Consider the following 71194-nt stretch of genomic DNA (forward strand, 5'->3'; position numbering starts at 1 on the left):
AGGGCTTTAAAGAATGATTCTCATTAAAAAAAAATCAAAGCCAAGCCCTGGCTCCTCAAGAGCCACCTCCCGAGTCAAGCCTCAGTAGCAGCGGGTGGCACAGCTTCTGAGTTTCTGCATCTGTGGCTTTTCCCACATGCCATGGCCGCACCCTGCTGATGCCATGAGACCTGCAGCCGTCCTTCTCGGCTGCAACTTGGGGACTCTCCACCCAGCCGGGTCCTCAGCCTTCCCTCCCACTGCCCCTGGGGTCTGCAGACACTGAAGGCTGCTTGTGTTCTCCCGGGGGCCTGGGCCCTGCAGGCGGTACTCCTCACAGGCTGGGGGAAGGGGGCTTGCTTACGTACTGAGCTGCGGGTGGGCTTTCGGCCCAAGGTGCATGGGCTACTAGACCATTTCTTGTCAGGGCTGGGGTTTTGGGGTAAGGGCGAATCGGGACCCTTTTCTTCTAGAAGACGAGGAGTGAGATGATCCCTTCAGCCCCAGGGAACCTCTCTTCTGGGCCTGCAGGAGCCCAGGGAAGGGGTGGCGGCTGATGGAAGCTCTTCCTGGAGGGGCACCCGAGGGGCCAGGGCTGGAGGGCTGGCCCCTCTGGAGAGTGAGGGGGCCAGGGAGCAGAGGTGCCAGCCTGACCCTGTGGGGGCAGGGAGGGGAAGGGGGGCGCTAGAGCATTAGGAAGGGAGCTGGGAGGACACAGGGTCACCTGAAGTCGCCGAGAGACCATGCAGGAGCAGGGATACCACAGAGAAGTGGAGCTGTGGGGAGCAGAGTTTGGTTTCGGTCCAGCCTGGAATATCAGGTCTTCTTAGGCTGCAAATAACAGAAAGGCCCACTAACAAACAGTGGCTCAGACAGTCAGAGCTACGGTGTTTCCAGTGGTCACGTACGGATGCGCGAGCTGGACCATAAGGAAGGCTGAGCACCAAAGAATTGATGCTTCTGAACTGTGGTGTTGGAGAAGACTCTTGAGAGTCCGTTGAACAGCAAGGAGATCAAACCAGTCCATCTTTCATTCATTGGAAGGACTGATGTTGAAGCTAAAACTCCAATACTTTGGCCACCTGGTGCAAAGAGAGGACTCATTTGAAAAGACCCTGATGCTGGGAAAGATTGAAGGTGGGAGGAGAAGGTGACGACAGAGGATGAGATGGTTGCATGGCATCACAGACTCAATGGACGTGAGTCTGAGTAGGCTCTGGGAGTTGGTGATGGACAGGGAGGCCTGGCGTGCTGCAGTCCATGAGGCTGCAGAGTCGGATATGACTGAGCGACTGAACAGTAGAGAGTGATGGTGAAGTCTCCTCCAGACACCCTTGAACGGACCAGGAGTGGCTCAGGGCTTCCCTGATGTCAGGATGTGGTAGGTGGGCCTCTCTCCTCCAGGCCTCGTGGGGAGGGAGGGAAATCCTGTCAATTTCTGTTAGGAGGGAGCTCTCCCAGAACCCAGCCTCTCCTCCCCCTAGCTGTCCTCCTGCCATGAAGGAGGCTGAGTGAGCCTGAGCCGAAGGGGGTCCATGGTCAGGACTGACTGGTTCCTGGCGCACCCCAGGGTGGGCCCAGTGGAGGCCTCCTGGCGGGTGGGCAGTAGAGGAGCCCCAGGTGGACCTTGGGATTTGGGAACCAACTGCCGGGTGGCTGTGCCCCACGTGGGCAGAGGCAGGTGTGGAGCAGGATGAGAGTGAGGTGGGCGGGGAGGGGTCCCAGTATCCAGGCCCCAGCGTGTCAAGCTTCCGTGTGGCTTTGAGAAACTTGCCCTAATGCTCTGACCTCTGGTGGTGGTGGTTTAGGTGCTCAGTTGTCTGACTCTTTGTGACCCCACGGACTGTAGCCTGCTAGGCCCCTCTGTCCGTGGGATTTCCCAGGCAAGACTACTGGAGTGGGCTGCCATTTCCTCCTCTAGGGCATCTTCCCGACTCAGGGATCAAACTCGTGTCTGTTGAGTCTCCTGCCCTGGCAGGCGGATTCTTGACCACCCACACTCTCTAGTTCTTCTCAATGGGAAATCTACAAAATGAAGAAAGTGACATTGTTTTGCAGATGGGTGTGGGCTTGTCGTCAGGTGCTGGTCAGGGGGCTGAGCTGTGGTTGCTTCTGACTGCGTGTGTCAACCTGCCTTCACGGGTGCTGCAGAGGAGAGGGGCGGCGGAGCCCGCGCTCAGGACCCAGAGGGCTTTGCTCTGTTCTGTGAGGTGAAATGGTGAGAGACTATTTTTTGGGTACCATCTCCAGATGGTGACTGCAGCCATGAAATTAAAAGACGCTTGCTCCTTGGAAGAAAAGCTATGACCAACCTAGACAGCAAATTAAAAAACAGAGTCATTAATTTGCCAACAAAGGTCAGTTTAGTCAGAGCTATGGTTTTTCCAGTGGTCGTGTATGGATGTGAGAGTTGGACCATAAGGAAAGGTGAGCGCTGAAGAAGTGATGCTTTTGAACTGTGGTGTTGGAGAAGACTCCTGAGAGTCCCTTGGACTGCAAGGAGACCCAACCAGTCCATCCTAAAGGAAATCAGTCCTGAATATTCATTGGAAGGATTGATGCTGAAGCTGAAACTCCAATACTTTGGCCACCCGATGTGAAGAGCTGACTCATTTGAAAAGACCCTGATGCTGGGAAAGATTGAGGGCAGAAGGGGACGACAGAGGACGAGATGGCTGGATGGCATCACTGACTCCATGGACATGAGTCTGAGTAGGCTCTGGGAGTTGGTGATGGAAAGGGAGGCCTGGCGTGCTGCAGTCCATGGCGTCACAGAGTCAGATATGACTGAGCGACTTCATTTTCACTTTCAAGAGGGCAGGGTGAGGATGCAGAGGTTCCAGCCCTGCCCTAGGGCACCTCGCTCCTGCTCCGTGCCCGTGGCTGCTGGCAGGAACTCCTGTCACTGTCACCTCCAGGGGCCAGGCTGGAGGCCGCCCTGGAGCAGGCCCTGGCTGAGCCCAGACGGAAGTGCCCCACGGGGCCCTGCATGGCGCGTCAGTGCGTTGCCCTGGAAATGATGCTTCTTTCTGTTCATGGGCCCGAGCTGCTTACATGGCCCACTGGCCACAAGAATCCAGAAGTGTGACCCTGTCGGGTGCCCAGAAAGTGCTGGTGTGACAGACACGCAGAAACTCTGTGGCTTAAGGACAGATGTATGACCCCACGGTTCTGTGGACTGGAAGCCCAGATTGGCTCATGTTGGTTTCTCCACTCTGGGTCTCCTGAGGTCCCAGTGCAGGTGCTGGCTGGCCAGGCTCTGGGGAGGATCCGCTTCCAGATACAGTCGACTCTTCAACAACAGGCTTGGACTGCAAGGGTCCTCTTGCAGATTTTGCAAATGAGATTTCTCAATAGTAAACCCACAGTACTACGTTTGATGTTGGCTGAATGCTCAGATGCAGAACCGAGCCCATGGAGGACAGGCTGTAATTTTTTCTTTCATTTTCAACGGCACAGATGGTCAGCGCCCCAACCTGTGTTTAAGGACCAGCTGTTCCTTGCAGCTTAGGACCAAGCTCTCGTTTCCTTCCTCAGGACCTAGAGGCCTTCAGGGCCTGCACGCGGCCCCTGCATCTCAGGGCCAGCAGGTGGGCGTCCAGTCCTTCGCACCTACCCACCCCCCGCTTCTGCTGTGGTTGCATGGGGCCCACCCACGTCAGCTTTCTAAGGTCTGCCAGCTAGTACTTGACTCCACTTGCAAAGTCTCTTCACAGCAACACCTGGATTAGTGTCTGACTGACTGCACCAGCAGGCTGAACCCTGGTATACATTCCTGCCTACCACAGGGAGGGGGTGGGTGCGTGAGACTCTAGGTGGGAGCACGGAAGCTGGAAGTCCACAAGGTCAACTTCAGTTGTTTTTGAAACAGGAGTTGAGATTATAATGCAAGTATTGATAAAGCTCTTACTGCTTATCTTCAAAACATCTGCTATATGAACTTGAGTTTATTTCAGGCTGGTGCAAATTATGTAGCCCCTCTTGAATCTGTCCGTGACCAGCACTACTCATGAAGATTAGACGTACTAACAGAGCAGTTCTCAACCATTTTGATTTCAAGATCCCTGAATACTCGTCAAGACCTGCGAAATGCCCTACCCCCTGCTGCTTGTTTATGCCAGTTACACTAACCGGCATTCAATGTGTTAATGTAATTTTCTATTTTCCAAAATGAAAAAAGGGAGCAGCAGCATTATTTTCCACTTTTGCAAACCTCAATGCCTCTCTTTACAGAGGACAGACAATAAGTTCTCCTATCTGCTTCGAGCATGTGCTCAGTCCCTCAGTCGTGTCCAACTCTTTGTGACCCCATGGACTGTAGCCCCCCAGGCTCCTCTGTCCATGGGATTCTCCGGGCAAGTATACTAGAGTGGATGGCCATTTCCTTCTCCAAGGGATCTTCCCGACCCAGGGATCAAAACCATGTCTTCGGCATTGACAGGCAGTTACTTTACCACTGAGTCACCTGGGAAGCTCTATTTCTGTGTGATTGCTTGTAACTACAGATCAAGCCATTTAACAAACATCAAACAGGGACTTCCTTGGTGGTCCAGTGGTTAGAACTCTGCTTTCACTGCCAGGGGCTGAGGTTCTATCCCTGGCCAGGGAACTAAGATCCCAGAAGTGGAGTGGCATGGCCAGAAAACAATAAAGCAGCTGAGTGGCATCGCCAGAAAACAATAAAGAACTTGCCTCCAACCCCTGAAACGCTGAATAAAGCTGGAAGTGCAGGAACTGGGAACCAACAGGACAGTGTTGGGTACTGTGTGGGGATGTGGCCTCAGGGTCAAGGGCTTTATTGGCATGAGATACTGCTGCTGCTGCTAAGCTGCTTCAGTTGTGTCCGTCTCTGTGCGACCCCATAGATGGCAGCCCACCAGGCTCCTCTGTCCCTGGGACTCTCCAGGTAAGAATATTGGAGTGGGTTGCCATTTCCTTCTCCTATGCATGCATGCATGCTAAGTCACTTCAGTCGTGTCCGGCTCTGTGCGACCCCATAGACAGCAGCCAACCAGGCTCCTCCATCCCTGGGATTCTCCAGACAAGAATACTGGAGCAGGGTGCCATTTCCTTTTCCAATACATGAAAGTGAAAGGTGAAAGTGAAGTTGCTCAGTCGTGTCTGACTGTTCGCAACCCCATGGACTGTAGCCTACCAGGCTCCTCTGTCCACGGAATTCTCCAGGCAAGAATACTGGAATGGGTTGCAATCTCCTTCTCCAGGCATGAGATGGGGGTCAACCAAAGCACAAGGGATGTAAACAAGCCATTTGGAATTGAAAGATAAAAGGCAACGTGGTACCTAGAAGAGATGCTTTTCCTGGAAAGAATCAAAAGCATGTGAGCAACACATCTACGAGTTTGTTCATCAACTATGCAGTTTCTTTCAACCAAAACCCTTCAGGAACGTCTGTGGTTCCCTGTTGGAGTGGTTTAGTCTTCACTCAACCACAAACCGCTTCACGTAAGAGACTCTGGTTCAAAGCAAGCTGTTGGATGTTCTTCACAGGCTGAAATCCGCCCTTGTAAATCAACTCATCCAGACAACTAGGTCAAGACAGTTATCTGAGTTGGTCTGTGTCTGCACTGAAACCAAACTTGAAATCGATGCATTCTGACACTGCACCCAACAGGTAGTAAATTATAAACGAGCCACTTCAGAGGCCATTTTACGATGAGATACATACTAGGTTGTACGTTCATCAGGAAGAATGATGTTAGTGTTCCTTGCTAAGTTTCCTAATGAAACCACCAATGTATTAACATGGAGCAAACACAACGACCCAACAGTTAAGACTGGCCAGCGTCCAGGTTCTCAGGAGAAACTAACGGCTCCAAACTCTCTCCCCTGGTGGCACAAAAGTGCACTTCATCATCACATCCTCAAAGCAGCATGCTTTTAGAAAAGCAAACACAAGCCAGGAGGGGGCAGAACAGCACGGGGAAGGGGCACCCCAGAGAAGTCGGCCAGGCTGTCTGACCCCACTCCACTGAATGCTGGCTGGAAGACGCTGGCCAATGAGGCCATTTGTAAGATGTGAACAGTAAGGAGGCTTTCTCCAACACACGGTGGTAACAGGTGAAGCACTCGGAACACAGCCTGGCCTCTGCCAAGGGCTATGCCACTGTGAGCCAGTACTGTTTAGTTGCCAAGTCACGGCGATTTGCTTCTTGACTCCATGGACCATGGCCCACCAGGTTTCTCTGTCCATGGGGATTCTCCAGGCAAGAAGACTGAGAGTGGGTTGCCATTTCCTCCTCCAGGGGATCTCCCAGACCCAGGGATCAAACCCACAGTAAGCAGAACTAACTCAATACCAACCTACACACATGGTAATTGCAAGGTGTTTCCTTCCACTCAACCCTTTTTTTCTGTTTCACTCTAACCTTCACTTGGTTTGTTCCCTGGAGAAAAGCCCAACTGGCTTCTGAATGGCCTTCTAAGCACCTGAGGGGGGGCCAGTCTGTGCCCACCCGGGCCTTCTCTGCACGACACTGGCCAGGGCTCTGGGTGGAGCCAGGCCAGGATAATGCCAGGGGGCTGTGTGAAGATCACACCATTAATGCTGGTCTACTCAGCACTGTGGGAACACCCCAGTCAGTATAACCGAACAGCACAGAAGACAGTCCACAGTCGTATGGTGGATACTCATCTCTGAAGGGTCTCCACAATCAAAGATTCACCCATTTAGACAGATGCAGCACTTAAATAAATTTAATAGGACCAAGCCCATATTCCTCAATGTTAAAGTAAATCTTGAGACAAACCAAACGTTTAAAACTGTTAAAAACAGGTCGTACATTAAAAACAAAAAAAATTAAACTCAAACCCCTTCAATTAAGGCATTTGATGAATGTTATAGTGAATGTTTAACTTAAAGAGCAGAATATAAAGGCTGTTTAGAGTTCCCTTTAATATAACAAATACAAAACCTTGTGAGATCACCTCTACACTTCCATGTCTCTAACAAGTGAAACTATGGTTACAAATAGCTACTGTTGTCATAGCATCTACGACAGTGTCTGATACCGGACGTTAACAATAAATAGCTGTAGATGCAGCACAAGACCCCCATTTATTTAGTCACAGGAGTGGATCTTACTCCTTATTTTACTCTAAATTCTCTTTACTCTTCAGATTCTCCAGGCTTACGGATGTCGTCAATCTTCAAAATCATTCTGACCATTTGTGTTGCAAGAGAGATCTGTTGCTTTTTGCCGATCAAAGTTTCTATGACATGTTGATGTTTCATATCTGAAAAACACAAATTCATTATTCTAAAACAGCACACTCTGATCATTAATGGAAAGTGAACGTCGCTCAGTCATGTCTGACTCTTTGGGACCCCATAGACTATAACCCGCCAGGCTCCTCTGTCCCTGGTGATTCTCCAGGCAAGAAAACTGGAGTGGGCAGCCATACCCTCCTCCAGGGAATCTTTCCAACCCAGGGATTGAACCCAGGTCTTCTGAATTGCAGGCTGATTCTTTACTGTTTGAGCCACCAGGGAAGCCCGTTATCATTAATACCTTGTTCCTATTTATCAATCAAAGTAAAACTTAAAAGACACAGAACTTTGAAAGCCACTAGTCTCGGTTATGTTTTCAGAAGAATACAATTTCATTACTTCCCAGGACATTCTGGAATGTGGGCCTGGTTACTGGAACAGTGTGGAGGACAGGGAGTCCTCTTCAATAACAGGGTGAATTTCTCAGTGACTTGCTAAAGAGGCAATCATTCAGTGACTTCTCACCCCACAAAGTTCCCTAAGCTATTGGTTAGTAAGCCCGAAGTCAGATCAGACGGTGCCTGACATGTAAAGCTGCTTCAGCAAAAACACAGACATTCAGGTTAAAGAAATGTAAACTGTCTGACAAGAAGTTGCTATTACTAAATCCTCGGGTTGTTAACCTAAAATCCAGAATACACCTGTAGTTCTGAGTAAAAAAAATAAGCCATCAGATTCTGTGGTCAGGATTGAGACAGAACCCCAGAGATGGCCCAACTAGTAAGGAATCTGGGGATTCACCAGGACCACCATCCCACATGCTAGGGCTGTGCTACCGTTTCAGCAATGAATGATGAAGTGCTATGAAGCCACAGTACACACTGCATTTATAAAACACCCTCTGATTTACGGGACGCACCCACAGAATCGGTGGTAAACTGAAAGTCAATTTCACAGCTGTTCACTGACAGACATTTATATAAAAGAAATGAGATGGGAATGATTTTCTACAATGGAAATCACCTTTGGAATAAATACTGCACTGCATTTTTTTGTTGCAGCTTGCTAAAACCAGCATCCTAACAATTCCCCAGGTAATTATATCAAACACTAAAACTCAGGACCTGGGTACCTGAAGCGTGTTCAAGAATTTAAAAAGCCAGGACCAGTTCATGGTACACGCTATGCAGCAATAATTCCCCAGCTTAGGTCAGACTGCACCCAGTGCCTCACCATTGGTCCCCTTGTGCAGACAGTCGATCCCAAGGGCAGGGTTCACCTCCTTCACTTGTCTGGCCCGGACCTCGGTCATGGTCTGGATGGGGTTCATGCCGCTGTTCTCGGCGAGCGCCATGGGGATGACCTCCAGTGCGTCGGCGAAGGCGCGCATGGCGTACTGCTCCAGGGTCGGGCACTGCGAGGGCACAGGGTTACGTCAGCGTACTTGACAGAACCCCCAGCAGCTATTTGCGGACATCACAGAATGACACCCTTGGACAAACTAACTCAGGACGAGTCCTCAGAACAGGCCGTCATACGAGTGCAGCTACAGGGCGAGGGTGCAGAAGGTACACGCCAGAAGTCAAGAGAGCCAGTTTTCCTGCTGCACCTTTAGTTACAACGTCTAAGCAATTCTCAATTCCAGTTAATACTAAGTGTGCAGAGATCTGCGTCAAGGCTGCAGTCTGAAAAAGGCTGACAGACGCTGGCCTGTGGTAACCCACATCCACATCCTCAGGCATAAGGATCAGCTCAGATCAAAGGCCCTGAGTCCAGCCCCCGCCGCACACCATGCGGTCGGTCACACACCGCGGTCACAGGCCCTCACCTTGTCGGCCTCCTGGCTGACTGCCAGGGCGCAGGAGATCTCCGCAGCGCCCCCGCCGTACACCACGCGGTTGTCCCGGATCAGGTTGCGGATGACGCACAGAGCGTCATGAAGGGAACGCTTGGCCTCCTCGATGATCTGGGAAAGCAAAGCTGCCCAAGTTAACGGTCCTATCTTCAATTTCTACTTTTCCTCCCTATAACGTACTTAGGGAAAAAACTCCCAAAATACCGGAGTGAGCCTAGGACTCACTCCAGGACATATGACCAAGTGGTAAAGGGGGTCAAACAAAAAAGACAAAGCAACAGCCTTACAATGAATGAGTCTTACTCATCGTGATGCACTAGAAACCCATCCTGGAGAGTGGAGAGTGCACCCACGCTCCCTCAGGTCTGCGTTTCTACCTGAGACTGAGGAAAGGCAAGTGTGCCCTGTAGGCCCAACAGTGGCACATGGTCTTCAGGGTTTTACACTGTGACACAAACTTATTTTATCTTTTTTTGGGGGGGGGCGGGGGGGCGGGTAGGGGAGAGGCCCGCACTGCGTGGCTTGAGGGATCTTAGTTCCCCGACCAGGGATCGAGTCCAAGCCCCAGCAGTGCAAGAGCAGAGTCCTAACACTGGACTGCTAGGGAATTCCGGAGGTGTCCCTGCTTCTCCAAGAAAGATGGCCCCGTCCTTCTTCAAGTGTCCCAGCTAAATACATTATGTGAAAAGCCCAATCACATTCCAGAATCAGAAACAATGCAGGACAAATAAGCGAGTCCTTACCATCTTATTTCCTCCTCTGATGAAAATGGTGACGGCTCTGGAGTTCTTACACTGCTCGATGACCAGCATCTTGTCTTTGGTGGTCCCAAATGAGATCTCTTTCACAAGACCCGCAAAGCCCAGCTTCTCAGCTGTGAGCTCTGAGAACCGAGGGACGATGCGGCCGCCTGTGGCGATGGCGATCAACTGACGGGAGGAATGGAAAGACCAGCGTGGTGAGCAGGGAACTCTCAACACCAGACCACAGATGAGCCGAACGTGACCCACGACCGCCATGCTCCCTAGAACCACCGCCCAAATCCAGCCCAAGAATCAAGGTCCAGCCCAACACCTTGTTCAAGGAACAAGGTTCTGAAGGGTGGGCGACCTGCCACTATGACCCTGCACACACTCTCAGCTCTCCCCCTTTCCCTCCCGCCCCCATGAGGACCAACTACGCCTTGTCTGTGGGGCCACAGACCATGTCTGGGCAACTCTGAATGTTTATGAGGCTGACACAGAAGTGCACAACCAGTCTGCCCCCTCAGAGGGCAAAGCAGACAGCAGTGAGAAAGGAAAGCACCTGAAAATGCCACGGAATGCCAGAAACACATGCACAAACAGCAGGAAGATTCTAGCATTTCCCCCCTTGCAGCTCAGCCTCTGGTCTGTGGAGCCTCAGCACAGTGTGGGAACCACAGCAGGGCGAGGTCACAGGGGCTTTGAGCAGAGATGCTCTGTGAGCTCAAGCCCTGCATGCAATCTCCTCGCAGGGGGCCTCCTACCTCAATTTCGGGTCCTCCGACCCAGCGAACCGCCGGCAGGTCATTCTGGAGAAGTAAATGATTCGCTTCATCGTCAAAGCCCCATTGGCAAATAGCTAGGTTAGCACCAGTTTCTTTAATCTGGGAAAGAAATGCCACAATCACGTTAACAGAAGTTATTTTTTATGCTCTTCTGTTGGAAAAATGGTTGAAACCAAGGCGAGAAACACAGCTGGGTATGTAGGTGGGAGCATTAAAGTACAGAGAAGAGAAAGAAATACACAAGTGGCTATGTTCTGTCAGCTCTAGTTTAAGTCTCACTAGGAGCAGTCTTAAGGCACACCTGCCGGATCATCTCTTCAAACTTCTCCTTTTCGTACTTCTGAAGGGCTTTAAAATCTTCCACAGAGGTCACATCCAGCTTATGCTTCGTCTTTGGTTTTGGTGGCTCAAATGGACACGTGAGGATTGCAATCTTAGCATCTTCCACTTGCTGCAGGAAGAGACAGAGACGTATGAACTACCTGGAGGGCTCAAGAGGGAGAAGCCTGATGCCACGGAGGCACGGCTCACCTTGGGCATCTGCGGGTGACTGAAGTCCTTGTCCACGATCACGCCCTTGATCAGCTTGGTGTCCTCCAGCCGCCCGCCCACCTTGCCTTCTACCTTGATGAGCTCGAAGTCAACGTCCCTGCGCTGCATGTCGGCCACGGTGAGGACGGCATTCACGGCGATCTCGGCCATTTGACGGTGACAGCTGTTAACCCTGAGGGGACACACAACACTGACCTTTCCTGTCCACGCGACAGTGACTGCAGCCAGAAAGAACACGTGCTGCAAAACTCAGACAGCACGGCACAGCATGACCCACAGGTATGTTACATAACTAACACATTCAGCGTCCCCAGGGAACAATGTGACCACTACCTGTACTTTCAACAGTCTGGGGAGTGACGCTTAACCCGGGTCCAGGGACTCCGAAGGGAATCATAAACTGGGATGGGAAAAAAATTGTTAATAACTGTACTGTACTATTTTCTTCCATTATGAATGTACACGAAGAGACCACTAACGTATGTCAAGAACCAAAAATTTACCAAGACCACTACTTCGTAATAGCACTAACACTTTCAAGTCAAAACAGAACAGGAGAGAGAGGAAACTACCAAGGAGAAGCCAATCTTATCTACGGGACGTGCACCACTCAATATCTGAAGCAACTGTTCAATTTCCCATCTGATTCTGAAAAAACCACAAAGCAACTGTAGCCCTCCAAATACAGTGCCTGGAATCCTAAGTTACCTGGAAAAGATAGCCGAGAAACTACAAACATTGTGTGTCCTAAGTAACTGACAATGTTTCAAAGTATGTTGAGTGTATCTGGCCCTTGTTGGTCCATTTGAACGTTTTCTATAGAAAAGATCTACGCATACCGGAGTTTTCTAAAGACTTGCAAATAAAGCTGAGTCAACTTAGAAAGCAATAACACAGAATGTGTGCCTTTCAAGAAAGGGTAAAGCCTTCCTTCCAGGAGAACCAGAGTGCTGTACTTACAATAAAGGCCACCCCGGGCAGTCACCCCTCCGAGGCGTGGTCTCGGCTCAGACCTGCGACAAGGGGGCAGCTGGCACCACAGAGGACAGAAGGAAGCAGGCAACTCGGCTGCACTTGCCCCACCCTCTAAGATGAGCCCATGTCATCCTTTAGGGCACAAATTTAAATACTTCCCAAATTGATGTGGATTAAGACAAACTGTGCAATAAGTTACCTTACATTAGGTTTTTATACTACATTTTAACAAGAGCCCCTAAGTCTCCACTGCTTTTCAAGGTGAGCTTGTCTCGTGGCTGAGGCGGCTGAGTCTCCAGGGGGCAAGAGCTATTTTGTGTCTCCAAGACTCTAGCTCTAGGCCTGGCAAGTAATGAGCACTATGTAAATGTTAGCAACAGCCCGTGTAAGACAATTTCAAGACTGCCCCTTCATACTAAACTAAAATTCTGGATCATTCAATTCCCTGTTGAATAAGGAGCAGAACCTCTCCATTAAAATGCTTCCTAGCAAAGAAATGGTAGAAAGTGTTAGAAAAAATGAGTATTGCCCACTAGTAGGATCCTTTACCACCCTAGCCTATTTTGAGAAATAAAGAACTAAATAGCTTACAAAAACTATCAAGGGGACTTAACCAAACCTGGAAATCCAGCCTCTAACAAAAACACAAAATGCCCATATTTATATCTGCAGTAAAGAGAAAGTAAACCCAAGTAACAAAACCAGAAGGCAGTCATTAAATCAGTATGAAGCCACCGTGGATAATTCTGAGCTGTCTTTAAGACCCAGCACACGACCACAGCCTCCTGCACGAACGCGCCCTGCAGCCCCGCACTGTACACGCACACTTTGGAGCCCAGTGTGGTCTTCGCCGTCTGGATCAGGGGCTCAGTGTTCTTCATGTCGACAAGGACACTGTCGCTGATCTTGTCCAGGTGTTCAATAGCGATGCGGGCGGCCTGCTCATAGCCGTCGGCGATCCTGATGGGGTGGATGCCGCGGTCCAGCAGCTGCTCAGCCTCTTCCAACAGGGCGCCAGCCAGGACTGCGGATAAGACAGCACACCTGGCTCAGAAAACCGCTAGAACTCAAAACACATGAGATGCTGCCCTGGAAATACCAAGGTTCCAGATTTAAGCTAAAAGTGTCTCAGAGGTAGAGGCCATCCTTAAAAATGGAGCCTCGTGTTTTGGTTCTAACAGGTACACAGATGGATGCTCAACTCTCAGTGACGTACAGAACGCAAAGAATGTAATACACAAACATTTTTATAAGGGAAAAAAACTTCCCGTTTCCTAGGCCAAGGGTTTCTATTCAGTGAAATTTATGCTGGCATTATACAGTATTAAATAAAATTTGTTTACTATCCCTCCCATAACCTGTTGCCTTCCCCTCTCATTTTAGCATCACAAAAATTAAGTTTGAATGCTGCTACACTCCAAGTACATCCAGAACAGTGTTTGGTTCCCAATGAATGTATAAGATATTTGCTGAATTTATTAATTCAAATTTCAAATGCAGAAAAAATAACACTGAAGATATTCATCTCATCAATTCTCCTAAACTTAAAAAATTTTCAAACACTGAAAACAAATTTCAAGAGTAATATAACGAATAGTTTACTTATTAAATCAGACATGTCACTCCTGAATATTTCAACATTCAGTTCCTAAGGACAGGCAGTCTCCTGCATTGCTGTAACAAAACTGTCACACTCAGGAAATCTTTTTTTTTTTTTAAGGAAATCTTGACGTTGGTAAGATACTAATACATGACCCACAAATGACTCCACGTATCCCAAACATCCTTCAGAGCTGGGAGAAGGAAATCTGGCACCCAGCCAGGTTTCACGCATTCGAGCTGCTATCGCTTCTCTTGAGCTCCCTGAATCCAGAGGAGCTGCCTAACTCGACTCCCCACCCCCTTCCTCTTCTTTTATACTGACACTTTTGAAGCGCCTGGGCCATTTGTCTTGTATCGTGTCCTTCCACATGGATTTGTCAGACTGTCTCCCCATGATGTGATTCAGAATAAACACTCAGCAAGCGTGTTAGGCTTGTAACATTCTTTGCAACCCCACAGACTGTAGCCCATCAGGCTCCTCTGCCCACAGAATTCTCCAGGCACGAATACTGGATTGGGTAGCCATTCCCTTTCTCAGGGGATCTTCCCGCTCCAAGGATCAAATCTGGGTCTTCTCAACTGCAGGTGGATTCTTTAATGTCTGAGCCACCAAGAAAGCCCTTAATATTAAATAACTCCTGTCAAATGAGAAAGGACATTTTCCCTTTTCTTACCAACCACTCCTGTGGTTCCGTCTCCGATCTCATCATCCTGTGATTTGGACAGTTCAACCATCAGCTTGGCGATCTGGTGGTCAACGTCCATCATGCTTAAGATGGTGGCGCCATCATTGGTCACAGTCACGTCACCATCTTTATCCACCATCATCTTATCAAGCCCTAAGAGACAACCATGTTTAAAATGACTGAGGGTGAAAAAAACCAAAAACCTTACCCTAAACCTATAAAACAGTTACCTTGACTTCTTGACCCAGTACCTATCTAGGAGCTTATTACAAATAATCCAACATACATGAAGGAATATCTCCATGAAGACCTTTTTAGATTGGCTAACCTAAAGCAAAACATTGGAACAATTTAATGATGGCTAAAACCAGAGAAATTGCAAAAAAAAAAAAAAAAAAATTATGGAGCATCACTAAATGTAACATCACAAAATATAATGTTGCAAAAGACAATAGCTATGATTTGGAAAATGCTAATGAAATTATGTTAAGTGGAAAAAACGCCTGACCTAAATTTGGATGTAGCATGATGACTTTAACTGTGCTGAAGGTCTGGGATACATCCCAAACATATGACCATATTAGGGGGAGGATGAGCCCCCCTGTCTCCTAACTTTCTGTAAACAGGTTGAACTGACTATCCTATACAACTTTCCTGAAAAACACAGAATGTTAAGTTTCTTACCGTTTGGTCCAAGTGATGTTTTCATTGTATTTGCTACAGCCTTCGCTGCCATTATATGAGACTAAATGAAAAAGAAAAAGCCAATATTCAAGTTAGACATAATTTTAAGTTAAGAACATATAACTGATGGCTGTAAAACTCATGACACAGCTTCTATTCTCAAGAAAAGGCAGCAGACAGGTCCACATCTACCTGTGAAAACTGCACAACTCCTAGTGTTAGAAGACAATTCTTGTGTAAAACAACAGAGCCAAGTGCTCTGTGCTCGCTCTGTAACCCTCAACACCTCTAACGAGGCAGGTTCTCCCGGCCCATTTTACAGGCAAGAGCAGGGACAGTCTGACCCGAGGGGCCGTGCAGGACCATACGAAGCTGACTCCACGCGAGGAGTGCAGCTGCCAACACACAACACCCCGAACTGTCACACCATGGTTTACTGTACACAACTCCTCTCCCCAAAGGTCCAGTCAGTACACAACCCACAACCAAGAACTGCTCACCAAGGCAGTCAATGCTGAAAATAACAGAAGCCCAAATGCATCCTTCTCCCTTCCCATACATAATTACACTCATATTGCCTCCAAATACCTCATTTCCTGTCTTCCTATTCCTGCCGTCACCAACCTAACTGATCCACCACACCACACAGATTTCCAGGGTCTCTCATTCACTGATCCTTCAGATTCATCCAGCTAAGTCATCCATTTTTCCGAACGTGTTGTTTTCCTCAGTCCCCAGCCCTTAAACGAAGTCACCAGTACTCTGACTCTCAAGTCTGTAAGTTTCAGGTGTTCTTCAAAGTCTGAGACCTCGCTCTGTGCCAGTGAGGGCGGCCAAGGCCTGCTCCCCAACATGCCCTCTGACCCCTGAAGCCTTGATGAAGACCTCCGCTCATTAAATCCTGACCAGTTTACAAAGCAGTTCAAATGCAATGTTCTGTGCAGCTTTCCCTTGTCACCCCATCTCACAGGTTAACAAGACACAAAGTTCACTAGGTTTGTAAAAATACTGGTTATTCTTAAAATACATCTTTGACTGATAGGTCTGCACGATGAAATATGTAAAGAATAATGACCACAAACAGGTGGTTCTTAACCAGGGGCGAATGTGCGCCCAGGAGACATCTGGCAATGCCTGGAGACATCCCTGGTTGTCACAGTCAGGGAGGGACCGGAGAGGGTGGAGGCCAGGTGCTGCTATGCATCCAGTACAGGACAGACCTCACAACAAAGCAGGATCAGCCCCAAGGCCGCGGAGCAGGCTTTAGACCACTGGCTGCAGAGTCAGACGAGGCGGGTCTGAACCCTGGTCCTGTTCTTTACTAGCTCTGGGGCCACGTTTCTCTCTAAGACCTGTCTCAAGAGACCGAGGATTTCAAAGATGTGGCAGAGGCAAAATCACCTGTGGCTTCTGTTATACTGGTATTTTGGGTGCATGTGTTGGGTGTTACTTTCTCTGCTGGTTGCTTCCCATGAAAAACAGAACTGAACATGTAACACAAGTGGCCTGAGTGCCCACCACTGGTCAAAGGCTGGGCGACCACTTCTTAAGTTACCCCATTTAATTCTTGTCCTCCGCTTGACAGGGATGTATTGCCCCCACTGGGAAAGGAGGTGTAACTTGCCCTAAGTCCAACAGCCCGGGACAGACCTGTAAAACCTCAAGACACTAAGGGACAGCTCAGACCTGATGACACGGTCATACACACCAACTTCATGGACTCCACCCCAATGCCACCTCCTCAGGCACAGTTCTACTTCAATTGTTACTCTGTCCAAACGCCCTGCAACGGCTCCCTCCCATCCCTGAGCATAACATGGTCACGTCAAGGCGCTCAAGAACTTCCACCTGTGTGAACCCCTGCAACTCAGACTATGCTGCTAAAACCAGACTGCTGTCTCCTCCTCCAAGGTGCCACGCGTTCTCCGGCTTTTGCTGTTCCTCTCCCTAGCAGCTAGCTCTCTCCCGTTCAAAACAGCGCTCCGTCCCGGACCAACAGCCAATCCTCTACCTAAAGTATTAAGGATCCCCTCTGACTTTTGACCAGCACGCACGCTCTCCCATAGCTGGTGATTCAGGTCACACACTGCCTTGTACTACGATTATTGGTGACCACTTTTCACTTTTGCAGCTGTATTTTCTTCCTTAAAAGTGTACGTTTTTAACTTTTACGAGACCACACCCAGAACACGCCATGTATAAAGGAACTCAAAAATGAAATTACGCTGTCAATGGCTAAACCTTTAGGATGCCACGACGAAAATGACCCTCATTTCCTTTGAGGCCGTTGCAGGGACACCGACTGAAAGTTAAGAGCCAGCGTCCTAACCGGGCAGGTTACCTGAGAACACCCCCCTGCATCCTACAGACGAAAACACTGATCGGTTGGAGAAACCAGTGGGGACGCGCCTTCACCGCCTGAGAATTCAAGCCGCCCCACCCAACTCTGAAGAGCGCCCGCGGGCCACCCTAATCCCCAAATGAGACTAAAGGCTTATACGTCGATTTTCCCGGGCGCGGGGCGAGGGACTGGAGACCAGAGGGGGCTCCCTCAAGCTCCCCCCGGAGCACATGGCAAAACGCCTCAGACATTGCGCAGGCGCAGAACCACGGGCTTCGCCCGCCTCCCCTCATCCCACCGCCAGTGCGTCCCGGGCCCGTTACCTTGAGGGCTTCAAGTCCCATAAGACGAGACTTGCGGTCCTGATCCTTGATGATGAGGAAAGGACGGCCATATTCATCGAAGGCGAGGGTCCCCACGGACGCCATGATGCGGCAGCAAGAGTTACACTCTCTCAACCGGCGGAGACCACGCCGGAACCCAGAGCCCGCCTTCCTCTCGCGGGAGGGCGCAAGAGCTCGCGCAGGCGCAGTGCAGGCCGCCCGAGACCTATTTCTCACTTGAGACTAGTTTAACGCCAGACAGTACCTTCTGGAAGCAACGACCTTCGGAAACTTCTATTATCCAGGAAGCTCTGGGGGGGGTGGAAGTTTGAAGACACAACGGGAACTTTAGAATCCAAAAGCCAGGAATATATGTAAATTAGACATTCATTAAAGCTCGAAGATTGACTGTTTCTTGATAGTGTTTCCCAACGAGGAGCTCATTTACTTAGAACATTATTTTCTCCCTCGTTCCCCTCCCGGCTCTGGGAAGGTGGTAGAGCCCACTTCCGGCTTTCTAACTGCCGGAAATCTCGCGATGGATGGAGGAGGAGGTGAGGCCCGCCGCGCGCGGGAGCGGGCGTTTTGGGGCGCGGGCCCGACGTGGGGTTCGCCGTCAGTCCCCGAAGCATCCTGTCCGAGTTGGGCGCGGCGGGGCGGGGGTCCGCGGGGCTCGCGGCCTGGCTTTCGGTGCTCAGTGTTCGCACCTGCGGTGCGTGCTTGTGCTTGGCCCTGGTTTCTGCTCGCCCGGAGCTGTTCTCAAGCGCCTTGCGGCGAATAACTCATTCAGTTCGGCACGATATTCCAACACGCGGGCCCTGGAGTCCCGCTGTCCCGGTTGGGGAATCACAGCTCCGCTTCTTTTTCTAGCTGCGTCTTTGGGGAAGTGACCTGTCTGCAGCAATGGCAATAATAACACTAGCATCTCTCTTTACGGGTTGAGGGAGAACTGTGCCTGACCCTTGGCAAGTTATATGTAAGAGATCACTTGTTTTGCGCAAATACTTAGGTAACTAGCCCAGAGTTAACGCAGCTCCTAAGAAGAAAATGGACCTGGCCTTGCACTGAATTTCCACCCCCTGAAGCCCGGAGTTGTGCTGCTTCTGAAAGTTTTTTCCTGGCAACCCTAGCGAAGTCCCAGGTCCTCTAAGTCCCTCCAGCTGCTTTTTCTTCAGAGCGCTGATTACGACCTAATCGTTTGTAGGCTTAAATTGATTTGTTGTGGGTTTCCAGCCTCAGCTGGTAACGAATTCGCCTGCAATGCGGGAGGCCTGGGTTCGATCCCTGAGTTGGGAGGATCTCCTGGAGAAGGCAAAGGCCACTCACTCCAGTATTCTGGCCTGGAGAATGCCATGGACTGTATAGATCATTGGGTCGCAAAGAGTCGGACACGACGGAGCGACTTTCTCTTTCCAGCCTCCCTCCATTCTGGCTGCCATAGAACAGGGGCTTTCCCTGTTGTATTATTCCTAGCCTTTTATTGTTTTGCTCAGAAGTTGAATGCGTGAGGCTATAACATTTAACCGTGGCCCGACAGTTAGGAACGGGTTTTGTCACCGGAGCCAGTGGTGATCATTTAACCTTTTCTTAGCTTGGCCCACTTGAGTGATGCTCCAAGGACGTTTAAACTTTTGGAGTCAGGTCTTAGTTCACTTTAGCTTGGCCAGTTCAGTGTTTCCTCGTTCACAGTGATGAATCTTGCAATCCATTTGGCTCCTTAGATTGTCGTGTAGTGCAGGGAATGTCTAGTGAGGTCTGCTGTGCAATTTATTTTCCGTCAAAACATGGGGAAATTTTTTTTTCCTAATATCAGTACATTCTGTATTTCAAAAAGATACAAGAGATGTTAGACCAGTACAGGAGAGACTTCTCCAGTGGACAAAATAATGCACGTTAAAGGGACATAAAATATATGCTGTAATTTTTCAGCCTGTATGTATATGAAAGTACACAGTGGATAGCCCTAAAATAGTGACCTGCAAATACAAACCCCGCTTTAAACACAAATGGCAGGTCATAATCCCGGAAAGGCCTCTCCTTTCTTCCTGGCCATTTGACTTTGACTTGAATAAGAACCTTGTACCTTTTTGTGCCTCTTGCTCTAGGTGACCCAAACCTGTCCCTTAAAATTGAGGTCTTCAACTATTATCAGATGTCAGTATTTAAGCAAGGCTGGAGACAATGGAAGTCCACTTTTTTGGGTCTTCATCTCAAGGACTGGATCCCTCCAACCCCTCAACAGAAATAGCCAGTGGTCCCCCACAGCGCCCATCTAAAGAGCGCATGTGACAGAAATCTTGTGTAATTTATTTATATGACAGTGAGTAGACTGAATCTACTCGGAGAAGGCAATGGCAACTCACTCCAGTACTCTTGCTGGGAAGGTCCCATGGATGGAAGAGCCTGGTAGGCTGCAGTCCACGGGATCGCTAGGAGTCGGACACGACTTCACTTTCACTTTCATGCATTGGAGAAGGAAATGGCAGCCCACTCCAGTATTCTTGCCCGGAGAATCCCAGGGACGGGAGAGCCAGGTGGGCTGCCGTCTGTGGGGTTGCACAGAGTCGGACATGACTGAAGCGACTTAGCAGCAGCAGCAGCAGCAGACTGAATCTAACACGTTGCATCAAAAAGATTTAGAGATTTGTAGAAGCTGTCTTTTTTTTTTTTAATACGTAAGAAGTGGATTAATTAGAAACACTCCATAGACAAGAATGTTGGCTGTCTTAGGCAAGAGTGGCCTCGAAATAATGGCGTGGTTAGTTTTTTGGCTTTTTCTCTTTAGTTTTAATTCTTTTAAATTATGAAAGTATGATAACATGTTTACAGGAGACTTGAAAAACACAGAACAAGGTTACATGTAGTTCCACTATGTAGAAGCAATCTTGATTTTACTTTTTAATCTTTAGTGACTGGTTTTCACTGGTAAAGATCAGTATATTTTTTGTTGAACTGATATAGCAATATTTAGGATATATAGTTTGGATTTACATAGTAACTTCTTCAAAAGTTCATATAAATTTTTGTGATGTTGAAAGGCTTTTGTAGCTGTAGAGACTTGAGGCAGAAAAGTGCATGACACCATCAAGCGACACACTGCTGCTGGTGTTGCCTTTTTAAAAAACAAATAGTGTATTGCCTTTGCTCAGAAAGTTTCATCCCAGTGTGTCTGAATAAAGGACAAGTTTAGCCTGGTGGTCAGGGACTCACACCCCTTACTCCCCAAATACTCTTCGGCTTGCCTTACCTTGATTTCCAAGGCAGCCTTCTTTTGAGAATGTCCCTTTCTCAATAGAAGCATCCCCTGCTTTTTTAAACTTTACACCACTTTGCTTTTATGAAAAACCTACATTAGTACCTGTTTTTCCCAAACTGAAGTCCAAAGAGGATTTTCACTTTCATGCTAAAAGGGGACAAGGGAGGTGGCCTTCTGAGTTTTGCAGCGAGCTGTCCCCGGGGGCAGCATGCACCCCGAGGGGCTCTTTCCTGGGAACCACACTCAGCATCCAGCCGCCACAGCGCTGATCCCTGTCCGTTAGCACCTGTGCTCTATCTAGATGTGTTCTGTGCATCCTTTAGCAAGGCGTGCCCTAAGGTAATTGCTTCTTCACTTTAATTCCGTTCGGCTTATGAAAGGTTTCACAGAGACACTGCTTTTGGACAGCATGGGAGACCTGTACCCTTAGGTCCCGCTGAAATCCCGTTTCTACTCACACCTTCCCGGTTCCATCATTGGGATCAGCCTTTCTTCCACCTCCTCTCATGTTCCCACCGCATTTGGTACATGTTAGAGCATCTCGTACGCTTTGTAACTGTCTCAGTATAACCCACCATTCACACAGGCTAAAGGGGTGCCCTGGAGACCAGGAGCGCTTTATTACATCTTTTTGCTGGTTAAGTTGAAGAGCACATGTCTACACAGGTGAAACAGTTGTTTGGGTCCTCTGACTTGAGTTTATCTAATCAGCTGCCTATTGGCTTATGCTCCCTAGAGAAACGGATCCGTTACCATTGGAGCTACCAGGGAAGCCCAACTAGAGAAACGATCCATCAGCAGATAGTTGTGAAACAAAATGTGGGCTGTCCATACAGTGGAATATTATTTGACAGTAAGGAGAAATAAAGCACTGGTGCGATAAAGTGCCACACCGGGGATGAATCACTCACTAGGTGAAGAGTCAGCCACAAAAACCACGAACTGCGTGATTTCATGAAAGTCTTCTTTCTTTAGTTTATTTTTAATTGGAGGATAATTGCTTTATAGTATTGTATTGGCATCTGCCATACAACAATGTGAATCAGACATACGTATGTCCCCTCCCTCTTGAACTTCACAGCCCACCTCATCCCATCCCACCCTTGTAGGTTGTCTCGAGTACCGCACTGAGCTCCCAGTGTTACACTGCAGGAGAGTCTGCTTTCTTTAGAGACAGGAAGTAGATTTGTGTTTGCTTAGGGCTGGAGGGGAGAAGGCAATGGCACCCCACTCCAGTACTTTTGCCTGGAAAATCCCATGGGCGGAGGAGCCTGGTGGGCTGCAGTCCATGGGGTTGCTAAGAGTCGGATGCGACTGAGCGACTTCACTTTCACTTTTCACTTTCATGCATTGGAGAAGGAAATGGCAATCCACTCCAGTGTTCTTGCCTGGAGAATCCCAGGGACGAGGGAGCCTGGTGGGCTACCGTCTGTGGGGTTGCACAGAGTCAGACACGACTGAAGTGACTTAGCAGTAGCAGTAGCAGCAGGGTTAGAGGGGGCGGGGAGGATGAGGGTAATGGCTGAAGCATAAGGGTTCATCCTATGGAAGTAATGAAAACGTTCTAAATTTAACTGGTGATGGATTTAAGGAATTGGCTCTTGTGACTCTGGAGGCCCATACCCACTGAGTGCTCAGTCACTCAGTCATCTCCAGCTCTTTGCGACTCTGTAGACTGTAGCCCACCAGGCTCCTCTGTCCATGGGATTCTCCAGGCAAGAGTACTGGAGGGGGTTGCCATTTCCTTCAGGGGATCTTCCCAATCCAGGAATCGAACCCCAGTCTCCTGCATTGCAGGCATATTCTTTACCAACTGGGCTATGAGGGAAGCCCCAACAACTCATCTCGTGCTACACAACTCTGAGTTCTGAGACTCCAGAGCTGTGTGACTGAGATCTTTCTGATCGCTGTGCTCTACAGTTGAAACACCTGCAGAAGGACTTCTTTTATACAAGGCAAGGCAGACGTGCCTGCCTTTAAAAAAGAAAAAAATCAAATGCTCTTCCATTAGCATGTTAAGTTCCTCCGTGCATTGCTGAAGTATGAATGAGAATGTACTTAAAACTTGCTTTCTGTCAAACACCATCACTTTTCTAAACTTCACTTTAATTTTACCTCCATCACTGGCACCGCGAGTAGACTTCTGTTACTGTTTCTGAGTTGGTCTTCTGCCATGACACCAGTTGTAAAACTCACTTTAGGAGACCTCAGCCTTCAATAACAAAGCCACGCTGAGCGGGAGATGCTGAGGTGGGTCAGCCGTGGGCTTCTGGTGTGTTCTGTATCCACGTTAGGGCCTCACCTCAGTTGCAGTAAATTACCACAACTCATGGGCTTCTCTGGGTGGCTCGGGTAAAGAACCTGCCTGCCAGTTCAGGAGACGCGGGTTCGATCCCTGGGTCAGGAAGATCCCCTGAGGAGGAAATGGCACCTACTCCAGTATTCTTGCCTGGAAAATTCCATGGATCGAGGAGCCTGGTGGACTGCAGTCCATGGGGTCGCAAAGAGTTAGACACGGCTGAGTGAGCATGCACACCTCGGGGGATGTGGTTGAGTGAAGGACTTCAAGATGGGAGGCTTATCCTGGCCTGTCTGGGTGGCCCAGTGTACTCCCCAGGAAAGGATTCCTTTTTAAGAAGGAAAGGGGAGCAGGGGTGTCAGAGGAAGTGTCTTGTGGTGCCGGTGGCTGGACTGGAGTGGGGCCACTGGCCGAGGAGTGCGGGCCGTACCCCAGGGCTTCCAGAAGGGACAGGCACGCCCACCCTGTTTCAAAATCTGACCTCCAGAACTGTACCTTTAATAAGCGTGTATCGTTTTTAGCCCGCCTAGTTTATGGTAATTTCTTATCGCAGCAGTGGGAGACTAAACACAGTGACCTTTTGAACAGAAACTGTGAACACTAATGTCTTCAAATGATGAGACTTGTGTGCCCCTTCCTCTTACTCCATTTGTCTACAGATTCCCGTGGTCTTGGCATTAGCGCCTCAGCTAGATGGAGAGCTGGTTCGGGGCACGGTGGTCTTGTTCCGGTGGGGTTCCAGTGCTGCGCGCTGTTGTGCATGCTCTTCCTGTATCCCCTTGTCTCATCCTCACAATGATCCCGTGACCCCCACTTTACAGATGAAGAGACTGAGGTTCCGAGAGGTGAAGGGTCACAGCTGTTAGTAAGGGGTGGAGCCAGGATCCGACCTCGGCAGGCTCTGCAGCAGTGCCCTTACTCTCTGTGCTGTGCCCATCATTAATCCATTTCAGAATTAATTTCAAATAAATTTCAATGTAAAAAATGTGAGATCCTATTACGAATACATTCTAAAGCATAAAACTCAGGAGGATGTTTAAGGTACCATTTATTCCCTCGGTAATCAGTGATTAGAGTTTGTTTTATTCTCTACTGTGATAGCACTGAAATGAGTATTTTTTTGTCCTTTATGGATCTGCTTTAAAAATCTCCTTATTACCATGACTATTTAAGATTTTTAGTAAAATTTTGTCTCCTCTGTTAACTTCAGAATTGAATTTGTACCACTGGATATTTGATGCCTGACCAATTTTGATGTAGAATGCTTTCTTCCTATTTGAAATAGGATAATGATTAGACATTTTTATGCTTTCTATGAAGTTTTGTTCTGAACCACAAAAATACAGAGTGCATGGTTAATATTTGTATTAATGGATTGTTGTTTAGTTGCTAAGTCATGTCCGAGTCTTTGTGATACCATGAACTGCAGAACAGCGGGCTCCCCTGCTGTCTTTATCTCCAGGAGTTTATTCAAGCTCATGTCCATTGAGTTGGTGATGCCATGGGTACTGATTCATACCGATACTGATTCATAAGTAGATTTGAACACATTATTTTCCGGGGATGACTCCTAGGGGGAAAAAATCAGTATGTTGGAAAGAAAAGATTTCAGTCTTCCATTAGTATTGAATATTTTTCTGTTAAACACACTAGTTGATAGACTCTAGAACTCATTGTGGAATTCTACATTTGTAATTCCAATTGTTTTGAGCAAAATTAGCCTTTAAAAGGCACTAGTTTATTTGTTAATAAGAACTGTGGGGGAAAAAACCCTACCTTGGATTTCTGATTTGATGTTTCATATATCTTTTTCTGCTCTCAACCCAGGGACACACCTAGCAACACTTGAAGAAGGACGGCCGCCAGAATGCGTTCCACCTGCAAGTCTTGAAGCCAGCAGTTTGAAGAAAAGCAGCTGGGGGGTCTTATTTACTGGCATTGTTGGGGGGACGCTGGTGGCTCTGTATGCTGTGGCCACACCATTTATAACACCAGCCCTCCGAAGAATTTGTTTGCCTTTTGTACCTGCAACTACGAAACAGATTGAAAATGTTGTGAAAATGTTGCAATGCAGGAGCGGACCCCTGGTGGACATTGGTAGTGGTGACGGACGTATTGTGAGTTACTCGAAGACGTTTTAAGGTTTACGTTTTCTTAGGTTTTATGTTTTAAAATTTTTGTTTCACATTTCTTATGAGGCTTATGCAAAGCCTTGTTAAATTGATAGCCTAATAAAGTAGTCATTTAATTTTGTGTTTGTTTGGCTGAACTACTAAGTCCTTCAGCAGGACTTTGGAATTTATTTTTCTCAGATTGTTCTTAAAGGGGAAAGTGCTCTGGATATCTGGTAAAAAGGAACAATTGATTGATGATTATGAAATTGTTCATTAAAAAACTTAGGCCAACAGAAACATGTTAAGTCATGTAGTTTGACTATTTTACATTTTTTTTCCAAGGATGACTTCTAGGGAAAAAAAAAAATCAGTATTTTGGGAAAAAATATTTCAGTCTTCCATTAGTATTGAATAATTTTCTGTAAAACCCTTTAGTTGGTATTGAATTAATTCTGCTTCTTGTGGGTTCAATCCCTGTGTTGAGAAGATCCCTTGGAGGAGGAAAGGGGTGACCCACTCCAGTATTCTTGCCTGGAAAATCCCTCAGACAGAGGAGCCTGATAGGCTATTGTCCATGGGTTCGCAAAAAGCTGGACATGATGTAGGGACTCAACAACAGTAACAACTTAAGTAGGGAGTTTCATGTCTTTTTCTGATCTTGAACATAGCCTCTCCCTGCAGGTGATCGCAGCTGCAAAGGAAGGGTTCACAGCTGTGGGTTATGAGTTGAACCCCTGGCTCGTCTGGTACTCCAGGTACCGCGCTTGGAGGGAAGGGGTGCAGGCATCGGCCAGATTTTACATCTCAGACTTGTGGAAGGTACGTACGGCAGAGGGCATGCTAAAGTACTCCACTGCCAAACTTTCTGATTTTTGATTAGTATGACTGAAAACTGAATTAAAATAGAGAGTTAAAGTGTATATTTCAGCATTATGAAATGTGAACAGCTTTTAAATTGACAGATTTTACAAATCTGCCCTACGTTAGAGTAGAAACTTAAGGTTTATAACTTTACAGGTCATGTGAGTACTTCTAAGGCTTAATTTACTCAATTTTAAATGTTCTCATTTCTCTTTATTATGCAGTGATAAGATTTTTTTAATCTCATTTGTAAGTGTTGTACGTTGTCATATAGGCATTAACTTGTTAATGTCATTCTTGGTAAGTAGTTTTGTGTGTGTGAGTGTGTATTTGTATGTACATATAAATATGTGTGAGTGTGTTTGAGACTGTGAGTTTGTCTAAGTGTGTTTGTGTGTGTGTGTATATGTGAGTGTGTGCACGCTAATGTGAGAGTGTGTGTGGGTACATGTGTGTATGTGTATATATACCTAGGGAGAGACAGAAGTAGTGCAGGAGAAAGGAAAGGCCCCACCAGCCATGCTGTGATGCTCCTTTGTGTCTTCAGAAAGTATAAGATATTTCCAAGTTTACTTGTTTTCTAAAAAATGCCTGGTAATTTTGCTTTAGGAATGCTCCATAAAATGCTTTTTCTTAAATAAGAATTTTCCTTTGTAATAGTGTCATCAGTAGCTTATAAAAATTCACTTGAGTTTTGTTTGCCTTGGTTTTTATTCCATATATACATAAATGATCTCTCTATAGAGTAAATAAAACTTTTATTGGGTAATAAGAATTTTGACTGGCGAAGCACTTTTCCCCCCAGTTTTCCAACTAAAGACCATTTTATTGCCATTTTTACTTAGTGTTTTAGAGAAGAGGAGGGGGACCAGAATTCTAAGGATGACTCCATAGGAGAAACAGGTGGTTCTGAAAAACCTGGAGTTCTTGCTAAGCTTGTTTGGTGTAGAGCAGAGTAGAAAGTGGGTCGGGGTGCAGATGGCCCAGTCTACCAGGGTGACCACCAGTGGTCACTGGTGAGTCCCTGCTTTTCTGACCATCGGTCTGGGTGGCCCTGTGTGGAGTGGCTGTGAGGATGAGCTGGGATAGCTTCTGTGGAAACTTCTGGAAAACTGTAACAGATGAGCTAACATGGGTGAAGGTATTAACACGGGAAATCTTAAAAAGGGCCACTGTTTGTGAAAACCCACTATTTTTTTGAACTTCTGTTTTGTATTGGGGTATATATTGGGGTATATATGCTGGAAAAAACTGAAGGCCAGAAGAGAAGAGGGCAACACAGGATGAGATGGTTGGTTGGCATCACCAACTCAATGGACATGAGTTTGAGCAAACTCTAGGAGGTAGTGAAGGACGGGGACGCCTGGCATGCTGCAGTCCATGGGGTCACGAAGAGGCAGACAGCTTAGCAACTGAATAACAACAGTGGCCGATTAACAATGTTGTGATAGTTTCAGGTGGACACCAAAGGGACTCAGTCATACGCATACATGTATCCACTTCCCTCCAAACTCCCCTCCCATCCAGGCTGCCACATAACATTGAGCACAATTCCTTGTGCAATACAGTAGGTCCTTGTTGGATATCCACTTTAAATAGAGCAGTAGGTACATGTCCATCTCAAACTCCCTAACGGTCCCTCCCCAGTGGCAACCAGAAATTCGTTTTCTAAGTCTGTGAGTCTCTTTCTGGAAAACGGATCATTTTTTGAAATGGGAAATTGCTACTCATTTCGAAATAAAGCTGATGTTTGACTTTCCAGAATTAATCTGTGAATTGTTTCTCCCTTCTCTTCAGGTCACCTTTTCGCAGTACTCAAATGTTGTTATCTTTGGTGTGCCCCAGATGGTGAGTACACCCTTCCTGCCACCCAAGTGTCTTTTCTAGGTTAGGAGGGGGTTTCTGGCCTGCTCCCCTGTGTGCAGAATGACAGATCATTGGTTTAACAAAGTACTTTAGGGCCTTAATAGTTTAATCATGAAAGATTCAGTCTTGTAGTTTAAAAGTTCTGCTTTAGATGAAGGTCTCAGGGATCTGCCTAAGCCCTAACAATTTGAGTCTGAAAACTGCTTTATGAGCTCCTGGTGTCTAATGTGAGTGGGTTTTCACAGTTGCTCACGTATTATATCCAGCTGAAATCACTTGGGAAAGTTAACGGCAGGGGGCTTCCCTGATGGCTCAGTGGTAAAGAATGTGTGTGCAACGCAGGAAACATGGGTTCAATCCCTGGGTCGGGAAGATCTTCTAGCGAAGAGAATGACTACCCACTCCATTATTCTTGCTCGGGGAATTCCATGGACAGAGGAGTGTGGCAACTTATTGTCCATGTAGTCACAGAGTTGGACACAACTGATGCGACTTAGCATGCACACACAAGCGTTGACTAGTTTCCATTGACCTCGGTTGGCTGATTTGTATTGAATTCTGACTCTGTACTTTGGAAAGTGAAAACGCTGCAGCATCGGACTGCAAATGGTCCTAAAAGTAGCCTTTGGAAAGATGACCAGAATGGGAGGCTTTCATTGTAACTGTTGGTTTACTGACTGTAGAAAGAAATCCTCCTTCACTTTTCAAGCTCTATAATTGTAGGCATAGTAATCCTGGCAGATTTTGTTGTTTGCCGAAATGCCACTAAGTAAGTGATACGGTTTTTATTAAAAAAAAAAAAAGGACTTTGTTGTTATGCTTTCTTATTCATATCTCAATTTTTCCTTACGGTGTCTCATGCTGGAGACATTTTTTTCTGTTAGAATTTTCAGTGAACTGCTTTTTTCTCTCCTTTTTTAAAGAAGTATTTGGAAGTGCTTCTGTTAGATGCTCTTGAAAGCGATAGGGTTCTGTACGCTCATGATTCTCAGCGAGCCTAACATGAAGATGAAACCTGGGTGTCTATACTTTTGTTATAAAAATGAAAAGAGGTAGAAAGGCATGATCTCTGATCATTTAAAAAAAATCTAAAAACGTATTTAGTATCAGAATTGCTATGGAATTTGATGGGTTTTTTTTCCTACTTATTGTGAAGTTTGAACATTCTTTTGGGATAATTGGCATTTTGAGGCAAAGAACCTTAATTTAAAATCCATGCTTTACACAGACAGAAAGCTGGCATGTTTGCACCGTCTTGAGAGGCCCCGAGGTGCTGTCCCAGCAGGGGGCAGCACTGGCCTTCTCCCGGCTCCAGCTCCTTGGCTACTCACCGCATTTGAAGTGTGGTCAGTTTTGGGAACTGTTCACCCAAGGGAAGAGTGTTATTTTGATAAATACTTTTGCGATTATGGGCCATTCTTCTGTACACAGAGGAACCTTAAATAAGGCACTTGGCAGCATTTCACCATTCCCAGGAAGAAGGAAGCAGCTGAAATGCACAAAGTGCCCACGTCTCCTGGCACGAGAGGGATTCAGCCAACTTGGAGTCCTCCACGCAGGGGGACGATCAGGGTGCTGAGGCCCGGATGGCCTCGGTGGGTCTGGGAGGCTCGGTTTCCCTAGTGGAGGTCCCTGTTTTCTGCCCTCCCCAGGCCTTGCCTGCGTGGAGACAGTGAGAGGAGGGAGGGGGCTGCCAGGGGTGTCAGGGGCCAGGTCGGCCCTTGGGGTCCTTAGAGCCCTGGAAAATTCTTTTAGGCTGTCTGGGCCCATTATGCCATCTCCTGTTAGAACGTATTTCCCTTCTCCGCGCACTGGCCGGTGTCCCGGTAGGGGCCTGATGGCTGGACAGAGCCAGCATGGCAGGAAGGGTTTCCTGTGGTCGCTGGGGCACACGTGGGCCGTGAGAAGCCGGAGGCGGCGTTGGGAGCGTCAGAGGGTGTTATGTGGCCTCCCTCTCCTTCTGCTGCTGGACTGGTGGTCCCTCAGCTCTGCTTCCGGTGCCGGACTGGCGGTCCCTCACAGCCTTGCGTTTCCAGTGCCAGACTGGCGGTTCTTCACAGTTCTGCACAGCAGCGCTCGGCTTACAGTGGCCTGAGCCTGCATCATGCATTTGTGTCCAGAGTAGCTGGAGTGAGAGTGCCATTGGACCTGGCAGACCAGTGCCTGGATGGGAGGTCGCTTCTCAGGCTTTTGGCTAAGATCAAGTGTGGTATCTGTCCTTATCAGTTTAATGTCTGGGGCTTCCCTCATAGCTCAGTTGGTAAAGAATCCGCCTGCAATGCAGGAGACCCTAGTTCTATTCCTGGGTCAAGAAGATCCACTGGAGAAGGGATAGGCTACCTGCTCCAGTATTCTTGGGCTTCCCTTGTGGCTCAGTTGGTAAAAACTCCACCTGCAGTGTGGGAGACCTGGGTTCGATTCTTGGATTGGGAAGATCCCCTGGAGAAGGGAATAGCTAATCATTCCAGTATTCTGGCCTGGAGAATTCTACAGTCCATTGGGTCACAAAGAGTCAGACAGGACTGAACAGCTTTCACTTTCACGTTCACCATGAACTCACCTGCGAGGAGGGTGGGACAGATAGGTCGCGTCCTCGTTGAAAACCCTCCGGTGACTTCGTCATGCTTTAAAGCAGCGATGAGAAGGCCCAACCTTCCGTCTGGCCTTGGCACCTGGCTGCCCCTGGCTCTCTGCACACTGGCCCTGCCCTCCTCATGGCTGTTGGACCACACTGTGTGGGGCCGTGTCCTCCCCGAGACTCCAGTCCCCCCAACTCTGGGCCTGGTTAGTGAACGTCTGCTGACCACTCACAGGTCAGATGTCTCTTCCTCCGAGAAGCCATCCTTGATTGCCCTGTGCGATGAGCCCCAATACCACGATTTCCAAAGCTTGTTCCCTTCCCTGTGGACACGTGACTGCACTTCTCCTCATGTGATGGCTTTGGTGGCGTTGGCCGTGTGCACTGCACTGTGAGCTCAGGGACAGGGCAGACCTGTTGAGCTCTGCCAGACTCCCAGCTCCTGGCTCAGAGTGATCACCTAGGAAATGTTTGTTAAACGAATGGATGAATATGGTATAAACATGCGCGTTAAGTACACTCTTCCTGTGGGCTATTAAGTTTCATAACTTCAAAGGATGACTCATTTAATTTTAGTTACGAATTCTGTTATGAATCCATGAGTGGAAATACTGCGTAGTGTTCTGATAAAGAAATAGCATTCATGACCGTGAATCCTGCATTCAGTCATTCATTAAACAAGTGTTTACTCAGGGTCCACTAAGCATCAGATCCTGTTCAAGTACTTCAGTGAATAAAGAGAAAAAAGGAAACATCCCCGCCCCAAGGTATTTACATGCTAGTTGGGAGAGCAGGTATTCAGTGAAACGGGAGTATAGACTGTGGTACAGTAAGGGGGGTCAGTGGTGTGGGCTCACCAAAGCGTGAGAGGAAGACTGTCTTCAAAGACGGGACATTGGAAGTGAGGGGGAGCCGTGCGGCCATGTCTGGAAGAGTGCTGCAGGTCGAGGAACAGCCTCTGCGAAAGGAAAGGTGCTGAGGGGTGTGTGCCTGTGGGTCCAGAGGCAGTGAGGGGGTGGTCGTGGTGGGAGGGGGTGAGCAGGGGTGGCGGGGGAGAGATATGGGGGCCAGGCAGGAAGGACAGGGCCTGCCGTGGGGAGCAGAGGGTGGGGGAGATGCTGGGAGACGGGTCTGAGCTCTTGCGGACATCCAGGCCATCAGTGGGGGAAGCCAGTGCCAGGGTGGAGAAGCCGGTGACAGGTGGTCAGACTCTGGATGCTCGATGAGGACAGAAACAACAGGGTGAGCTGACAGATCCAGTGGGGGGCACCCTGAGGTGTCTGACCTGAGCTGCTGGAGTCTGCAGGCAGACTGGGTAGGGGTAGGGTGGGGGGATCAGGAATTCCTCATGACACACGCAGTCTGGGACACGTGTGGGGTGACGTGTAGGCAGCGGCTGATACCCGGAGGTCTGGGCTCAAGGTAGGGGACTTGTGGGGCATCAGCGCCCAGGAGCTGAAGCCGTGGGGGGCTGAGATCACCCGGGGAGGGGCCAAAGCCTTGCTGGACCTGAGCCCTGGCCTCAAGCACATGAGGGGCCCCTGGCAAAGGACGCAGAGGAGTTGGGGTGAAGGAAAGGGGGGTGGAGTCACCCAGTGGCTCAGAGCTGCGGACGGGCCTGGCTGTTGTGTCTTGTGCCTTTAGCTGGTTTCAGCTTATGTTTCAAGTTTTGAAGAGGTGATTAGAATAGGATGAGTTCATGTCACTGTGAAATGTATAATTGTATGAATTCCTTTGAGTTTCATTAGACGGAGATGACACATCACGGCTTCTCTTGGTGTAAGATATCAAGACCCAGGCTTGTTGCATATTTATGTGTAATTTAGTCCGTTAATTTCTTATGATTGAAATAGAGCCTTTCATTCATAGGTTTATCTTGACTTAGCATATGACAGTCATTTGGAAATAAAAGATCTGTAAAAGAGAAAAGAATAGTAATCTGAATAAATTCACAGTTGTCCTTTTTATGAACAAAATTAGCATAAGAAACCCCTCACATTTTGGAAAAACACATATTGTCTTATTCTTTGCTTATTTAATTTTCCCCTCAAGGAACAAAATTTTTGCTTTCTTTTTTTGTTTAAAGAGCAATCTTTGGCAAGCTGTTAAAAGAATAAAAATATTCCATCCTTTAGTGGAATTTATTCATTGTTATCTCGGTTTTGATTATAGTAAAGAATCAGAATTTTGGCTCACTCCAGCCACAGGTCATATAGAGTTTTTTTCCAGACCACTTTTTAAAGACACAGGTGAGGAATCAAACTGTTGTAGAAAATTCGTTCATCTTAATTTAACAGATTACTTTAATTAATTTTTGTCCGTGCCGGGTCTTCATTGCTGTGCTTGGGCTTTCTGTAGTTGCGGCGAGCGGGGGCTCCTCCCTAGTTGCGGTGCAGAAGCTTCTCATTGCAGTGGCTTTTAGGTGCGCGGGCTTCAGTCGTTAAAGTTCACGGGCTCAGTAGTTGTGGTGCGTGCGCTTAGTTGCTCCGTGGCATGTGGAATCTTCTGGACTAGGGATCAAAACCCATGTCCCCTGCATGGGCAGGCAGAGTCCTATCTGGCACATACAGTCTGGGACACGTGTGGGTTGACACATGTAGGCATGTCAGGTGGGCAGCAGCACATGCCCGGAGGTCTGGCTCAAGGTAGGGGGCTCGTTGGGGCATCCGCGCCCAGGAGCTGAAGCCAAGGGGGGTACTGAGATCACCCGGGAAGGGGCCAAAGCCTTGCTGGACCTGAGCCACCAGGGAAGTCCTGCTTAATTACTGTTAAAGAGCGTAGCTTTTGCACAGGTCTTGGTTTCAAAACATTGCTTCTCACTCAGAGGAACCAGGAACATTTGAGAAGTGGCTGATCCCGGGGCTGGGAAGGGAAGGTGTGAAAGCCTGGAACATTTAGTTGAGTCTGAATGTGAGGAAGCGCTCAGAAGGTTCGGTCGGGGCACGTGCACAGGAGAGAAGCCAGCTTGAGGGGCTCCAGGTGACCAAGCCGGACCAGTTGAGTGTTAGAAGAAATGAGGACGACAGCGGATCGGAACCCGTTGATGAATCCGTGATGAATCCATCATGCTCACAGTGATGGAGACAGCGGGGGGAAAGCTCTTCCTTGAGATTCTGACTGTTGATCTGAAAGGAAGGGTGGACTTGGCAAGTGGCCGCTTTCAACCTGTGTAGTGAAATGGACTCAGGCAGAGTCATCGAGAATGCAGCACTCACCGGGGGACAGTTAGACGAGTAACAAGACATTCACATCTTCCCAGGGGTCTGCCCACAGTATCATGTTCATTTTGAAGGAGGAATAGTAACCACACTATGGAGACACTGAGATGCCTCCTCAGCCGAGTGGTATGTCACCCTCAAAGCAGAAGGACCGCACGGGCTCAGGACTGTCGAGTGTGCGAAGTTCACAACCCCTCTGCTGGGTTGTTGCCATGGACGCACACGCCGCTCATCACAAGCAGACGCCAGAGGGACTCACCTGTATCCTTTTGTTTTCTTTTTTTGAGTTAAATTTTTATTTGGGGGCAAAATGAGGACTGTAGCCTGGGAGACAGCCCCTCAGATAGCTCTGAGAAACTGCTCCAAAGAGGCAGAGGGATAGTATTTATGTGATTTTGGTGAAAGAGGAATACTTACAGTCAAGCACATACGTTTTTTTCGCAGAAGGTTTCTGCTGGTCACAAGAGACAGTCATCACCATGAAGGATTTTAGTGCTTTTTTAGATATGAGGAGGTGCAAGAATTGGGCTCATGAAATCAGCTCCTGAAGATGCCTGTCTCTCTGAAGGCATGTCCTGTCAGTTTTTCCCGAGCACAGAGTGCCTCCTTTCTGCTGTCCAACCTGAACTCCCTTCAGGGGATGTTGGCTGTCAGCAGCTGCAGCAGCATGTGATTTAACCCTTGTAGAGGTAGATGGCAAATGCCAGTTTGCAGTCAACAGGGCCTACTCATGGTCGTAAATTCGACCGTCCTTTGGGAGGCTTTTTGTGACCGTTTCATCTGACAGTGCTAGGAAGGCTCATTCCAAGGGCCAGCAAAGATTTTGCAGGCGGCTCACTCAGTGTGCACTGAACTAGGTCCATCAGCAGCAACCAGGGGGCTCTGGACCAGCTGTCTTACTCAATCTGTCATGGTTCGGGCAAAACTCCCTCTTGTATCTTCCCATATTTAGAGTTACACCATTACAATCATTGACCATATACAGGAGTATGTATTTGATCAACTGCTTCAAGTCGACTGGCCTGTGTTCTTAAAGGAGGTTATTGTCATGAGAGACAAAGAAAGGTGAGAGATTGTTCCAGATTCAAGGAAGCCAAGGAACCATTACAGCTCTGTGCACTGTGCGACCCTGGACCAGGGGAAGGTGTGAAGGACGTTCCTTAGGCATTTGATCGGGTGCTGTTGGGATGATTGTTGTTGGGATACAAAGTTTCCTGAATTTGATAACTGTGTTGAGGCTCTTTCTCAGAAAACACTGAAGTACCAGGGAGTAAAGGGGCATGTTGTAGGCAGCCTGTTCTCAGATGGTTTAGAAAAAGTGTTCTGAGAGAGGAGGGGTGTAGAGCAAGTCACATAAAGCAACTGTGACAAACTGTTGAAAACTGGTGAGCCCAGGTAAAGGAATGCAGTGGTTTTTTTGCTCTATTCTTGTATCCTTCCTGTAAATTTGAAATTATTTGAAAATAATAAAAGAATAGAGAAAAATATATTTAAGAGGTGAAGCTGGTAATATATTTTTAGGACCTGAAGATAAAATTTTAAGCAGCTGTTAATTTGCTAATATAATCACAGTGTCAGTACTTTTAGTAAACAGTAAAACTCTTACTTCACAAATAGATTACTTATAAAGTTATGTATAAGTGATACATAAGAGAATTTTACTTTTCGTAAATTATATTGACTAAAGAAATTAATTATTGGTGTATTATGGATATCTTTTTTAAAGAATTGTGAAATGTTTGATCATATTTCAATTTGGTAGAATGTGTATTTTTTTTCATGGTCTAATTCCATGTTTCTCTAGTTAGGAAAGTGGAAATCTGTGATACACATTTGCTAAAAATGACAGATTTTATATTTGATGATAGAAAATAGTCTTAAAACGGTGGTTCATGTGACTTCTGTATTTTGGTGGATTGTCGCCCAGGAGTGCTCTGTTTTACAATCAATAATTTGGCACAGATATTTTCAGGGACACAGAAGGACACTGAGGAGCCCCTTCCTGTGACCCCCTGCTCCCTGAAATGATGGCTTTCATTCTCCGCAGATGGCGCAGCTGGAGGAGAAGCTTGAGCTCGAGCTTCAGGGCGACGCGCGGGTCATTGCTTGCCGGTTCCCCTTCCCGCACTGGACCCCGGCGCAGGTCACAGGGGAGGGGATAGACACCGTGTGGGCCTATGACGCGCGCTCTTTCAGGGCAGGAGGTGGGAGGCCCTGAAGACCCGTGCACTTCCCGTTGGTCGTTCCCGTACAGCCTCTACCCAGAGTTTTCTGAGGTGTTGGAGTCTTTAATCTTCTAGGGACTTAAGGCTGTGTCTTCAGCAAAGATTATGTTTTTCACCGCTGTGGAATGAGAAGTGACAATTACTTTCCCTGACTTTTGGAGAAAATAAGCAGAAGTTGAGGGCAGCAGGTAGATGAAAAGCCCTTTTTGCGGTGTACGCCAGCAACTGTGCTCACCACTCTTCATGCGCTTGGCCGTGAGAAGATTCAAGTAGGCTGTGCTCACGTTGATGGCTGGGAAAGACGTTAGCAGCTCTGCACGTTGTGAAGGATATGATTTGACGCCACAGATGACAAGAAATAATTTTTAAAGAGGGAATGTATTGTAAATGCTTGCTGTTTCCTATAACTTTATTCATACTTTAGATTTATCACTCTTTTTTTTTTCTTTCTTTCTGTACTTCAGGACAAGATTAATTTTCTAAAGGTTTGGAGAAGTGTTATATTTTATAACACTTTTCTTGGAATAACTTGTTCCAAGGCTATTGGATTACTATATTTTGTCAATCTAAGATCTGTATGTGTGTGTAAATCTGTGTACATACATACACATTTTAACATCTCTGAATTGTGACATACCTTCCAGTTGATGGTGTTTTGTAACTTAATTGGCAGTGTGGCGCTTCATGGCACAGTTGTATGTCAGCCACTGTTGGCAGTCTCAGATTTGATGAACTGTGGTGGAATAGTTGGTATGATTTGATAGTGAAATAAACCATCCTGAGCTTTGGTAAGGCAGACCTGGGTTCAGAGCCCTGCTTCAGCAGCAGCAGGGCCTTGTCCAAGTGGCTGGGCCTTGGTTTCCTGAGCATCGCTGTCGTTTGGATAGTTAAATGCTGAACAGGGGGCTGGAGACCGATCTGTAGAACTCTCAGCATGGAGTCTGAGGCCTGTAAGTGGTGTTTATTATTTCAGACACTAAAGAAAAGCTTATTCACAGAAGCTACAGATTATTTCTGCTAGTCACCTCTTTATTTTATTAAAGCAGCCATTTATTTAATATTTCTCATTTGTGAGAAGAGACTTAACTAATTTAGATAAAGACACATCAAGGAAAACCTTTGAATGTTAGTAGATAAACTTTACATATCTGAAAAATGAATATTGACTTGGCTCGCACAATCCCAATGTATCACAGAAAGGAATTAAACTCCCAGTAATATTAAACCTGAAACCTGAACACCAAACCATCTTAAGAGAGGTTTGATAAAATGAGATGGTTTGCATTTTTAACTAAACTGATAAAAATATGATCAGTTTGATAATCTTCACTTTCACGAGCAGCAAGTTGGGACTCATTCATTCAACAAATGCTTATTGACTGTCTACTGTGCAATAAACTTCTGATTCAATGGTGGGTGACGTGCAAGTCCACAGATCTTACGGGGTTTATGTTCAAGAAGAGAGACGAACAGGTGAGTGAATGTTACCATGTGTGAATTCTCTGGAAGACGTAAGCGGTGTGATGGTGTAACGAGAAGCGAGTGTGTCTGGGGTGAGAGGGTGGGATATTGTGGACATTCATCAGAGCGTATGGCAGAGTATGCAGAACCTACGGCAGGAGTCTCCTTAAGTCTCGACAGACGAGCAGACAGACCAGAAGCACGTGCCTTGGTTGTGTGGTGTTTCTTGTCCCCCACTGGGGCTGTAGAGGGCTGTTTGTTGTTCAGTTGCTGAGTCCTGTCTGACTCTGGCAGTCCTATGAACTGTAGCCCTCCAGGCTCCTCTGTCCTTGGGATTTCCCAGGCAGGAATACTGGAGTGGATTGCCATTTCCCCCTCCAGGGGATCTTCCTGACCCAGGGATCAAACGTCTCCTGAATTGGCAAGCAGATTCTTCACCACTGAGCCACCAGGGAAGCCCTCAGGCTACCTTGTTAATGATAAACCCATGTTGTTCTTAAGCTGCTTTCACGTGGGTGCTGTGATATTTGCAACCTCAGCAGTCTGATGGAGACAGGAGGAGTGAGGGGGGAAGCCTGCTGGCAAGGTTGGAAGGTGTGTCTGGAGTGTTCCAGAGGGATGGCAAGCCCCCAGGAACTCCCACCTGCTCTCAGAGTGGCATTTAGGAATCATACCAAGTCACGGGGTCTATGACCTTGGGCCCGGCCTTCACAGCCGACATCCCGCGAGAGCATCTTGTTCTTGGGGACGTGGGAAGCAGAATCTCCACTGTATCCTTGCTCCTGGGGAGTTCTGTTGGGGGAGAGATGATTTCTCAGACTTGGAAAGGACTTGGGGAAAGGAAGGGAAGAACTCACCTTGGACTGCCCTTCAGATAGAGGAGCTATTATGGGCTGCATGTTTGTTTCCTGTGTTGAAATCCTAACCTCCCCAGTGTGTTGGCATCAGGAAGGGGGGCCTTGGCTTTAGGTTATGAGGGTGGATTTGTGCCCTGATGAGAGAGACCCCAGAGTGCTCCCTCGCCCTGTCCACCACAGAAGGTCACAGCGGGAAGAGGGCCCCCACCAGACCCCACAACAGCCAGCACCTTGATCCTGGACTCCCCAGCCTCCGGGACAGTGAGAAGTAGACACTTGGTGTTTCAGCCCCTTTCTGTGGTATTGGTCAGAGCGGCCTGATCTGACTGAGACCAGCCAGCGCAGAGAAGAGCCGTGCCAGCCCTTCCCAGACCTGTCTGTGCTCCAGCCAACATTTTCTTAGCCCCAGCGAGGAAGGGAAGTGAGAGGGAGCCTGGCTTAAAGAGGACTGTCCTGGGAACCCACCACGAAGGGCAGGAAACCAGCCCACTGCCCTGATGAGCGCGGCCGAGTAAGCTCCCGGTTGGAAACGGTGGGTGGACGCTCTTAGTGAAGGCGGCCTCCGTGGGAGGGATCTTCTCTCTGGATCTCCCCTCCTGACACTCACGGGGGGGATGCTTTGAACACAGTTTGTCCCTGGACTAACATGGGTGATAGAACTGGAAATAGAAAAAGGAAGAGAAGAAACTGCTCTGAGAAACAGTGAATTCTGGATGGTAAAGGGTCTTGAGAACACACTGAAAGAGGCACAGTCATAGAGGTGGTGATGTGGGCTTCCCTGGTGGCTCAGTGATAAAGAATCTGCCTGCCAATGCAGGACACACGCGTTCGATCCATGGTCTGGGAAGATCCCACATGCCAAGGGGCAGCTGAGTCTGTGTGTCACTGCTGTGGAGTCCACGTGCCAAGACCGTGCCTGGGGCCTGTGAGCCACAGGAGAAACCACCTCTATGAGAAAGCTGCACACTGCAACTGGGGGGCAGCCCCTGCTGGCCATAACTTAGAGAAAGCCCACACACAGCAACGAAGACCCAGTGCAGCCAAAAAATAAGTGGATTTATATTAAAAAATATGAGGCTGTGGTATTTACCTTGGATGAGAGATGGTTCGGAGGAAAGAGCCTTCAAAGTTTGCAGGGTTGCCAAGCAGCAGCAGAAAGGAAAGTGACAACATGGCCGTGCGGTTTCCATGTACTGGGAGCGTCCTGGTCTCGTCTTCAGGGAGGTGGCACTGTATTTATTTTTCCTTTTTAGCCAAGGGTGGGTGGGTGTGTGTGTGTGTGTGGGTGTGTGTGTGGGTGTGTGTGTGTGTGTTTGTGTTTATGTGTGTGTATGTATGCATGTGTGTGTGTGTGATCATTAACTTGCTCAGTTACAAACTTCTCCAGTGTGTGTGTATGTATGTATATGTGTGTGTGAGATCATTAATTTGCTCAGTTACAAACTGCCCCTGTGTGTGTGTATGTATGTGTGCGTATATGTATGTGTGTATGTGTGTATGTATGTATATGTATGAGTGTTCATTAACTTGCTCAGTTACAACCCACTCCAGTGTGTGTGTGTGTGTGTGTGAGATCATTAACATGCTCAGCTACAAACTGCTCTGGTGTGTGTGTATGTATATGTGTGTGATCATTAACTTGCTCAGTTACAACCCACCCCCCCCACCCCAGTGTGTGTATGTATATGTGTGTGTGTGATCATTAACTTGCTCAGTTACAGCCCGCCTTGGGAGCTCAGGGTCTTACTGCAGTTGGCTGCTTCTCTGCAGTTCGACCTGTTCCGTGGCTCCGTGGTATGAACTGGGGTCATCGGGTGGGAGCCGGACAGATGTGAAGTTCACGCTTAGGATGAAGTCCTTGCAGGACCTGCTGAGTCGCTGGTCACTGGAGAGGCTGGAGCCGAGGCAGGCCGGCCACTGGGTGGAGATGTTGCAGAAGAGATCCGTCCTCCAGCAGACTGAGTGCTGAGACGACCTGGGCTGATGACGAGCTCTGCAGTCCTGGCAGGGCCGCCTGCGTCCTGTCTGCCAACCTCTGGGGGTCTGGGAGGCATCAAGACAGGCTTCAGCTGTGAAGGTGAGTCGCACAACTCCACAGAACTCAGCACCCCAGACACAACTACCTTGGGATGTGCTGACAAGGTAGTTGAATTGTTGGGGCACAGGCGAGGCAGGCGAGTAGAGAAACGTACCAGGGTCTCCAGCTGGGAAATGTGCAGGAGCAGAGAAGGAGGTTGGAATCTACAGCCCATCAAGGGCTCAGCTGGAGAGGACGTGGTCGGGTTCACTGGGCACTGATTAACCCGGGGGACTGTTTCTGAAGCCTCTGATGGAAACAGGTCACTAATGACACCTCACTCCCTTCTGACATCGCCTGACCTTGGGACCTTGTCCCAGGAGCAGCCTTCTGAACCCTCCTCGACCCTTCCCCAGCTTGTCTGACCAGGCTTGGCACCTGAGACGGGAGCTGAGCTGTGGAGTTTTGTGTTGAGAATTTTAATTGAGGAACAGGAGGATCGGGGACAGCCAAGTGGGAGCTCAGGTCAGGAGGTTGAGGTCAGAGGACCTTGGAAAGGTGTGAGAGACAAGAGACAGGCTTCTCTCTGGTCAGGGCCTCAGTGCAGGGGACTGGCCATGGGCCTGGGGGGGTGGGAGCTCCTACCAGATGCCGGCCCTCGACCACCGACCTCTGGGTGGCTGGGGGAGCTGTCACTGTTGCTGGGATGTCCCAGCTCCCTCTTCATTGGATTCAACTGAGTGTCGGTTCCTTGAAGAACTCCGTTTAGGAACGGGGTTATTTTGTGACGACTGAAAATACCACTTGTCATAGTGGGTGTTAAACACAGGGAAATACTTTTCCCTCAAGATGTTGCAAGTTGTATTGTCATTTAGTTGATACATCATGTCCGATTCTTTTGCAACCCCTGGACTGTAGCCCCCCAGGCTCCTCTGTCCATGGGATTTGCCAGGCAAGAATACTGGAGTGGGTTGCCATTTCCTTCTCCAGGGGATCTTCCCGACCCAAGGATTGGACCAATGTGTTCTGCATTGGCAGGAGAGTTTTCTACCGCTGAGCCACCAGGGAATCCCACAAACTATATACTTAGGTGGAAGAAGTGTATATTTGTATAAACGTAAGAAAATTTCCATCTAAGTAACACAATATAGTTCAGGTAGAAAATTTTAGTGGTCTGGGATCCTCTTGGGCAGGACTCCATCTCCCTTTAGAGGGGAGCGTTCCTGTAAAAACACCAAGTTATGATTGTGTTGGAATCGTCCCACTTGTGACCCTATTGACTGATGCAAATTGAACGTGAACAACAACAAAAAAATCGCATTGCCTCTTCTAGGTGAGGGGATTAGATGTGTTTTTCTAACTTAATATTACGGTGTGAACGTTATCCGAGAAGGATGGAGAAAACAGTAGCTCGTCAGTCACTAGCTTCAATTCAAGGATGCGAGGGAGGAATCAAGTGATTTTTCTTCTCTGTAATATTGTAGGATGAGCAATTGGGCAGCCAAATTATTTTTCCTATGAATGAATGCAAATGTCAAATGATTTTCCCAAAAACTCCATCTGTATCCCAGACTTGGTGGATGCATTTGCGTGGTGGAATCGCGCAGGGTTTGCTGTAAATACAGCTTTGTCGTGTTGCGCATGCAGAGCGTGACAGCTGAAGAAGGGACAGTGAGTCACAGTCTGCTGCTGCCAAGCTGCTAAGTCACTTCAGTCGTGTCCGACTCTGTGCGACCCCAGAGACGGCAGCCCACTAGGCTCCCCCGTCCCTGGGATTCTCCAGGCAAGAATGCTGGAGTGGGTTGCCATTTTCTTCTCCAATGCATGAAAGTGAAAAGTGAAAGTGAAGTCACTCAGTTGTGTCCGACTCTTCGTGACCCCATGGACTGCAGCCTCCCAGGCTCCTCCGTCCATGGGATTCTCCAGGCAAGAGCACTGGAGTGGGGTGCCATTGCCTTCTCTGTGAGTCACAGGACATTAGGCGCAATACCGATACCAAGTAGCTGGCAGTCAGCAGAATTGTGAGGCGAGTGAGGCTGATGGTTCCCGGTCTTCCCTTTACCTCCCCCTGCGCCAACCTTGTCCCAGGCTCTAATCCTTTACCCTTTAAAAGAAAATAATATATTTAAAATTTTTATTTATTTTCAAGTGGACCACTTTAAAGTCTTTATTGAATTTGGTACAGTATTGCTTCTGTTTTACATTTTGGTTTTTTGGCTGCGAGGTATGTGGGATCTTAGCTGGACGACCAGGGATCAAATCTGCACTCCCTGCAATGGAAGGCGAAGTCTTAACCCCTGAACCTCCAGGCAAATCTCTACCCCTACCCCTTTTTTTGCACATTTTTTTTCACACTTAGCATTTCTTTTTTAAAAAAAATAATTGAAGTATAGTTGGTTTACAGTGTTTTAGTTTCAAGTGTACAGCAAACTGATTCAGTTGTACATGTGAATATATATTTTCAGATTCTTTTCCTTTATAGGCTATTACAAAATATTGAGTATAATTTCCTGTGAAACACAGTGGGTTCTTGTTGTTTATTTATTTTATATACAATACTGTGTATCTGTTAATCCCAAACTCCTAATTTATCCGTACCCCTCATCACTTAACCCTTTTTTTTTTTGCACCTCTGCTTTTAAGCATTATATTTTTAAAGATACTTGTATTTTGTTAAGGAGAATGTTAATATAAATTTGAATTTTAGTAAGGCTGAAAGAGATGAATTTGTAATGGAGACGTGTCAGATTCCTTGCTTCCATCTGCCCTTACCCCAGTCTCACCTAAACTACTCAGCTGGTGCAACTTGGAAACCAGAGCATCCACAGAAAGAATCACTGGTACCTGGGGAGACTCCCTGGGCCGCCCAGACAGACAGCTCTGTGGCGCTGGAGACTGCCCAGGGGAGAGTAATTTATACAAACAGCATGGGAATGCTGCTCTGGGGGAAGTGTATAGCCATGATGAGCCCGCGAGGGCTTCCACTTGCTACCAGCCTGGGACAGCGCAAGCCCTGGGTCATTGCAGACGCTGCTGTTACAATTTCTTGAAATACAACAGAAAGGACTTCACGTTGAGAGCCACGTCCCTTCCAGCCGAAGCTTCCAGTTCTACTCTCATCATTCAAACCTAAGCTCCCCTTGCAGGAAAATCCGATGTGAACCAGCATGACTTCTAGGTTATTCTCTCCTCTCTGCACCAGTGGTCTGCCAGCTGACTGGTGTTAGAGCAACAGGTATCGCTGCGGTGCAGGGTGTTGTCAGGTGTAATGAACACGAGGCGGAACAGCACAGATTGCTTCTATTTATGTCATCATGGGATATTCACGCGCTCACACATGCCTTCTCGCTCCCACACACACACACAGACACACACAGCGTACCCTACCTGAAGTAATCTGTGAATATATGAGAAACTGGTACTAGCTTTTGCATCTCAGGAGGGTGGGTGGTGTTTGGAACTTGATGTACAAGGAAGACATCTTTCATTGCATATTTTAAAACATATATACATTTTTTGCATTTTTACCATACATATAACTTTTTAATGAAGAGTTAATGTTTACAAGTTCACGCACATAGATTAGCTCCGATTCACATACCAGACACCACTTTTTAGAGCACACTGGAGAGAGAACGGCTCAGCAGTGTGGCACTGAAGTGGGCCAGGCTGTTGCAAGACTCTTCTCTCCACAGGATTCTCTAGGCAAGAATACTGGAGTGGGTTGCCATTTTCTTCTCCAGGGGATCTTCCCAACCCCGGGATCAAACCTGTGGTCTCCTTCATCTCCTGCATTGGCAGGCGTATGCTTTGCCACTGAGCCAGCTGGGAAGCCCACGCTGGTAAATAAGAGCAGAAAATTGGAGACCTGGACCTTCCAGGGCAAATCTACTGGCTGTCAGAGCCAAGCTGTTGTGAAGATGGAGAACTCAGTTTCAGTGGTTTGTGTGGGTGATATATTGTTTGTGACTTTTTTTTGTATCTTCAGATTTTTTCTTCTTTCCTCCCTGTTATATGTCTTTATCATAAAATGAAAGTGAGAAACATGATTTGTGAGATTTTAGGCCAGTGGTCCCCAAAATTAGAGACGGAGACGAGGCGGGTGGGCGAGGTGGTGGACTCAGTGGGCGAGGAGGAGAGCGGGCAGCCCTGGGCAGAGCCTCCCTTTGCTGGACCGGCCCTCCCCTTCCTCCCCGCCCCCTCATGGCCACTGTAGGTCATGTCCAGCCCCTCCTCTCCCCTTCATCCTCGTCGTCCTTTCCCACCACCTCTGGGAGATGGCTGCTAACTTCTAGAACAGGTCATGCCCAACTGGCCCTGTCGCTTTCTCTTTTGTACCGTCTGAAAAAGGACATCTTGGTAGATTAGCAAGTGTCATGCACGGACAGTGCTGAATGGAACATTTAGGTTATTGATTCTAAGTAACCATAACTCCTGTCTGAAGCCTTTCCTCTGTGTCTAGGGAGCCCCGAGGGTATGATCTCCGGGGCTGGAGGTTCACTCCCAGCCCTTCAGAAAGCCCCGTTTACCGTGGACACCCCTGTTAGAAATGCCTTTCTTAAACCTGGCTGAAACCTGACTCCCTGGCATGTCCCATGCACTGGTCTAATATTACACCCTGGGGACCACCCTGAACACGTCTAGGACTTCCTCCATGGGCTGGAGCTTCAAAGATTTGAAGAATTGTCTCCCATCCTTAGTTTATCATCTATTCTCATAGTTCTTGGTAAAAATTAACTTCCCTGGGCTGGTTACTGCCCTCTTAAGAAGCTAGATTCGGTGTGATCTTTCTAAAGTGTGGCTGCTGGACCCAGACATGGCCCCAGGCATGGCTGGATCAGCGCAGAAAACAGGCTCCTTCCTTATCTTCAAATTAGCTGAACACGTGACAGTCTCAGTCATGTGGACTTTTTAGTTTTGCTCCTTAGTCATGATCTGTCCCCAATTATACAAACCACATTCATGGAATTTAAAAAAAATTTTTTTTAAAATTTATTTTAATTAGAGGATACATTACTTCATGACTCAGGGAACCCAAAGCTGGTGCTCTGTGACAATTTGGAGGGATGCGTGGGGAGGGAGGTGGGAGGGGGGGATTCAGGAGGGAGGGGGCACGTATATACCTATGGCTTTTATGTTGATGTATGGAATTTTTTGTGTGTGTGTGTGACCCAAGCGGGTTTTCATTTGTGAAGCCAGTGAATAACAGATACGTTCTGAAATCTTATCGAGTTCAATTTGCCCACCTGCCAGGGGATTTGAAGGGACCACTGGATCTTCATCTCCGCATCTGTCATCTGGTTGTCCCTGAGCCACCCGCAGCTGCGACAGCCACGCCATCGGTGTTTGCAGCCACCCTGGGTGCAGGGAGCAGGCACAGCCTCCCAGTAGGGCAGAGCCCTGAAACCTCCCCTCCTGGAGCCCGCGTCACCTCCACCCTGGGTGCAGGGAGCAGGCACAGCCTCCCAGTGGGGCAGAGCCCTGGAACCTCCCCTCCTGGAGCCCGGCTCCGTTGCTGGGTCCCAGCTTGGGGGCAGTCCGGGCATATCTTCGCTGGTCGGTCCATATGTATTTGATGAATAAATGGGCAAATGAAGGGTGTCAGGGGAGGCTGGGCCTCTGGCCCTGCTGTCTTACTGAAGTGGGCTGTTTTCCTTGACCCCACACCCTGTGGTGTTGGCTTCCTGGTTAAAAATGAAAACTCGCTACCCTGGCAGTGTTCATTCTTAGCCATCCACACTGTCTCTCGGAGTCTCTATTTTTTTTTTTTTTTTTTTACATTTTTTTATTATGTGCTTCCTCACATTTTTCTTTAAGAAATAACAGGTTAACCGAGGTCTAGTTGATATTCAACCCCCTCCACCCCAACAAAACACAGGACATTTTGACATATACAGTTTGGACATGCACATACCTGTGGAACCATCACCACAGTCAAGGTAATAAACATATCTGTCACCTCCAAGGGTTGTCTCCGGTTCTTCTGCGTTTTGTAGTTGTTATGGTGGGAAGAACACTTACCGTGAGGTCTGCCCTCCTGACAGACTGGGACGTGTACTGTACTGAATTGTTCACCCTAGGCTCTGTTTTGGGCAGTAGACTTCTAGAATTTACTCGTCTTATACAACCGAGACTTTATACCCATGGAACACGTCTCCCTTTCACTTCTCCACCAAGCCCTTGGCAACCCCCTCTCTACTCTCTGCTTCTGGGAGTCTGCCTCTATTAAATTTCTTACAAAAGTGGAATCATGCAGTATCTGTCTTTTTGTGCTGACACGGTGTCCTCCGGATTCATCCGTGTACTCACATGGCAGGGATCTCTGTTTCCTTTTTGCTGGGGTAGGTAAACCTCCACCCACCTCTTTGCTGAGGTTCAGCCCTCGTCAGTCTACAGTTTCCAGAATCGACCTTCCTCCCCTTTTCAGGACTAATGTCTGCACACTGCCAGGAGATCACCATCTCCCTCCTGTCGTACACAATTTCTCCAACATCCCCAGGGATAAAGTCATTTCTGGGCAATATTTTATTCTAACATGGATTCTTTAAGAGCCATTAGCTCACCCGGCTGTCTCTCTATATATTAAAAAAGCCCAAGTTGGATTACATTTTGCTATCCATTCTGTTTTTAAAAAATTTTTCATTTATATATAAACTGTGTATAGTTTGATGACTATAGAATTCTCACAATGCTGATTTCTTCCTGAGTGAAAGTGAAGTCACTCAGTCGTGTCAAACTCTGCAACCCCATGGACTGCAGCCTCCTAGGTTCCTCTGTCCATGGGATTTTCCAGGCAAGAATACTGGAGTGGGGTGCCATTTAAATGAGTCTAAATTTGAAATTTCTAATGAAAAATGTTTCTTACTGTAATCACTAATTGAGATAAGCTTTACCCCTATGAACAATTTTTCATTTATGGTATTTCAGTGTAGAAATCTTAAGTATTTGGGGGAGTGGTGGGTTCCAAAATAAAACAATGGATTTCACATTTACCACATGATTCTGCCTGTATTTACAATTTACAGATCACTTTCTGGGTAGTGGACTTCCCAGGTGGTGCTATTCCAAGTAATAATTTTTTTTTTTTAATCTCTTTTCTCTCTTCCCTTGGACCGGCACCTTCATCTGACTTTTTGTCTTGTCTCTTGCATCTTAGAACCTGGCATTTGCTGTGTCCTGTTTCTGTTCTTGAAAGGGTCTTTTCCTTCCACATTTTAATGTTTCCAAATGCAGTTTTTGATCTTGAAATTCACGCTGTAACAAAGCCTCTTGTTTTGTTTTGTTCGCATTTAAATAGGTGTCATCTTGTTTCTTCATGTTTTATTTCGTAGCCTGTCTGCTGACACAGCATCACTTTTGTTTCCAGTAAATGAAAGGAAAACATTTCCACCCACTTAGTAGTTAGGCAGAGAGAAGGGAAAAAAGCCTGAGTGCTCAGCAGTTCTCTGAGATAAGTGCGTGGTGGATTCACGTTTTATTCTGTTTCGCTGTTTGGTTCACAGGTCAGTGTTTTGTGTCTTCAGTAGTTGTGATTGTCTGTTAAGGTTTTTACCTGATGCTTTTTAAGACATGGATTTTGAACCTATTTAAAAAGAGTTTCCATTAAAACAGGAAACTTCTGATTTTTTTTTCAAGCATAAGGAGTTACTTTGCTACAGAATGAAATGGATTATGTTTAGAGCAATAGGAACAAACAAATATTTCAAATTATCCATATGACTATTGGTCAAATCCTACAAACTGCTAAGCAAAAGTGCAAATAATTCAGATGGACTATGATGAATTCTGTCCCAGAAGAAATGAACTATTGCTAGAATTAAGGAAGAGGATCTTACTGCTTGATTTGTATGTGGAAGGAAATGATGAAGGATGGTGATTTGCTATTTACAATTTCTCCCCCACAGCAGGAGAAAGTTTCAAAGTGGGTTTGATATATATATATTTTTTTCTTTCAGTTTTCAATCCTTTGTTCAGAAAAACCAATATTCTGGCCTAAGGAAATAGAAATAACTTCCAAGGGTAGGCCAGTAATGATACCATATAAAAGAACTGTTTAGAATGTTTTGACCTAATGTTTTAAGGTGTTAATGGTAAAATATTAAAGCTATATACATAAAAATTTGCAGTATAATTTACAGAAAAAGAAAACCCTTTTTCGTTTACAGGGCTGTTAGTTTTGACAGATACATGTGGGTCACATAATTATACACAATGAAATATAGAATAATCCCATTATCCACAAAATTCCCTTGTGCCCCTCTATGGTCAGACCCTCTCCCAACCCCTGTTCCCTGGCAGCCACTCATCTATTTCCTGTCCCTCTATTTTCCAGAATATCCTATAGATGGAATCTTACAGGATGTAAGGGCTTCTCAGGTGGTGCTAGTGGTAAAGAATCCACCTGCCAATGCAGGAGACAAGAGATGTGGGTTCCATCTGTGGGTTTGATACCTGGGTTGGGAAGATCCTCTGACCTAGGAAGTGGCAACCCACTCCAGTATCCTTGCCTGGAGAATTCCATGGCAGAGGAGCCTGGTGGGCTACAGTCCATGGGGCCATAAAGAGTGGGATACAACTGAGCGACTGAACACATACAGAATGTAAACCTTTGAGTCTGGCTACTTTGACTTAGCAATATGCATTTGAGATTCATCTGTGTCGTGTGTTTATTAATCTTGATTGCTGAGTAGCGGTCTATTGTATGGGATACACCTGATTTTATCATTCACCAGTAGAAAAACATTTGGATTTTTTTTGCAGTTCTTGATGATTATGAATAAAGTTGGTGTGAACATTTGCATAGTGTTTTTTTTTTTTTTTGAACACAACTGTTTGTTGAAGTTGGATAAATACCTAGAAATAGAATTGCTGGTGTATGTTATGTTTTAAGAAACTGCCAGACTGTGTGTATATTAATATTGTCCATGTTCCCACTGGCAGCTTTGGAGAGTTCTGGTAGCTTGCTATCCTCATCAGCCCTTGGTTATCTGAGTTTTCTCCCCTCGTTCAAATAAGTTTGTACTGGTTTTTTATTAGAGCATCATTTTGCATTTTTTAAAAATGATGTCATGGGGAGCATCTTTTTATAATCTTATCTGCTACCCATAACACATCAGTTCTTTAACCAAGTGTCTATTCAAGTATTTTGCCTGTTTTTAAAATTGGGTTGTTTGTTTACTTATTACTGAGTTTTGATAGTTCTTTATATATTTAGGTTACAAATATATAGGAGACGTGTGTTTTGCCAATATTTTCTTCTAGTCTGTGGCTTTTCTTTTCTCCTTCACTGAGCAGTATATTTTGCAAAGTAGTTTTTAATTTTGATGAAGTCCAACTTAATCTTTTATGAGTTGTACTTTCATGTCACATCTAAGAAATCTTTCCTAAAGTCACAAAGATTTTCTTCTATGTTTACTTTTAGATGTATTACAGTTTTAGGTTTTATGTTAAGGTCTGTGATTTATTTTGGGTTAAATATTGTGGAGTAAGATATGGATTAAGGCTTAATTCTTTGCATGTGAAAGTGTGAAAGTGTTAGTTGCTCAGTCATGTCCAACTCTTTTTGACCCCGTGGACTGTAGCCCGCCAGGCTCCTCTGTGCATGGAATTCTCCAGAAAGAATACTGGAATGCATAGCCATTCCCTTCTCCAGGGTATCTTCTCGACCCAGGGATTGAACCCAAGTCTCCTGCACTGCAGGCAGATTCTTCACCATCTGAGCCACCAGGGAAGCCCTTTTCTTTGTGTGTGTGTGTGTGTGTGTGTGTGTTAGTGGCTCAGTCCTGCATGACTCTTGGCGACCCCATGGATTGTAGCTCCCCAGGCGCCTCTGTCCTTGGGATTCTCCAGGTAAGAATACTGGAGTGGGTTGCCATGCCCTCCTTCAACAGATCTTCCAATGCAGGGATCGATCCCAGGTCTTCCACATTGCATGCAGATTCTTTACTGTCTGAGCCACCAGGGAAGCCCTTCTTTGCATTAGGCCATTCAATTATTCCAGCAGCATTTGTTGAAAAAATTGTTTTTTCTCTTTTGAATTGTCATTGCATTTGTGGTGAAAATCAATTGACAAAATATATGTAAGTCTCTTCTGGACTGTGTATTTTCTTCCACTGATTTATGTATCTGTCCTTTCTTTAATTTCATATAGTCCTGAGGACTTCAGTTTTATAAGGTTCAATTTTGTCTTTTGTAAAAATTGTTTTGGCCATGTGGTTCCTTTGGCTTTTCATGTAAATTTTAGAATCAGCTTGTCAATTTCTACAAAAAGATCTACTGGGATTTTGAAGGAATTTTCATTAACTATATAGGTTAATTTGGGAGAATTGATGTCTTAACAATATTGAGTCTTCCAGTTCATGAACACAGTATGTCTCACATTTGCTTAAGTGTTTACATTTTTCATCAGTATTTTGTAGTTTCTGGCGTTTATTTTTTTGGGCTCCAAAATCACTGTGGATGGTGATTGCAGCCATGAAATTAAAAGACACTTACTCCTTGGAAGAAAAGTTATGACCAACCCAGATAGCATATTGAAAAGCAGAGACATTACTTTGCCAACTAAGGTCCATCTAGTCAAGGCTATGGTTTTTCCAGTGGTCATGTATGGATGTGAGAGTTGGACTGTGAAAAAAGCTGAGTGATGAAGAATTGATTCTTTTGTACTGTGGTGTTGGAGAAGACTCTTGAGAGTCCCTTGGTCTGCAAGGAGATCCAACCAGTCCATCCTAAAGGAGATCAGTCCTGGGATTTCTTTAGAGGGAATGATGCTGAAGCTGAAACTCCAGTACTTTGGCCACCTCATGAGAAGAGTTGACTCATTGGAAAAGACTCTGATGCTGGGAGGGATTTGGGGCAGGAGGAAAAGGGGACGACAGAGGATGAAATGGTTGGATGGCATCACTGACTCGATGGATGTGAGTCTGAGTGAACTCCAGGAGTTGGTGATGGACAGGGAGGCCTGGCATACTGTGATTCATGGGGTCACAAAGAGTTGGACATGACTGAGCGACTGAACTGAACTGATCTTGCACAGATTTTGTTGGATTTGTACCTAAGTATTTCATGCTTTGGGGTACTATTGTAAATGATGCTTTAAAGATGTCAATTTCCAATTTTTTTTTTTTATTGCTGGTACATAAAAGTACAACTCATTTTAATATATTGACCATGACTTTGCTAAAGCCACTTACTAGTTATAGCTCCTTTGTAGATTCTTTGGGATTTTTAATGTACAGAATCTTTTTTATTTTGGTTATTTCTTTTTTTAACATTAAAGAAAACCTTTTTATTTTGTTTTGGGTTATAGCTGATTCCCTGGTGGCTCAGATGGTAAAGAATCTCCCACAGTGTGGGAGACCCAGGTTCGATCCCTGGATTGGGAAGATTCCTGGAGAAGGGAATGGCAACCCACTCCCGTGTTCCGCCTGGAGAATCTCAAGGACAGAGGAGTCTGGTGGGTTACAGTCCATGGGGTGGCAAAGAGTCGGACACGACTGAGTGACTGAGCACACACTAGACTTTTATCAGATGTATAATTTGTAACTATTTTCCCTATTCTGTGGGTTGTCTGTTCACTTTTTTTTTTTTGTTTTTGAGGACTCTTCTCCTGTAGGAGGCCACCTTCTCATTGTGAGCCTACATGGCCTTTCCTTTTTCCAGGTACGTAGGGACAAAAAGAGAGGAATGGAGCGTGAAAACTGTCTCTTCTTTTTTAGAAACTTTATTTGGCTGTGTCGGATCTTAGTTGCAGCACGTGGGCTGTTTCATTGTGGTGAGTGGGCTCTTTCTCGCAGCCCCCAGGTTTTTCTCTAGTTGTGGCATGGGGGTCTCTAGAACCCGTGGGCTCAGTGGTGGTTTAGATCTTAACTTCTTTCAACAGTGTTTTATAGTTTTTCATGTTCAAATCTTGCACTTTTTTTCTTGAGTATTCTTTTCTATGCTATTGTAAATGGAATTCTTTTCTTAATTTCCTTTTCAGATTGTTCATTGTTAGTGTATAGAAATGCAGTTGATCTTGTACTTGGCAACCTTTCTAAACTTGTCTGTTAGCTCTGATAGTGTGCTTGTGAATACCTTAGGATTTTCTGTGTATAAGATCATAGCATCTAATCTGGCTATTTCAATTTCTTTTTCTTGACTAAATGTCCTGGTTAGAATGTCCAGTACAATGTTGAAGAGGAGTGGTGAGAGTGGATGTCCTTGTGTTGTTCCTGGTCTTACGGGGGAAAGCTTTCAATCCTTCAGCATTAACTATGCTTTTATCTGTGGGCTTTTGGGTAGACATCATTTGTCAGGATGAGAAAGCTTCCTTCTATTCCTAGTTTAATGAGTATTATGATGAAAGGTGCTAGCTTTTGTCGTATGGTTTTCCTTTATCTATTCAGGTGATCTTGTGATCTTTGTTTTTAGTTCCTGGATTCAGTTTCCTAGTATTTTGTTGAGGAGTTTTATGCCTATAGCCATAAGGAATGATTTGTGGTTTTCTTTTCTTATGATGTCTTTATCTGGTTTTGGTACCAGGGAAATGCTAGACTCATAGAATGAGTTTGGAAAATGTTCCCTTCTCTTCTATTTTTTTTGTAGATTTTGTGAAGGACTGACATTAATTCTTCTTTAAACATTTGATAAGACTCACAAGTGAAGCCATATGGTTACCCGATGCTTTAGAAGAAAATAAAATATGTTTTATTTTTACATACATACTATATTTAGGTTTAGGGCTTTCCTGGCGGCTGAGCAGTAAAGAATCTGCCTACAATGCAGGAGACCTGGGTTCAGTCCCTGGGTTGGGACAATCCTCTGGAGAAGGGAAAGACTACCCACTCCAGTATTCTGGCCTGGAGAATTCCAGGACTGTATAGTCCATGGGGTCACAAAGAGTCAGACATGACTGAGCAACTTTCATTTCACTTCACTTCAAGATAAAGCAATTTAAAATTTCTGTTGTTTCCAAGCCTGTTATAGCTGACATTTTGTTCTTTAAGTAATTAATTGTGATTTAACAAGGGTGATTTCACCTTAAGACTTTAAGTAACATTTGTGTTTAAGAGATTTGGTACTATCATGAATCAAGGAAGATGAACATGAAAATATGATCCTAAGAAAATTTTCTAATTGCTAATTTGATGATTTCTTATAATTCACCTTATCATCATCTCTCCTTTAAACAAAACCAGTTACAAAGAAAATATTCTTAGGTGAATAAAAATATATCCTTTCCTATGTTTAAAACATCAACAAAAAGTTTAACTTTATTACCCCCCAGTTCAGAGAATTCTAAAGTACTCTTCAGTCTGAAGGATATTCTTAGAGGTGAAAAAAAAGGAAATCGTGTGACATACAGCAAAGCAAATGAGAGTCTCAAAGTGAAAAATCTGTGGTGAGATGAATCGTCAATCACTCTGCAAGGTCTAATTCTTCCTGTTGCATTTTCTTATTTTGGCCCAGTGACACATTCAGTGAAGGATCATGATTTTATGCAATTAATTCCATGACTATAAGTACTGAAAAGGAGAGGTTATTAAAACTCGGGAGACTTCGGAGTTCTAGCAAAACCATTAAAAAGGAACTAATGTGATAATAAAATGAAAAGCAATTCAAAACTTATCAGCCTAATAAAGAATATTACCAAATATCTTACTGTAATAAAGATCTTTGAAAATGAAACAAAGGGAAAAAAAAGGCTCACCAGCTCAGATTAACAATCTGTTATGATGGGTTTGGCCCTCATTAAATGAGCCACGATATCTTGAAGAGGGTATTTAATTACCAAGTGATTTGTAACCAGATTCACTGGAGAATTATAGGAGGAATTGTAAACATGTTGACATCAACGCCACACACAAAGTCTGGCCACAAACATTGTCTATATTTGGTACTCAGTGCTTTTTCTGTGATTCAGACAGAAGCAGTTCTTGCCTCTGCAAGGCAGTGAATTACACGTACGATGCATTGAAACACCACCATCGTGCCAAGAAGGACAAGGTATTTCATCTCTATGAAGAGAGTTTGATGGCAGGAAACGCACTGTGGCAGATGGCAGTACATACGGGTCTCTTCCCTTCCCCACTGTAGAAGTGGAGGGGAGAAGTCGATTAGGTGTCCACCCTTGGACTCTTAATCGCCAACCGCAGAAGAAAGGCTGCCTTCCTCGGCAGAGATTTGTGCCCATTTTATCTTGTTGACACACAAGATTGTAGAGCTCACAATGATTACATTTCAAAACCACCGGAAAGCCTGAGAGGAGCCACTGAGCAAAATGCAGGTAATCAGAATCACAGAGATGTCAGGTGCCCTCCTGCTCCAACAACAGTCAACCCTGCATATACATTGGAACGACTGATGCTGAAGCTGAAGCTCCAATACTTTGGACACCTGATGCTAAGAGTCGACACATTGGAAAAGACCCTGATGCTAGGAAAGATTGAAGGCAGGAGGGGAAGGGGATGACAGATGATGAGATGGTTGGATGGCATCACTGATTCAATGGACATGCGTTTGAGCAAGCTCTGGGAGATAGTGAAGGACAGGGAAGCCTGGTGTGCTGTAGTCCACGGGGTTGCGAAGATTCGGACACGACTTAGGACTGAACAACAACTCCTGCTCCGTCTGCTCTGCCCTCAACATTGTTACGGATTTCTCTCCATCACTCTTTCATTCCTGTTTCATGTCCTTCTCCCTCATCTCCTTTTTTCAAAGTTCTCCTCCTCCCAGGACCCCTAAGTTACTTCTGAGTGCTGTCGACTCAGAAGTAAATAAATAAATGCACAGCCTAAAAGCTGTCAGTTAGGTTTCATCTGGGAAATTACTGAGGATGGTGGCCAGGAATGTGGCGTCTCAGGTAGCTCTGAGGATGGTTACAAAGAGGAAAAGGAGGAGCCAGGATACACAGTTTTCGTGGAAAAAATAAAAACAACCCTCATAGAACATCAAAAGATAGCTGCTAATCACAAAACCCGGATATCTCAAGTTAACAATTTTGCTGCTTTTCTACGTAAGGGAAGATGCAGGATCCAGCTCATTGCGGTTACTCTTCTGATGTGCACCCTCACTGTCTGTGGTCAGTATCCTGTTTATCTCCATCCTGAATTCCCCTCAGGGCACATCGTCAGGCGGCTGCAGTGACTGATGGCTTGATGACCGCAACATCCTTTGTTTACTGAAACGGCTGGTGACACTCTTTGTCCACAGGATCTCAGAAATCTCACTGTTTTTGACTCCGCTCTCACAAAAACCATGCCTGTGAGCTTTTCCATAGCAATCTCCAGTCATTATAAAATTGGAACAGACTTTAAGAAAATTTCATCAAACCCTCTCAGGTTAGATGAGAGAGAACCGAGAAAGTGCCCCTGGTCACAGGGAAGTGGCTGGACTGGAGTGGGAACACAGGGTCCTTCAGTTCAGATCAGTCACTTAGTCGTGTCCGACTCTTTGTGACCCCATGGATTTCAGCATGCCAGGCCTCCCTGTTCATCACCATCTCCCGGAGTTCACTCAGACTCATGTCCCTCAAGTCCGTGATGCCATCCAGCCATCTCATCCTCGGTCGTCCCCTTCTCCTCCTGCCCCCAATCCCTCCCAGCATCACAGTCTTTCCAATGAGTCAACTCTTTGCATGAGGTGGCCAAAGTACTGGATTTTCAGCTTTAGCATCATTCTTTCTAAAGAAATCCCAGGGTTGCTCTCCTTCAGAATGGACTGGTTGGATCTCCTTGCAGTCCAAGGGACTCTCAAGAGTCTTCTCCAACACCACAGTTCAAAAGCATCAATTCTTCAGCACTCAGCCTTCTTCACAGTCCAACTCTCACATCCATATATGACCACAGGAAAAACCATAGCCTTGATTAGACGGACCTTAGTCGGCAAAGTAATGTCTCTGCTTTTGAATATACTATCTAGGTTGGTCATAACTTTTCTTCCAAGGAGTAAGCGTCTTTTAATTTCATGGCTGCAGTCATCATCTGCAGTGATTTTGGAGCCCAAAAATAAAAAGTCAGACACTGTTTCTACTGTTTCCCCATCTATTTCCCATGGAGTGATGGGACCGGATGCCATGATCTTCGTTTTCTGAATGTTGAGCTTTACGCCAACTTTTTCGCTCTCCTCCTTCACTTTCTTTTCTTTTCTTTTTTTTTAATTTTTTTTTCTGTTTTTTTATTTTTTTTAATTTTAAAATCTTTAATTCTTACATGTGTTCCCAAACATGAACCCCCCTCCCACCGCCCTCCCCATAACATCTCTGTGGGTCATCCCTATGCACCAGCCCCAAGCATGCTGTATCCTGCGTCAGACACAGACTGACGATTCAATTCTTACATGATAGTATACATGATAGTTTGCAGCATCCTCCTTCACTTTCATCAAGAGGCTTTTTAGCTCCTCTTCACTTTCTGCCATAAGGGTGGTGTCATCTGCATATGTGAGGTTATTGATATTTCTCCCGGCAATCTTGATTCCACCTTGTGTTTCTTCCAGTCCAGCATTTCTCATGATGTACTCTGCATATAAGTTAAATAAGCAGGGTGACAATATACAGCCTTGACATACTCCTTTTCCTATTTGGAACCAGTCTGTTGTTCCATGTCCAGTTCTAACTGTTGCTTCCTGACCTGCATACAGGTTTCTCAAGAGGCAGGTCAGGTGGTCTGGTATTCCCATCTCTTTCAGACTTTTCCACAGTTTATTTTGATCCACATAGTCAAAGGCTTTGGCATAGTCAATAAAGCAGAAATAGATGTTTTTCTGGAACTCTCTTGCTTTTTCCATGATCCAGCAGATGTTGGCAATTTGATCTCTGGTTCCTCTGCCTTTTCTAAAACCAGCTTGAACATCAGGGAGTTCATGGTTCACGTATTGCTGAAGCCTGGCTTGGAGAATTTTGAGCATTACTTTACTAGCATGTGAGATGAGCACAATTGTGCGGTAGTTTGACCATTCTTTGGCATTGGCTTTCTTTGGGATTGGAATGAAAACTGACCTTTTCCAGTCCTGTGGCCACTGCTGAGTTTTCCAAACTTGCTGGCATATTGAGTGTAGCACTTTCACAGCATCATCTTTCAGGATTTGAAACAGCTCAACTGGAATTCCATCACTTCCACTAGCTTTGTTTGTAGTGATGCTTTCTAAGGCCCACTTGACTTCACTTTCCAAGATGTCTGGCTCTAGATTAGTGATCACATCATCATGATTATCTGGGTCGTGAAGATCTCTTTTGTACAATTCTTCCATGTATTCTTGCCACTTCTTCTTAAATCTTCTGTTTCTGTTAGGTCCATACCATTTCTGTGCTTTATTGAGCCCATCTTTGCATGAAATGTTCCCTTGGCATCTCTAATTTTCTTGAAGAGATCTCTAGTCTTTCCGATTCTGTTGTTTTCCTCTATTTCTTTGCACTGATCGCTGAAGAAGGCTTTCTTATCTCTTCTTGCTATTCTTTGGAACTCTGCATTCAGGTGCTTATATCTTTCCTTTTCTCCTTTGCTTTTCGCCTCTCTTCTTTTCACAGCTCTTTGTAAGGCCTCCCCAGACAGCCATTTTGCTTTTTTCCATTTCTTTTCCATGGGGATGGTCTTGATCCCTGTCTCCTGTACAATGTCACTAACCTCATTCCATAGTTCATCAGGCACTCTATCTATCAGATCTAGGCCCTTAAATCTATTTCTCACTTTCACTGTTTAATCATAAGGAATTTGATTTAGGTCATACCTGAATGGTCTAGTGGTTTTCCCTACTTTCTTCAATTTCAGTCTGAATTTGGCAATAAGGAGTTCATGATGTGAGCCACAGTCAGCTCCCGGTCTTGTTTTTGTTGACTGTATAGAGCTTCTCCATCTTTGGCTGCATAGAATATAATCAATCTGATTTCGGTGTTGACCATCTGGTGATGTCCATGTGTAGAGTCTTCTCTTGTGTTGTTGGAAGAGGGTGTTTGCTATGATCAGTGCATTTTCTTGGCAAAACTCTATTAGTCTTTGCCCTGCTTCATTCCACATTTCAAGGCCAAATTTGCCTGTTACTCCAGGTGTTTCTTGACTTCCTACTTTTACATTCCAGTCCCCTATAATGAAAAGGACATCTTTTTTGGTGTTACTTCTAAAACGTCTTGTAGGTCTTCATAAAACCGTTCAACTTCAGCTTCTTCAGCGTTACTGGTTGGGGCATAGACTTGGATAACTGTGATATTGAATGGTTTGCCTTGGGGACGAACAGAGATTATTCTGTTGTTTTTGAGATTGCATCCAGGTATTGCATTTTGGACTCTTTTGTTGACCATGATGGCTACTCCACTTCTTCTGAGGGATTCCTGCCCACAGTAGTAGATATAATGGTCATCTGAGTTAAATTCACCCATTCCAGTCCATTTTAGTTCGCTGATTCCTAGAATGTCGACGTTCACCCTTGCCATCTCTTGTTTGACCGCTTCCAATTAGCCTTGATTCATGGACCTGACATTCCAGGTTCCTATGCAATATTGCTCTTTACAGCATTGGACCTTGCTTCTATCACCAGTCACATCCACAATACAGCATCGGATCTCGCTTCTATCACCAGTCACATCCACAACTGGGTATTGTTTTTGCTTTGGCTCCATCCCTTCATTCTTTCTGGAGTTATTTCTCCATTGATCTCCAGTAGCATATTGGGCACCTAATGACCTGGGGAGTTCCTCGTTTGGTATCCTATCATTTTGCCTTTTCATACCGTTCATGGGGTTCTCAAGGCAAGAATACTGAAGTAGCTTGCCATTCCCTTCTCCAGTGGACCACACTCTGTCAGACCTCTCCACCATGACCTGCCTGTCTTGGGTTGCTGCACAGGCATGGCTTAGTTTCATTGAGTTAGACAAGGCTGTGGTCCTAGTGTGATTAGATTGACTAGTTTTCTGTGGGTATGGTTTCAGTGTGTCTGCCCTCTGATGCCCTCTTGCAACAGCTACCATCTTACTTAGGTTGCTCTTACCTTGGGCGTGGGGTATCTCTTTACGGCTGCTCTAGCAAAGCACAGCTGCTGCTCCTTACCTTGGACGAGGGGTATCTCCTTACCACCGCTGTTCCTGACCTTCTGGCCCTTCCTAAATGCCTGATGAGTTAATTCACACCAGGCTGGTCATAGCACTGCTGGTGTGTTATCCAGTCTCTAAGATGTTTTTTCAGAAGGGTATGGGCTTAGTTGCTCAGTTGTGTCTGACTCTTTGCAACCACAGGCTGCAGCCCACCAGGCCTCTCTGTCCATGGGGATTCTCCAGGCAAGAATACTGAAGTGAGTTGCCATGCCCTCTTCTAGGGGATCTTCCCAACTCAGGGATAGAACCCAGGTCTTCTGCATTGCAGGTGGATTCTTTACCATCTGAGCCACCAGGGAAGCCTCTCGTGTTTCTCAGAACTGTTTCAGGAGATGTTTTTTCAGAAGTGTGTAGAGCCATGAAATTAAAAGGCTCTTGAGAGTCCCTTGAACTACAGAGAGGTCAAACCGGTCAATCCTAAAGAAAATCAACCCTGAGTATGCATTGAAAGGACTGATGCTGAAGCTGAAGCTCCAATACTTTGGCCACCTGATGCAAAGGGCCAACTCATTCAAAAAGACCCTGGTGCTGGGAAAGATTGAGGGCAGGAGGAGAAGGGGATGACAGAGGAGGAGATGGTTGGTTGACATCACCGATTCAATGGACATGAGTTTGAGCAAACTCTGGAGATGGTGAAGGACAGGGAAGATTGGCGTGCTGCAGTCCTTGGGGTTGCAGAGACACAACTGAGTGACTGTACAACGTAGAGCCATTGAATGAATCCATATGGTACATCTTCTTGGAGCATCAATTCAACTAGAACTGATACTGCAGAAAGGAAAATTAAGGACTGTGTTGATTAAGCTGTTGTCTCTCAGCTCCCCCAACCTTTCTGTGGTCATTGTGCTGGTGTTGGGCTAAGTGTCTGCAGGGTGAAAGTTGCTCAGTCGTGTCCGACTCCTTGCGACCCTATGAACGATACAGTCCATGGAATTCTCCAGGCCAGAATACTGGAGTGGGTAGCCTTTCCCTCCTCCAGGGGAATCTTCCCAACCCAGGGATTGAACCCAGGTCTCCCGCATTGCAGGCAGATTCTTTACCAGCTGGGCCACAAGGGGAGTCGGATTGTCTGCAACCTAGGTTCTGTTTCTGAGCTGCTCCTTTTAAGGCACTGCCAAAAGGGAGCGCCAGAGGGTGGCTGCTAGGCTGGAGGAGGAAGAAGGGTCCTCCTTGGTGCTTTTTCCTGTTAGTGACCACCCAGTGACTGACTGCCTGCTGATGGTTCCTTACCCCGCAGCATCTGATGTTGCAGTAATAACAGGTGCAGTTTCCCATGTGCACACAACCCGTTTCATTGATCCCCTTAGAAACACCCACACACTGTTCATCTCTCCACCCCAGAGACCTTCAAACCCTGTGGGACTCGCTTCTCTGGTTCTAGGGTTTAATGATCCCAACCTCTTCCTTTTGTTTCCCAGCCCTGGGGTGTTTAGTTGCTTTCTGCATTACAACCTCTGGGAACCTCAGTTCAGTTCCGCTCAGTCATGTCCGATTCTTTGCAGCCCCATGGGCTGCAGCACGCCAGACCTCCCTGTCCATCACCAACTCCCAGAGTTTGCTCAAACTTACGTCCATTGAGTCTGTGATGCCATCCAGCCATCTCACCCTCTGTCGTCTCCTTCTCCTCCCGCCTTCAATCTTTCCCAGCATCAGGGTCTTTTTAAATGAGTCAGTTTTTTGCATCAGGTGGCCAAAGGATTGGAGTTTCAGCTTCAGCATCAGTCCTTTCAATGAATATTCAGGACTGATCTCCTTTAGAATGGACTGATTGGATCTCCTTGCAGTCCAAGGGACTCTCAAGAGTCTTCTCCAACACCACAGTTCAAAAGCAATAATTCTTCGGCGCTCAGCTTTCTTTATAGTCCAACTCTCACATCCATACTTGACTACTAGAAAAACCATAGCTTTGACTAGACTGGGAACCTCCCTGTCCCCTATTTGCATTTTTTTAGGTCACACCAGTGCTTGGTTATCAAGCTTTTATGTTAAATTCTCAGTCGAAATAATGGGCGTGTTTTGTTTCCCCTATTAGACTCTGAGTGATATAAGTACTTCAGTCTGTGTTTATGATTATATTAAGCATAAATATCTGTGGAGTATAGCACAGAAATTATTTACATTTAAAAGACAAAACAGGGACTTCTTCAAAGGAATTTGGCACTCTTTCAGAAATGCCTCCTGCATTTCCTTCCAGATACCTTCCTTATCTTCTATTAGGGTTACCCTAGTGAGGAAGTCTGGGAAACATTTTAATGAGTTGTTCCTGAGGGCTTTTTAATGCCAGGAGGGGGAATTTCCAGAGACTAGGACTTCATTTAAGGAGATGGAACAGGCAGTTTGACCGAGAGGATGACTTTTAGCAGCGCTTTACAAATTTTTACCTCTGAGCAAGTCATACTGCCTTCAATCTTTCCCCTGCCTCAGTCTTTCCCAGCATCAGGGTCTTGAAGGCAGGAGGAAAAGGGGACAACAGAGGATGAGACAGTTGGATGGCATCACTGACTCGATGGACATGAGTTTGAGCAAACTCTGGGAGTTGGTGAAGGGCAGGGAAACCTGGCCTGCTGCAGTCCATGGGGCTGCAAAGAGTTGGACACGACAGCAGTTGAACTGAGCTGAAGTCATACTGTGATGACGAAAAGAGTATGGCTTTAAATGGCATTATTCAGGTAATGATCAGAAAACAGCAATGGGTTGTTATCAGAAGCAGTTTTCCTGAACTCTGCATAAAAGTGCTCAGTCAGGTCAGTCCCACTCTTTGTGACCCAAACTTCGTGGACTGTTGCCCACCAGGCTCCTTAGTCCATGGGGTTTTCCAGGCAAGAGTACTGGAGTGCGTTGGCATGCCCTCCTCCAAGGGATCTTCCTGACCCAGGGACTGAACCTTCGTCTCCTGCATTACAGGTGGATTCTTTATCACTGAGCCACCAAGGAAGCCTTCCTGAACTCTATAAAATTCTAGGAAAGTTTTAGCTCGAGCTGAGTGGCTCATCCCATATGGGCTGGGTAGTTCATGCGTGAATCAGAGCTTTAACCAGCCCTTGGAGGTGGGATAAGTTGCATCTTCTGATTCAAGCCAGAGCTAAACTAGCAGCTGTGGTTTGTTCTGTTCACTGATCAGCGAAGCTTCTCTTTCACATTGGAACACTCCTGCATATGCTTGGCAGGCTGATGGTGTCTTGTTTGCAGTTCCCAGAGAAGACATAACCACAGAGCATCATCCTTCTCAAGCAGACTCCCAGTGTTCTTCTTGAAGTAAATAAGGCAAGAGAACAACAAGAGAGCAGACTCATTCTTGAATGTATCACACATAAAATTGCTCGTAATGCAGTTTAGTGTCTGGAGATAATAATCAGTCTTGCATTTCTAAAGTTGTAACCACGTGGGATGGGAGTGAGTGGGAGGGAGGTCTCAAGGGGAGGGTATATATGTGTACATACAGCTGATTCATTCCCTTGTATATGAGAAACTAGCACAACATTGGAAAGCAATTCTATTCCAAAAAACAGTTGTAAACACAATAGTAATGTTGTAAACAGGTACACAACCTCCTTGTCCTCCAAACAGAAAACCAGCACTTGGAAATTACACTGTGGTCAAAAGCAAAGAAATGTCTAGAGACAGTTGGGTAAGATGTGTGGAACAGGTTGGAAGCAATGAAGCTGCACAAGTGAGTTTAGGTCTGGTCCATGGACCTTATGGAATCTAGAGGAAGCTTTCTTCTGCTGTTAAGTGAGTAAATAGCATGAGTATGAATGACAAGATAGTCTTTATGGGAAAAGAACTCCAAAAACAGGGCCTCTTGAGAAGAGAAGACGACCCACTCCATCCCTTTGCCTGATTAAGGCATAGAAGTAGAGAACAGAATCTGTGTTAGAAGAATTATCTACATATATGAAAATATTTTTCTATGTTAACTGCCAGGAGCCTCTTAAAATCATTGAAGCACAGACTACAAAGCTCTGACATGCTAGAGCTGGTTCCATAACACAGAGATATCCTTCTGTAGTTACAGGTCTTTTTTTTTTTTTTTTAGACTCCATGGCTCATATCCTCAAAAATAACCAAGCCTAAAATAAATTCACCTGAGAAACAAATTAAACACAGCCCAGATAATTCACTTACTGCTGTATATTCTTAGAAATGAAAGCCATTTTCTCTCCAAATGGGTTTCAAGGTCCTCTCATTCCGTGAGATGCTCCTGAGAAGTTCTTCAGTGAAGAAACCCATTTTAACTTTCGATCCATTTTTTTTCAACTTTGTTGGAACACAGAATTCTTTTTTTTTTTTTTTTTTTCACGTATCGTCTCTTAAAATCCAATGGAAACTACATTTTAAAGACTGGGAGATGGCCTAAGGTATTCTCTTGCATATAGAACCACAGAGGAAGACTGGTGTCTTCTTTTTTTATATATAATTTATATTTATTTATTCAAGTTTTGGCTGCACTGGGTCCTTGTTGCTTTGCAGGGACTTTCTCTAGGCGGGGACTACTCTTGCTTGTGGTGAGTGGGCTTCTCATTGTGCAGACTTCTTTTGTTGAGCACAGGCTCTAGGCACACGGGGCTTCAGTAGTTGTAACCAGCAGGCTCAATAATTATGGCTCACGGGCTCAGTCGTTCCCTGGCATGTGGAATCCTCCCTTGACCAGGGATCAAACCCAGGACCCCTGCGCTGGCATGCAGATTCTTCCCTACTGTGCCACCAGGGAAATCCTGGTGTCTTCTTTTTGCTTGCAGTCTTTTGGAAAGTTTATTCGAGCTTATTCTCAGGTGTCTTGATCTAAAAATATGAGTATATAATCATAAGGACTATTGACTATTATTTTCACAGTTTTCTTCCCTGGTGGCTCAGATGGTAAAGAATCTGCCTGCAATGCAGGAGACATAGGTTTAATCCCCAGGTTGGGAAGATCTCCTGGAGCAGGAAATGACAACCCACTCCAGTATACCTGCCTGGAGAATTCCATGGACAGAGGAACCTGTGGGGTCCCAGAGAATCGGACATGACTGAGTGACTAGCACTTTTTTCACTTTTACTTCTTTCTACTATAACAGTTCCAGATGATGTTATCTTTGTCAGACCCTGCTGCTGCTGCTACTAAGTCGCTTCAGTCATGTCTGACTCTGTGCGACCCCACAGATGGCAGCCCACCAGGCTCCTCTCCTGGGATTCTCCAGGCAAGAATACTGGAATGGGTTTCCATTTCCTTTTCCAATGCATGCATGCATGCTAAGTCGCTTCAGTCGTGTCTAACTCTGTGCGACCCTATGGACAGCACCCACCAGGCTCCTCTGTCCATGGGATTCTCTAGGCAAGAATACTGGAGTGGATTGCCATTTCTTCTCCATTGTCAGACCCTGTCTCTTAGCAAAAATGACATGGAGCAGTATCTGCTTTGCACCCGCTACTGGCCAATGCGTAGTGAACAGGTAACATGAGAAAACTAATTATATTTTCTAGCTGTGAAAGTATGGGTCTTTTACTTACTGTAGCATAGTTTATCTTATTCTGACTGTAACAGAAATTGCTGCCAGGAGTTGATGCTAAGAGCAGGAAAATTATAATTTGTCATTGGTTTGAAGGACAAGTCATAGGCAGTGAAGAAACTGTGATAACGTCTGGAAAGATGACAATCCTTGTTATGCAGGTGCAAACATTTTGGTGAAACTGTTGCTCACAGTTATTTGGAAGGCAGATTGTATGCCTAATGAATTTACAGCTAGAAAAAGATGCAGACAGACAATCTAGTTGACTCTTAGACAGCCATGGATCGTGTAGTTCTGTAGCATTTACTGTTGAAAAATACCTGCGTATAAGCGGACCTGCGCAGTTCAAATGTGTGTTGTTCAAGGGTCAGCTGTATTACTGACATGTCGGTTTCCATTGGCTGCACTTGACAAAGTATTGTAAGAAAAACAAGGTCAGAAAAGAATTAGCTGGATTCCAAGCAGGAGTTCATGGAAGATTTGAGACTTTGGAATATTGAAAGAGCTGACTGATTTTTAGACTGCAAACAGCAGAAGATAAAATTGAGAAAACCTCTTAGTAATAAAAAGGAATTAAATCTGAGTCTTGCAGCCCAAGGCATGACCTCTGTGCCTACTGTTAAAAACCATTCAACCGATTATATTTCCTCGGCTGTCACACCATTATTAATACCTCTGCAAGGTTTATTTCATCTTGTAGAGTATTTATTTTTATTTATTTATTTTGGCCATGCCATATGGGATCTTAGTTCCTGGACCAAGGATCGAACCCATGCCCCCTGCACTAGGCAAGTCCCAAGACAGGTCTTAATAATAACTGGTTGTGCCTGTTGGCACATGGAGTTTTCTGGAATCAAACAGATAAAAGACTGATGAAGTTGTTGCAAGAAGTATACTTCTAAAAGAATCACCAGGCCGGATTAAAATTGGATTAAAATAAAAATTGTTTAGGACCCTTGGACCCTAAACGTTTAGGTCGGGAAGTGGGCTGAGTAAGCCACACAGCTTCCAAGCAGAGCATGTCCCCTGAGGCTTACTTCAGATGAGTCAACGACCCGTGTGTGAAGCCAAGGCCTGTGGAAGATGAGGGATAATGAGGCTTCTTGCAGGGAGCATATTCAGGGACTAACGTCCCTCACCCCCAGGATGGAACTCATAGTACTGGGTTGGCCAAAAGAACAAAACTTTTGGCCAACCCAGTATTTGTCCAGGGGATTTCAGGACCAGTGAAGAACACTGTCTGTTATATATCTCCTATTTTCCTTCTTTCCAAAGAGAAATGTTTGTTGGCGTTGTCTGTTTCTTGTTTGCTCTTTGTAAACTGGGTGTCTGTATCTTTTTATTTTGTAAGTCTCCAGAATGAGAGATGCCGTATCCGGGACCACTTTAGTTGCTGTGTACCACTTGCTGTCACGGCCTGAACTGTGTCCCCCCAAATCAAATGTTGCAGCCTTAACGCCCAAGGAGACTCCATTCAGAGATAGGAACTTTAAAAGAGGGAATTAAGGTTAAGTGAGGTCCTAAGCTGATATGATCAGTTTCAGGGGCGGCTAACCCTGCTGACACCACAGCTCTCCTCCAGAGCTGTATGAAATAAACTTCTATTGTTTAAGTCCCAAGTCGGCAATATTTTGTCACACCAGCTGGAAGAGCCTAATATACCTTTGGATGAAGGGACAAGCGTATATCACCCAGAGGTGCTGGATCAGTGACTGGATGGATTTTTATGTTGTCCTTCTTGGGGAGGGAATAAGTGAATTTTGTCTAAGGGAAGAAAACAGAGCTGACTGGCCACCAGAGAGGCAGATTACCATTAGAAGTCTTCAGCCATTAAGATGGTACTTCCACGACCCCTTGAAGATTGGCATGGTCACATGGCTCCCTTGGCCAATCGGATGTGAGCAGACGTGACCTGGTGTTTGTCTAGGCAGAGTCCCTTAAGAGCTAATGCGTGATGTGCTGACCCCCCTTCCCTCTGCCACAGCATTTGTGATGTTCCAGATGGTAGAGTGTCTGCCAGCCTGTGTCCCTGAATACTGACAACACGGAGCAGGGTCCCAGCCAATCCATAATCGTCACAAGCAGGGTGAGAAATGATGTTTACGATCATTGAGATTTCCGGGAGTGTTTATTACTGTGGCATAACCTAGTCTATCTCGATTGATGTAATCAATAATATGGGTAGGAAAAGTCTCCGAAATGCTCATAGAAAATTTGATTGTGTCATATGATTAATCCAATATATTGGAGCTTGTCCTTCATTAGATAAAGAAGTAGAGCTGATGTTGGAGGATGCCCATCCATCACTGCATTGTCCTCTGTCTTCAAAGGTGATGCTGCTGAATGACTATAGGAAGAACATGTTTTAGGTTAATTTGTCAGTAGTGGTAATGGATTCTTTTATAACCATTCACTCTTCTCCACTCAGCTACCTCTTAGGAAGGCAAGGGTTATATGTCATCAGAGTCAGTCGGGGCCTCAAATCCACCATGTCAGTTCCATTCACTTTGTGCCACAATAAATGGGCACCACCAGTTGACAGCAACAAGGCGGAGTCACCAGGGAATCCTCAGGTCCTGTTTAGCTTCAACATGAACCAGAAGCCAGGAGCACGGGACAAGGTATGACCACCTACAGATTGCAGACATTTGCAAGGTCAAAGTATAGTGACCTGAGGAATATCTGTTGTATTCCTTTGTGAATAATGAGCTTGCAAGGAAGTTTTACCATGTGCATTGCCAATAAGTCATCAATAAAACTCTTTGCATGTAGACTGGTGTGTTGTTATAATAGGAGTTAAGACTAACTGAACACATTCTGTGGGGTAGACTGCACGGTTGTCTGTTGTATGGAATGTTGTTTGCTCTCCAACAATACTTCAGAAAGCAGAAAACTTCAAGGGTGTGTGTGTGTGTGCTGTGTGAGGTGTGTGTGTGTGTGTGAGAGAGAGAGAGACAGAGACAGAAGAATCTAGAAGAAGAAAACTTTTGGGAAAGATTGCATATGAGGTTGGAGAAGGAAATGGCAACCCAGTCCAGTATTCTTGCCTGGGAAATCCCACGGACAAGGGGAGCCTGGTGGCTGTAGTCCATGGGGTCACAAAGAGTCGGACACGACTGAGTGAGTGAGCGTGCGTGCAGGCATATGAGGTTAGAAGGCAGAATTGTAGTCTTCAGTCAGAGCATTGTCCCTGTCTCCCGGGAGCTGTCTTTGGCCACGTTTTTCTCAGCAGTCCTTCTGTGCAGTGTGGCCCTCCCACCTCTGCCCACAGCTAATTATCCAAGGGGGCTCTTGACCGAAAGAGCCTCTAGAGGCAGAAGTCATGAGAGTTGAAGCTTGGAGTTGAGCTGACTGAGCGGTCTGGCCCCTCTGGAAGGCCTATGGTGAGAGAGGGAAGAAGAAAGTGAGCTGTAGAGGGGAAGGGCTGGAGACCGAGCCTGGAGGGTCCCAGTGGCTGGCTCCCCCGGTCTTGTCCTTGACGAACTCAAGGACACCCCAGCGTCCTTATGCGAGAGTTTCCTGTGGCTGCTGTAACCAATGACCACAAACGAAAGTGAAAGTTGCTCAGTCGTGTCCGACTCTTTGTGACCCCAGGAACTATACAGTCCAAGGAATTCTCCAGGCCAGAATACTGGAGTGGGTGGCCTTTCTCTTCTCCAGGGGATCTTCTCCAACCCAGGGATCGAACCCAGGTCTCCCGCATTGTGGGTGGATTCTTTACCAGCTGAGCCACCAGGGAAGCCCAAGAATACTGGAGTGGGTAGCCTATCCCTTCTCCAGCAGATCTTCCCAACCCAGGAATTGAACTGGGGTCTCCTGCATTGCAGGTGGATTCTTTACCAACTGAGCTATGAGGGAAGCCCACAAACTAAGTGGTTTAAAATAACAGAAACGTAGCCTTTCAGAGTTCTGGAGGCCAGAAGCCCAAGGCCAAGGTGTCGGCCGGGTTGGCTCCCCTTGAGGTCTCTGAGGGAGGGAATCAGTTCAGGTGCCTCTCCTGGCTCCAGGGGATGGGTGGCCGTCCCTGGCAGTCCCTAGCAGTCCCTGGTGTGGGCTGCGTCTCGCCAGTCTCTGACTCTGCTGTTATGCGCACGTTCTCCGTGTCTTTTCACGCCGCCTTCTGTCTGTCTGTCTGTCTCTTCTCCTTTATTTATTTTTAAAGATTTTTTTTTTTTGATGTGGACCATTTTTAAAGTCTTTATTGAATTGAATTTATTACAATATGGCTTCTGTTTTATGTTTCTTTTTTTTTTTTGCCCCCCGAGACATGTGTGACGTCAGCTCCCTGAACAGGGACCGAACCTGCACTCCCTGCATTGGGGAAGGCAGATTCTTAACCACTGGATCAAGGGAAGTCCCTTCTCTCTTTATAAGGACACCAGTCATACCGGAGGAGGGCCACTCTAATGACCTCACCTTGACTTGATCCATGTCCAAGACCCTATTTCCAAATAAGGTTCATTTACAGGTGCTAGGGTTCAGACTTGAATACATTTTCTGGTTGGCGTGCGGCGAACGGGGGGAGGGGGGGGACATAATTCAACCCATAACGCCTTGTATTCATCTTTTCCCTTAAGCTTCCTGGACGTGATCTCTGTCTCTTGCAGTGTCACCTGGGTTTGCAGGGAGGGGGACCTGAGGCAGACCTTGAGGGCCTGGAGGCAGAGCAGGTGTAGGGGAAGAAGCGCTGATATGAGATATAGAACCCCCCCCCCCCGCGCCCCGCACCTGTGGTGGGAAGGGATGTGTGATCAGGAGCTGAATTAACAGAATAACTCAAGGGAGAGCCATGTGAGGCTGTCTATCTCGGCCCCACAGAGGTGGACAGACAGGGTTAGAGCTATTGGGACTCTTGCCTTCAGAAGAGAGAGAAGCCCGGCTCAAAACTGCTTAAGTAAAGAAGAGGGAGGTGGGATTACTGACACGTGTAGCTGGGAAGACAGGGGACGCTGTGTATAAACCAGAGTAAAGCGTAACCAGTGCTCTGTTATGTGGAAATATCAAAAAGAGCCAGGAAATATCATGTCTAGAAATGAATAATAGCAATAATAATCATTTTAAAAGTGTATATATGAATACATTGTTGAATGGCCATTTTTTAAACTGAATATGACACAACAATGATTACTTCAATTATACATAATATAACAAGGGTCTAAAAAAGAAGAAAGGCTTTTGCTGAAATAGAAAAGGTTTCAGGAAGAGTTAAAATACCAGCTATTATTTGTCTGATGAATTACATTAGATATTTATCATAGGTCTGGAGTTGTAAAGAGTGACTTGAAGCTGGAATTTTTCAGGGCTCGTGATCTGAAACCCAGTTTCAGTGTTACTGGAATTCAAATTATCACCATTCCACGGAGGGCATCCATCAGCTGTCCAGTCTCTAGACCAGGATGAGAATGGTGACAAAATTTAAAGAATGTGGATTCTATTCCCAGCTAGTCAAGGTACCTCTTTTTTTGTTCATTCTTTTTTCATTAGAGGTAAGATATGAGAGCAGTGAAATCAGTCTCTTAAATTTATCAACCAAACGACAGTAGGAACTTCAGCTCAGCAAGATGAAGAGCATGGATTTGAAATTTAAGGACTAACTAATGTTGGAATAGAGCAGGGAGCATGTAGGTGTCCACGCAGCTTCCACCTCGTCTTTGGGGCGTAAGGAGAGTGTTAGACAGTGTGAACGGATGTAGAAAATCATTCTCAAAAGAGTGAATGGACATTATTCTAAAATGCTCTGACAAGAAGGTCGAAGTCCTCATCTCCAATTCGTTTTAAATTTCCAGAAAAATGCAAAACAGAAAGAGAGGAAAAGGGAAGAAAGTGTGTTGTCCAGCTTGTTGATGCCTCATTGGCCTTTCATGATGATGATGTCATCTGATTAATTAGTAGTTTCTTTTGTGAAACACGTGCACATGACAGAATATTCAAGAGTGAAAATGTCTTGGCTCTACCTCCCACTCCTGATTCGTTAATTTTTCCTTAAAGGTACCCTTGGTCACTGGTTTCTTATGTGTACACATACCTGGCAATCTTCTTTGTAATTACTACACGAATTAATTTGAAATTCTTTTCATTGCAGATGGACACACATGGATCCATGAAGCACTGTGCTTCCCCCGCCCCCAAAACTGGAA

At 46.1% G+C, this 71194-nt stretch overlaps 2 protein-coding genes and 1 pseudogene across 2 annotated transcripts; 2 read left to right on the forward strand and 1 right to left on the reverse strand.

The window, feature by feature from the left end:
• Positions 1-6875: 6875 nt before the first annotated feature.
• CCT5 (chaperonin containing TCP1 subunit 5) lies at positions 6876-17922 on the reverse strand. The gene is made up of 11 exons (XM_052659053.1): positions 17754-17922; positions 15090-15150; positions 14394-14558; positions 12943-13141; positions 11122-11314; positions 10892-11041; positions 10570-10689; positions 9806-9991; positions 9036-9173; positions 8441-8621; positions 6876-7233 (listed from the first exon to the last, which is right to left on the reverse strand). The coding sequence occupies exons 1-11, from the start codon at positions 17856-17858 to the stop codon at positions 7106-7108; spliced, it is 1626 nt and encodes a 541-aa protein (XP_052515013.1). The 5' UTR covers positions 17859-17922; the 3' UTR covers positions 6876-7105.
• A 362-nt stretch (positions 17923-18284) lies between these two features.
• Positions 18285-37556, forward strand: ATPSCKMT (ATP synthase c subunit lysine N-methyltransferase). Its single transcript, XM_052659091.1, has 5 exons — positions 18285-18307; positions 25136-25425; positions 26104-26241; positions 28081-28131; positions 35993-37556. The coding sequence occupies exons 1-5, from the start codon at positions 18292-18294 to the stop codon at positions 36161-36163; spliced, it is 666 nt and encodes a 221-aa protein (XP_052515051.1). The 5' UTR covers positions 18285-18291; the 3' UTR covers positions 36164-37556.
• LOC128066277 (uncharacterized) lies at positions 30324-30443 on the forward strand (annotated as a pseudogene).
• Positions 37557-71194: the final 33638 nt, after the last annotated feature.

This window comes from Budorcas taxicolor, chromosome 20 (genome assembly GCF_023091745.1).
Source record: "Budorcas taxicolor isolate Tak-1 chromosome 20, Takin1.1, whole genome shotgun sequence".
NCBI classification, from domain to species: Eukaryota; Metazoa; Chordata; class Mammalia; order Artiodactyla; family Bovidae; genus Budorcas; species Budorcas taxicolor.

Coding starts and splice junctions, on each gene's coding strand:
- CCT5 (XM_052659053.1), bottom strand. CDS start 17,858: ATGGCGTCCGTGGGGACCCTCGCCTTCGATGAATATGGCCGTCCTTTC. Junction 13,142..14,393: donor CGGAACCACAGGAGTGGTTG/GTAAGAAAAGGG, acceptor TCTTATCCGCAG/TCCTGGCTGGCGCCCTGTTG. Junction 7,234..8,440: donor TCTGCACAAGGGGACCAATG/GTGAGGCACTGG, acceptor TGTGTTTTTCAG/ATATGAAACATCAACATGTC.
- ATPSCKMT (XM_052659091.1), top strand. Junction 25,426..26,103: donor GTAGTGGTGACGGACGTATT/GTGAGTTACTCG, acceptor CTCTCCCTGCAG/GTGATCGCAGCTGCAAAGGA. Junction 26,242..28,080: donor ACATCTCAGACTTGTGGAAG/GTACGTACGGCA, acceptor CCTTCTCTTCAG/GTCACCTTTTCGCAGTACTC.